The sequence below is a fragment of the Leuresthes tenuis genome, unplaced genomic scaffold (genome assembly GCF_036924035.1).
Source record: "Leuresthes tenuis unplaced genomic scaffold, fLeuTen1.0.hap1 SCAF_1, whole genome shotgun sequence".
In the NCBI taxonomy this organism is placed as follows: domain Eukaryota; kingdom Metazoa; phylum Chordata; class Actinopteri; order Atheriniformes; family Atherinopsidae; genus Leuresthes; species Leuresthes tenuis.
Window position 1 is genome coordinate 37,815,647 of NW_027325355.1, and position 72,089 is coordinate 37,887,735.

Below are 72,089 nucleotides of genomic sequence, written 5' to 3' on the forward strand. Positions count from 1 at the left end.
TGGAAAAACACATTAAAGCAACAACAAAGTCAGCCTACTATCACCTTAAGAATATATCAAGGCTAAAAGATCTGATGTCTCAGCAGGACCTGGAAAAACTAGTCCATGCATTCATCTTTAGTCGGCTTGATTATTGTAACAGCATCTTTACAGGTCTGCCTAAAAAGTCAGTTAGACAACTGCAGCTCATCCAGAACTCAGCTGTTCGAGTCCTCACTAAGACCAAAAAAGGAGGAGCACATCAGTCCAGCTCTGAAGTCTTTACACTGGCTGCCTGTCCATCAGAGGATAGACTTTAAAGTTCTGATGCTGGTCTATAAAACTTCCCAGAGTCAGAACCAGACATGGAGAAGCTGCATTCAGCTTCTATGCTCCACATGTCTGGAACAAACTCCCAGAAAGCCTCAGATCAGCTGAAACCCTCAGTGTATTTAAGTCCAGGTTGAAAACGCATCTATTTTCAGCCGCATTTGAATAAAGCTCCAAATAAGCTTGAGTTTCAAAACAAAATCCTTTTAACTACTGATTTTATCTTTCATACATATAATTTTATCACATTTTTATTCAATCTTATCTTTGTTCTGATTTTATCTCTTGTTCTTATTTCTTTTATTTGTTTAAATTTTAAATCATACTTTTTATTTCTTCTGTTTTAATCTCTCTGTAAAGCACTTTGAATCACCTTGTCGTTGAATTGTGCTATACAAATAAACTTGCCTCGCCTCTGCCTTTGCCTTCTGGGTTCCTGGTTCTAATCTTAGCTGGATCTTTCTGTGTGGAGTCTGCATGTTCTCCCCGTGTCTGCGTGGGTTCTCTCAGGGTTCTCTCAGGGTTCTCCGGCTTCCTCCCACCACCCAAAAACATGCATGTTAGGTTAACTGGTGTCTCTACATTGTCCCTAGGAGAGAGCGATAGTGCATGGTTGTGTGTCTCTGTGTGGCCCTGTGATGGACGGGGGACCTGTCCAGGTGACCTGTCCAGGTGTACTCTGCCTCTCGCCCAATGCAGTCCCAGTGAAAACAGTAAACATGGTTTTGTCAGGATGATTGTCATTTTATGACTCTGAACAACAAACTAAACTTGATTTACAGTAACGTCTCAGATGATACAGCCTTTCAACCCATTGTTTCCCAAATTGCAAAGGTTTGAAAGTAACTGGACTGAAATACATGACGACCTGCAGCTTTGGACCCAGACACAGAAACAGAGATTATGTGGTTCCTGTTGATGCTCCCAGAACTTTACGGAAGATACCCTCAGTTCTGGCGTGTTATAGGATCTCTTGATATTACATGAATAACACCAAGGGAAGGATAAAAGTGCAAGACTGATAAACTGAGTATCAGTGTTGTTGAATTAAGATAACATTATAAAAATTAACTTTGCAAAGGTTTAGGGGAATGGGAAACTCCACCGGTTATCTTCAACAGCAGCTGAAAAACTATAAAGCAGATCTGGTTGTAAATACTGATTATAGTTAAGGAGCATATTCCCTAACAAGTCAGTATTATTACAAAAATGATCTATTTGCACAGTAAGTGGAACTAACAGGACACAGGGATCTGTTAGGTCACTGCTAAGATAAGTAGAAGTGAAATCATCATCACTGTGGGCAGACAGAAGCACATTTTGAGTTTAAAAAATGTGGCTAATGTTGGTTTATTTTAGCTGCTGGTGTTCTGTGGACTTCTCTGGGCTCTGGTGAACAGCATCTGCAAGGATGCTGGAGAATTGTAGCATCACTTTGGGAATGAGGCCTGACTTGATTAAATGATACATGAAAGTAAACTGAAAATTAATGGATTCTTATAGTTTCCATTTTGCTATAAGACCATGACATGACAGATTTAAGTGATTTATTTCAGTGACTTAGTGAGGGCTGACTTGAGGAAGGAGAGGGTTTGGCTTAGATACACCCCTATAGGTGTGGAGTGCTCAGTCAGCGGCCCACTGGCTGGTCTGTCCGTAGGCATCAGAGAAACGCAGCAGCGTTGACGGGGAGGAGGGGAAGCAAACTGCGTTTCCTCCTGTGGATCAGGGGTCCGTAACTTCACTTCCGCAGGTATGAGGAGATACACACAGACAGCTAATCGCGTACAGGATCTGAATATTTCTGTTGAACAGAGTCATTCACTCATCCAGCGAGTTAAGGCCTGAGACCTTGGTTTCTTTTATTTCAACTCCTGTTGGAAAAGGCGGGTGGTGTCTGTGCGGAGCAGTGTTTATAACCTGCTGAGTCAGGGAGAACTCCTGAGGTTTTGTGTCTCCCTCACCAGTGGGGTGCATTTCACACTTAGTTATGAAATGGGTGTCATGGTTGCACTGGCTGTCTGTTTTTTGGGTGTTTGTTCCTGAGTCGTAGGTTGGGCTGGATTGTGTTCCTTCTCCTTGGTGGAGTCTGGGCTGCTGCTCTCCTGTTGCTGCCCCTGCATCTTGTCAGCCTCATTATCGTAGCTGTTCATAAGGACCAGCAGGTGCGCCCAATCTCCACCAGATCACCTGCCTCCTAATCATGGTAATCAGGTCCCTTCAGATGCTTTTTGATGTAATGTTTCTCTTTGTGCTAATCCTCCTTCTCCTGTGCTCCGCAGTTTTCTCCTTAAGTTCCTTTCTACGTCAGTAGCCTTCTTTGTGCAAACCAGTTCTCCTGAAAACTTACCTGTGGATTACTCACCTGAATAACCTGCCTGCCCACCTTCCTACTGCTCCAGCACTCAAAGACAACCAGTGGCTCTCCTCAAGATCTCCCTGAAAACACAAGACACAAGACGAACAATTTCTTTCACTTAACACCGCTTGGATTAATCTTGGAAATACCAACCTCTCCTTCCCTCCAGAGACTCATATCTTGTCTCTGGACCGGCCTCAAACTCACTGTCAACCTTGCTCTTCTCACAGTTCAGAATAAATGTGTTTTACCTACTCCTGCCTCCACTGGTGTCTGCTTCAGAGTCTGTGTTGAACTGGTTTTACAAACTGTAACACTGGGGCCATCTTCCTGATGTATTTCAGGAAGTTTGTTTAATCCTGGATAGTGGCTGTGATGGTCTCTTTCCTTCCAGGTAGTGAACAGTTTCAGGGTGCTGGACTTGGGGTGAAACCCTCTCTGCATTGTGAGGAATTCTCTTGTGTTGATATCAGGGGTTTCTATGTCCTCCTCTGGCCAGATTTGTCTCACTTCTGCTCAATGGTTCACCTCACCTCCACGTACTTTTCCACTCACCCTTCCCCTGCCATCTATGTCCTCCTCATCAGCCAGTTCAGCTCACCTGTGCACTGCTACTCTTCCACTCACAAAGTAAACATACATAAGATTCTCCAGTTCTCCAGTTCAGATGCACGACTGTCCAGCCTTTCTCCCTGGATTGATCACCTGTTTCTGATCTGATTTCTCTGTCTGTGTCCCGTTAAATCCATCTGCCTCCAGTCTCTACACTGAGTTTTGTCATGTGGTGTACAATGTGATGGCCCTCTGGGTTTTATCCCTAAATTAAGAACATAGAAGTGGGGGGATTGGCTTCTTATTTCCCTTGGGTAAGATTACCATGATTATGCTCACTGTGATGGCTCTGAGGGCTTCTGGTTCCAACAGCTCAAGGCAGCTAACACTGCATGCTGCTGATCTCCATGGAAGCTGACAGGTGGAGCTTCTTGTTGCTAAGTCCGGTACACAAAAACTTGCCTGTCAAAAGGAAAGCTGTTGTTCATCAATTCTGCATTTGTTGTGTGTGACAGTTTTAGTTTGGACACAATGGCTCTCTTTTGATGAAAGAACATAGCATTTAGCCCCAAGAGCATCATACAGGGTGGTAGCTTGGTGAGGAGAGCACTAACCAGACTTGAGTCTGCAGAAAAATCATAAAAGATGACAAGAAAAGACCAGTATTGTTTATCACAAGTGATATGAAAGCTGAACATCACAAATTTAACATTGGAAATGATCATGACGTATGTTTTGTTAGCCTGAAGAAAAGTTCAAATAAAAATTCAGCAAAAACACAATTTGACATGACATTTAATGGAATTGACTGTAGTTTTACAGGAAGCTGGAGGATGAACAACAGACAAGAAAATTTGGTGATAGTTTCATCCAACTGTCCACAGCTGCATGAGAGAAAGTAAAGACATCCTTCGATCAAACTAATTTGACAGGTGACCTTTGACCTACATCCGGTTGTTGACATCTGGTCATGTGACCTTTGACATAGATCTGGTTGGTCACATCTGGTCATGTGGCCTTTGACATCTAAGGAAGGGGGAGTTTATGGGTAGGGTTAAGAATGATTACAGCTAAGGTCAGGAGGTTGTGAGAAATATATTAGTTGAATGTTTAAATAAGAGAAAGGGTTAGGGTTAATAGGAAAGGTTAAGTTGTAGAAGCTGTCAACATTTTAAGTCTCGTATGAGTATGGCTCAGGGTGCCGGAAAGTCCTCCTTTTTTTGACAGCTTCAGTAAGGTAAGGTAAAGATGAGAAAATAATTAGATGTGAGGGGGGTATTGTACGACCCCAGGAGTTGCCAGTACTGCAAGGATTTGGGTGGGGTGGGGGTAACAGATAGTTAATAATGATCCTAGTGTCTGTACAAGCATGCTTTGTTACTGTTTCAGTAAGAGACAGGGCATTCTGTTAGAGTTTACATCTGGCTCTCTCTGACTGGCCAACTTATACTGTGAAGGTAAACGGCCAGGGGCCGTATGAATGCGGTAAACTGTGAGGGATGGGGAGAGCAGACAGTTAATAATGAATATAAGAGTGTCAACAATCCTGCTTTGTTACTGGTTCAGTAACAGAACAAACACCTAGTTTAGGTTTATGTGGAGGGGGCGTGGTGCATCAGCTGCAGGAGAGAGCTGTGGAGAGAGTTCTGGGGAGCAGGACTAGGTGAGTGATTAGTACACTGGCAGTCACTTGTCTAATCACTCTCCTCTTTTAAAAACTCAGTAGCGTGCTGGAGCTGGGAGGAGGATTGAAGTGGAGTCGGCAGCACAAACCGGGAGGGAAGGCCTGCGAACGACTCCACATTCGTGAAAAAGAGTTAAATAAACTATACGTTGAACCGTCCGCTGTCTCTGAGTCTCTCTGAGAGAACCCGCAGTGGCAACAGGCCGCCACATTGGCACCTGAACAGGGACTCAGCAGAGGAGACATGACGGAACCGCAACAGCCCATAACAGCTCTGGCCCAAATGCTGGCGGAGGTCGCGGCGATGAATCGGGATCAGGCGGCTCTCGGCAGGCAGCAGCTGGCCACACTGCAGGGCCAGGCGGAATGGCAGACGGAGCTGCTGGAAGCACTGGTGGCTCGAGCCGGGGCAGTGGCACCGGACCCCTCGCTCGCTGGGGTCGGATGACGCCTGAAGATGACCCTCAGTAATTTCTGGGGATGTTCGAGGCAACGGCGGCGGCGTGCAGATGGCCGGAGGCGGAGTGGGCCGTGCGGTTGTTTCCCCTCCTGTCTGGGGACGCCCAAACGGCAGCGCTGAGCCTTCCTGTTCGCTCTCGAAGCCAGTACGCAGACGTAGAGAGGGCAGTCCTGGATCGCCTGGGGTACTCGGCGGAGGACCATCGCCGCCGGTTCAGAAGGACCAAACTGGGCCCCACGGACCGTCCGCTCACCTATGAGCAGCAGTTGACCGACGCAGCAACACGGTGGCTGCTGCCAGGGGACTGGAATGGAGAGCGGAGGACGCTGGGACAAATCGTCCTGGAACAGTTCGTGGAGGGGCTGCCGAGTGGTACGACGGAGTGGGTACGCTGCCACCGACCCACTGACCTGGAGGCCGCGATCACCCTCGCGGAGGACCATCTGGCCGTTTTTTTCCAGGGCCGGACACCGGAGGCTCGGCCAGTATCGCTGGGCCGGCCAACACCAGCGCCCCGGAGGAGGCTGTCAACAGCTGGCTCTCAGCTGGCAACAGCACGACCGTCTCCTCTCCCCCGCACTAACCTTTCCTGCCCTCCCTTTCCACCCCAGGTTCCAGCCGCTACAAGTCCTGCTCCCGACCCACAGAGGGTCCCTCAGGTGGCGGGGCAGGAGTGTTGGAGATGCGGGCAGCCCGGTCATTTTCGCCACGTGTGCCCGCTCATGGAGGTCGGACAGGTGATTCGGGTTGTTGGCCCTCCAGCGCCCTCCCCCGGTCCAGGAGAGACGTACAGCATTCCGGTAAGGATTCAGGGGGGTACACATCAGGCAATGGTGGACTCGGGCTGCACACAGTCTATAGTTCACCACAATCTGATTCAACCTGGGGCTTTGATAGAATGAATTGAATTCCAATTGGCTTGAATTGGACTATATTACTTAAGTGCCTTGAGATGACAATTGTTGTAATCTGGCGCTATATAAATAAAATTGAATTGAATTATCCAACACGATATCCAGAAGCAGTGCCGCTGCGCACCATCTCTGCAAAGAGGTAGCGCAGGCACTGTTTCAAGTTATCTCCCGAGTCGGGATCCCGAAAGAGATCCTGACTGATCAAGGCACCCAATTTATGTCAAGAACACTGAGAGAACTGTACGGATTATTGGGCATCAAGTCAATTAGAACCAGTGTTTACCACCCTCAAACTGACGGCCTGGTGGAGCGCCTGAATAAGACGTTGAAGTCCATGATCCGTAAGTTTGTGCACGAGGATTGTAGTAAGTGGGATAGGTGGCTTGATCCTCTGCTGTTTGCAGTGCGCGAGGTACCCCAGGCCTCAACGGGATTTTCTCCCTTTGAGCTGCTGTTTGGCAGAAAACCACGTGGGGTTTTGGATCTGGTTAAGGAAAGCTGGGAGGACGGTCCAAGCCCCAGTAAGAATGAAGTTCAGTATGTCCTGGACCTGAGATCAAAGCTCCACACACTAGGGCAGTTGTCACGGGAGAATTTGCTCCGGGCCCAGGAACGTCAGCGGCGGCTGTACAACAAGGATCTAGGTTAAGACAATTTTCAACGGGAGATAAAGTGCTTGTATTGCTCCCATCTTCTAGCTCCAAACTCGCCAAGTGGCAAGGTCCCTTTGTGGTCACACGACGGGTTGGTGATGTCGATTATGAGCTTGTGCGATCTGACAGGGGAGGGTCGACACAGATTTATCACCTCAACCTCCTTAAAGCGTGGAGAGAGGCAGAGTCGATTTCCTTTGTGATGGCAATTGCGGAGAGGGATGAGTTAGGGCCTGTAGTCTTGTAGTCAAGAAGGATGGGTCTATCCGGTTCTGTGTGGACTATCGCAAGGTGAATGATGTGTCACGATTTGATGCCTATCCTATGCCCCGGGTCGACGAGCTCCTGGATCGCCTGGGCACTGCTCGTTTTTTTACGACACTGGATTTGACCAAGGGCTACTGGCAGATTCCCTTGTCTCCAGAGTCTAAGGAAAAAACAGTCTTCTCCACTCCGTACGGGTTGTACCAATTTGTCACACTTCCGTTCGGGGCCCCAGCCACATTTCAACGCCTTATGGATCGGGTCCTGCGGCCGCATGCTGCGTATGCTGCCGCTTACCTGGATGACGTCATCATCCATAGCAACAGCTGGGCGGAGCATGTGAAGCAGGTGGCGGCAGTGCTGGAGTCACTGAGGTGGGCGGGGCTCACGGCCAACCCAAAGAAGTGTGCAGTTGGACGGAGGGAGGTACGGTATCTGGGGTACCACTTGGGCGGCGGGCAGGTGCGTCCACAGGTAGACAAGACAGCAGCGATTGCAGCCTGCCCAAAACCTAAGACCAAGAAAGAGGTGAGGCGGTTTTTGGGGCTGGCCGGATATTACCGGCGATTCATTCCCAACTTCGCGGAGCTGACCAGCCCCTTGACCGACCTTACCCGAAAAGGTGCCTCTGATCGGGTCCGGTGGACGGAGCAGTGCCAGGCATCACTTGAGAGGGTAAAGCAGACCCTCTGTGGGGAGCCTCTTCTCCACACACCTAACTTCTCTCTCTCATTTGTCCTGCAGACTGATGCATCGGGAAGGGGGTTGGGGGCTATTCTGTCCCAGCAGGTGCTGGCGTTGACCGCCCAGTGCTTTACATCAGCCGGAAACTATCCGAGAGGGAGACCAGATACAGCACGGTGGAGAGGGAGTACCCGGCCATCCGGTGGGCGGTCGGCGCTCTGCGGTATTACTTGCTGGGACGCCCATTCACCCTATGCGCGGACCATGCTCCCCTCCAGTGGCTCCACCGAATAAAAGATATCAATGCACGGATTGGCACTACAGCCTTTTAAATTCAAAGTGGTCCATAGGCCGGGGGCACAGATGGCGGTGGCTGACTTCTTTCCCGCTCGCATGGCGAGGTGGGGGGAGTAGGTTATGCCGGACGGCTCCCTGGCCAAAGTCAGGCGGTGGAGGTATGTGGAGGGGGCGTGGCAGTCACTTGTCTAATCACTCTCCTCTTTTAAAAACTCAGTAGCGTGCTGGAGCTGGGAGGAGGATTGAAGTGGAGTCGGCAGCACGAACCAGGAGGGAAGGCCTGCGAACGACTCCACATTCGTGAAAAAGAGTTAAATAAACTATACGTTGAACCGTCCGCTGTCTCTGAGTCTCTCTTAGAGAACTCACAGTGGCAACAGGCCGCCACAGTTTACATTTGGTTATATCAGACTGACCAACTCATAACGTGAGGCTGAACTGCCAGGGGTCACAAGAATGCACCATACTGTGACACTGAACGGAGGATGGGGTATTTATAGCAAATAGGGGTAGGTTTAAAAAGGCACAAAAAGGTTTCCCTCTTAGTTTGCATTCATGATGCATTTGGTATCAAGGGTTGATCTACAGAGAATTCATTGTTACTTGTTCACAGACCAGGCTGCCCATAAAGTTTACATCTGGTTATATCAGACTGAATGAGGAGTGAATGAGAAGCCTGAGGCCCTATGAATGCATATCGAGAGAAATGGCGGGGGTGAAACATAAGTAAGAGACAGGGCATGCTGTGATGAGAAGCCTGGGGCCCTGTGAATGCAGTATAGTGTCAGAAACAGATTAATATAGGGTGATACTGTCTTGGCAATCATGTATTGTTACCTGTTCACAGACAGACCAGACTGCCCATATGGTTTTCATATGGTTCTATCAGACTGCCTCAAGGGTCACAGGAATACACCATACAATGGCAGTCTCTTTTCATGCTCAGGAGAAGCTGTGTATGGTGATTATTGATCTGATCCAATAATCTGTAATAATCTGTAACATCTGTAGTATGTAGATAAGGTAAGTGTGGAGAACAAATGAATGGAAATTACCACTTCAAGAAATTTTTAAAACACTCCCTTATTTCTATGGAGGGGGATGTAAGACTATATAAAATGGTTCAGGCATTTACTTCAAGGACTCAACCACGACAGGGCTGGAATCATGGACTCTGGTACGCAAAAGTCTCCTTTAAATCTCTTAGGTCAGTACTTGTAATAGTAAAAACAACTTTTTTAGGACGGAAAACAAGAGTTGACATCCATACACAACCACCCGGCGGTTCTTCGGGTCTCTTTGGACTATTCAACAGTGAGTAAAAAGATCTGATGATAAACATATGAATGCATGTATACTTATATCACCCATCATGACAGAGTGTTATTTTCCAGAGCCGGATGCCGCCGACCTGGACGATTTCATATTGACACAAGCCGATTATGGTAATGTTTCTTTAACTTCAATAACCTTTAACAAGTGAAATATTTCAATGAAATAACATCAGATGTAACCGTTTACAGATTTATTAAACAGTGCGGAGCAAGGGTTTCCCCGAAAGAAGAACCCAGCTGTGTTTGGGGGAGACTTGACTTCCATCATGTCAAGCGGGGAAAACGGACTTTCCCTGAATAAATCTCGGCTACGACGAAGACTGCTCCCTGTTCGGAACAATCGGTTTTCAGCAGGGTCTCCGGGTGCCACTACCCTGCGTGAGGTTTCCACGACAGAGGACGGCAGTTGGAATCATCGGTGTTACACACACCACCGAGCATAACGCGGCCCGAGTCGCCGGCGACTGGCTTCGACCCTGAGGCGGCGGCGGCTGAAGGGACACAGGACATCAGTGTACTAGGCTGCATATCGGCGCAACTATTCGGGGCGCCGGGCCCTGTTCATGGAGAAGAGTATAAAAGGGATAAAGTATTTGAAATAAACTTGGACAGCCCCGAACCCCTCGATAAACAGCCTGATCTGCGGGGTAAGTTAAAAAACTCATCATTCTTTGCTGTTTTCTCATGTCTCTTTTCTCACTGCATAAGCCATTAACCGCGGTGAAAAACATTTGAATGTAAAAAACGTGTGGACTTCCTACGTGTGCGTAAGCGTCATACGTCATCAACACGGATGTGACGCATAGGGAGAGAGTGAGGGTGGGAGGGGTAGTGGTTAAAACAGCGCAGCGTTTTCAGTAGAACTCATGTAAAGTGCAATGTGTAACCCTCTGTAAAATAAGCCAGTTGATATATTATTACTGCTCTGTTCACTTTTCCGTGCTGATTTCAACGGGAGCATTACATGGTAACATCTATGCATATTTCACATAGTGTGTACTTAAGCAAGGTTTTTTATTTTTCTATTTATCTATTTTTATGCTATTAAACTGTTTAAATTTGACAGAATCTGATGTTGTAGTTCCTGTGCGGTCCGTGGTAAAGAATCAATGGAGCATTAGAGTGCGCTCAAGGCTGTCACTCGTCAGAGGATTAATCAGAGGTGCAATTTCTTTCTCTACTTTTTAAAAAAAAATTATTACTATTTAAAAAATTTTTTTTTTTAACATTCACAATCACGGAACCAGGTATATTTAAAATACTTTTATGGTTATTTCTCCTTCATCCACAGAGGCTGACCTGTCAATAGAAGGATAAGTCCTACAATCCGGCCAGACCCTCGCCTATGGAGGAAAAGAAATGCCACCATCCGACGTGAAAAATCAAGAGCTCGGGCATTCATGAGAAATAGTGAGATTCTTATACAGAAAATGAACCGTGACTTGAAGGTGATTGTAAAGTAAAGTAAATGTGTGTATATATATAAGTAAATATCTTTCCCCTCTTAACCATTCTCAATTCTGTGTAAAGATGGATAATCAAGCAGGCAGAGTTGTCCCGGGTGAATTATCTGAGGCCGCGGAAAACTTGTAAAACATTCCCATCTCATGTGTGGAATTACTTTACACCGCTGGAGTATGCGCTCCTTAATGTAGATTATCAGTCATTTCCTACAGATATTGAAGAAGATGAAAATGATGAAACCGACGTGTTACACGAATTAGAACCACCAATCCAGAATTTAAACGGGCCTCCGTCACCCGCCCTGAGTTTGCAAAATGAGTCACCGAATATTGTCTCACTAAATCCGGCTCCTCGTGCCATATCACTAGATACAGCCTCACCAAATAGGGCTTCTCAAGCTTTAGCATCAGATACTGTTTCATGGAATCTTATTTCTTTACCTTCTCCAGCTGCAGCAGAACAAACTCGGCAGCATGGTAGGGGCTTGAATCAGGAGAATGTAGCCATCCCTGATCGGAATCAGAGAGATACACCTCCACCGATTGAGCGTGAACGTTTTAATTGTCTTGAAATAAGACGTCCCGTCACAATACCGCGTCCGTGCCCTGATATAATGCCCAACATCGCTGAGTTCACTTCAGCTGTTATGAGCAATCTTATTGAAGTGGCAGAAACAGCGCGCCAGATCACTCGCCAGATGTAATGATGTCGTCCAGCTAGAATTAGTAGGTGAGAGTATTTCTCAACACATTACCGTTTCTGTCACAGACGAGTCTGATGTAATCCTGAAAGCCTTTCTGGACTATTTAGACGAGTTAACTCAATCGAACGCAGAGATTGCCTCTGATACCAACCTGGAGTTAATCCTCTAGGTAGTAAGAAACCCCACAGGGTGCGCCAAACGGAAGGCTTCAAAAACCTTAGAATGCGAATTAATCCATAAGAAAAAACGTCACTTGTACATTACAGATGATTGTGACAATCAGCTCTGCTTCGGCATCAGTCTGGCGCATGTCTCTGACCCTAACCGTACTGATAATCAGGCCTTAGTACAGGGGAGAGAGTGGCAGCGTCTGGCAGGCCTGACTGATCAGATGCCTGTATCTTTCAGTGATGTTGGAAAATTTGAAAAAAATCCTAAACAGAAAAATTGTGGTGTTTCACAGAACCAAGGATGACCGAGCTCTGTGTAAATTTGAGACTGATTTCAGAGATCGATCAAGCCCTCTCTTTCTGTTATTACTCCAAAACCATTACTATGGAATAAAAAACCTCAAAGGTTTTATAGGGTCGAGATACTGCTACACCAGTTACAATGAGCCCCACTCACACTACTGTCCGGGCTACCGCCCTGTGTGCTACAACACGTCATGTACAACTCAAGAGCTCAGCCCTGTATATTTTGTGGTGATTGCAACAGAAGCTGTCGTAACTCGTTGTGCTTCAACAGACACAAAGAACCTCTTTAGAGACCCCAAGCCAGAATGCATGTGAGTGATTGTGATCTGATTAAAAGGTGTCCGACGTGTAACAGATTTTATCACGCTGTGATGACTAAAAACCCCCCCACGTGGTAAAACCCCCCCACGTGTGTGAAGGTTTAAAATGTACAATCTGTGGTGACAAACTGACCCCCGGTTCTACAGCAACTCTCAGTGGACACCAGTGCTACATTCAACCTAGCAGCGTTGACGAACGGCTTGATGAAAAACTGATCTTTTATGATTTTGAATCCTTAGTCGGTCAGAATGATGTGCATGTCCCCTTTCTGGTCTGTGCAAAAACGCTGAAAGGTGTCGAGTGGTGTCAGGAAATTCCTCCTCCATTTCAGGAGACCACGCTACCAGGGATACACGTTTAATGCTCACAACAGACGAGGATATGATAGTTATCTTATCCTTAATGTTATGGTGCAACTAGGTATGAAGCCCTCCCTCATCACACAGGGGAGTAAAATTCTCTGTTTTACAGACTGTGATTATGGTTTGAGATTCATCGATAGTCTGTCATTCCTGGCTATGAAACTGAGTATGATGCCGAAAGCATTAGGTTTCAGTGATCATACCAAAGGTTTCTATCCCCACAGATTCTCTTCAGAACAGAATTTGAAATATGTGGGGCCTTTTCCTTCACCGAGTTACTACTCTGTAGAACTCATGAGCCCCAGTGAGCAGGGAGAGTTCTACAGATGGTACGGAGGAGTGTGTAAAGGCACCTTTAACTTTCGTGAACAGAGCATGCTTTACTGTAAAAATGATGTTGACATACTCTTCAGGGGGTGTGTCAAATTCCGCGAGCAATTCTTTAACGAGACGCGCGTGGACCCCCTGAAATGCATCACGATCGCATCGGCCTGTATGAAGGTTTTTACCACCAACTTTCTGCAGCCTAAAACCCTGTCTATACCTTCACCCGTTGATTACAGTCAGCAGAGTAAGACCTTCTCAAACGCATCCATCCAGTGGCTGTAGTGGTTAGCATTTAGCAGAGGGATTGAGATTAGCCACGCGTTAAACACAGGGGAAAAGGGAATCGGCCCTTATCACGTAGATGGGTATGCGGAAATTGATGGTGTGAGGGTAGCTTTTGAGTTTTACGGCTGTTTCTTTCACGGATGCCCCATCTGCCATAGGACGCATGTCCGCTGAGGAAGGCACCATTTGAACAGTTCTATGCAGAGACCCGTGAGAGAGAGAGAGTGCTTCAGTCTCTGTATGGTTTTCGCCTGCAGGTCATGTGGGAGCATGAGTGGACTGAGATGAAAAAGTCCCATCCGGAGGTGTTTGAATTTCTCAAGAGCTTCAACGCCTCTGAACCTCTCTCTCCCAGACAAGCACTGTATGGTGGTCAGACCTGCACACTCAGGTTGAGGTACACTGCGGGGGTAGATGAAACTGTGCACTATGCTGACTTTCCATCTCTTTACCCCTATGTAAATTGCAGCTTTCCTTACCCCCTCTGCAATCCCAGAATTATCTGCAAAGATTTTGATGATCCAGACAGCTACTTTGGTTTCATAAGAGCTGTTGTTTACCAGTTTTACCTTACAAGTCACCTCACGGAAAACTTGTATTCACTCTCTGTCGCACCTGTGCTGAAATGAATAACCAGGCAGGTGCATGCAACCACAGCGATGAGGAGAGAGCACTAACAGGTGTGTGGGTGAGTGGGGAGTTTAGCAAGGCGTTAAAGCTTGGTTATTGTCTTGCTAAAATCACTGAGGTGTGGCACTTTGACAGAAGCAGTAGCTCAATCTTTGTAGACTACATACACACATTTCTTAAGGGTAAACAAGAGGCTTCAGGATATCCCGCAGATGCACTTGATGAGGAGAGTAAGTTGAGGTACGTCAGAGATTACAAACTCCATCAAGGTATTCATCTGGATACCAGCAAAATAGAGGTGAACCCCGCTAAAAGACAGGTGGCTAAACTGTGTCTGAACAGTTTCTGGGGGAAATTTGCACAGAGGAACGACCTCCATCAGACCACCATCGTCACAGACCCGAATTAATTTTTTAATTTCATGTTCTCTGGTAAATACAAGATCATCTACTTCCACTTTCTAAACCCTGACATGTGCATGTTGCAGTGGACTTACAACAAACGGTGCATCGCTCCTCCCAACAAGGTAAACAATGTATTCATTGCAGAATTTACCACCGCATATGCACGTTTAAAACTATATAGCTGTCTGGAAGTAATGCAGGAAAAAATTCTCTACATAGACACAGACAGTCTGATCTATGTGGTGAAAAAGGGTGAGACTCCTCTGAAACTGGGAAATTATCTGGGGGATTTGACCGATGAGATGGGGGGTGACACAATTCAGGAATTTGTTGCAGCAGGACCCAAGAGTTACGCCTACCAGACCAGAAATCAGAAAAAAGTATCGATGCGCGTTAAAGGCATCACTCAGACGCATGAATGCAGCAGGAAGGTCAACTTTGACAGCGTCAAAGAGTTAGTGGAGGGATCCTTGGATGACTCCAGAGAAATGGTGATCGAGACCCCTCAGCGTACCATCAGAAGAGATAAAAAGGGGTTTCTGTTAAAAAATGCGACATTCCTGAAAAAGTGAGTGGTGTATGACAAGAGACGCCTTTTTCCTGACGGGACAGCTCTGCCTTTCGGTTATTAAGGTATTAAGGTGGTTAAGAGGAGAAAAAAAAAATGTCACAATTTTCTGATATGAAGGAGATTGATTTTGACCCCAGACTAAAGACTCCTTTTTCATGTCTGATTATGGGGCCCAGTGGATGTGGGAAATCATTTTTTGTTAAAAGTGTTTTAAAAAAGTGTAACCATGTGATGGATGATGTACCTGATAATATTGTTTGGATTTATACCTCTTTCCAACCATTGTACGCTGAACTGCAGCGGCTGAATAAAAACATCAAATTTGTGGAAGGATTGCCTCATTCTTTTGAAGATGAAAATCGGTTCCCTCCTGATCGTAAGCACTCGGTTATTCTGGACGATGTTATTTTTCAGGCTTCAGTGGTAAAAATTTTCACACAGTACAGACATCACAGAAATATGAGCGTTATGATGTTGACTCAAAATGTATTTCATCAAGGGAAATACAGTCGCACCATCAGCCTGAACAGTAACTACCTGGTGCTGTTTAAGAATCCCAGAGACAGATTGCAGGTGAATATACTAGCCCGTCAAATCTTCCCCTCAGAGAAAGCTTTCTTCCTGGAGAGTTTTGAGGACGCCACCAGAGAGCCGCACGGGTATTTAATCGTCGACCTGACCCACTCATGCCCAGAACAATACAGACTGAGAACGGGTTTACTTCCTAGTCAGTGGCCAGTTGTCTATGTTCTGAAAGCATAGTAATTAATCATGTCAGCCCGTATAAAAAGGAATGCTCCGTTACTCAGAGTTCTGTACCACGCCACACCTCAGAAACGTAAGGACATTCTCGGCTATTGTTCACCCGACTTTCTTAAAGCTTTCTGTGAGATTGCTCTGAATATTTTAAAGGGTAACATTAAGCTATCCCCTCCCCAGTATCGGAGTTTGAAAAAGCAAAAGAAAGTTATCAGACTGCTGGCTGATAAGAGAACCAGTTTAAAACGTAAGCAGTTGGCTCTCAAAAGTCAACGAGGTGGGTTTATTCTCCCCATCCTAACGGCTCTTGTACCCATAATTGGGGATTTAGAGGCTGGAATTGTTAGAAGATAAGAACCATGTTGCTCAGGACAGCACAAAAGATGTTTCTCATCTCACCTCATCAGTTCAAACACTTGAGTCAGTCAGAGACTTCTATCAGACAGACGGTGGAGGATGATTTGGATAATAAAATGAGAGCGATACTCGACGAGTCAGGAATGACCTCTTATGAAAAAATTAAGAAATACGACGCCCTGCTGCAAAGATACCTCACCCTAATCAAGCAAGGTCAGATGGAGGAGCCGCGGATGACTGTGACTCTTCAGCGAAACAGTCTTAGGGATCCAATACCTGAATCAGATTCCTGTGAGACGGACCGTGTTCATGAACCCGATCAGTTAGAATTGGATGCAACGGCGAGGGAGGTATTAAAAACCCTTCCAAAGCGCGATCGCAGAAATGGTGAATACATCTTGAGGAAATTATCTGAGAGAAATGGCTGGACCACCAGAGGAGAATTTTTTTTATCAGGGGCAGATTGTGAGAGGATCACATTTACTTAAAAACCTTCTGCTCCCTTTTAAAAGAAAAGCCTCAGTATTTGTGACCCCCTCACACGTTCACCAGGTGGCCGCTTTCTTGGTCTTCGTGACAGAACCATAATACCCGATCCTTCTTGTCCTCCCGTCTCTGCAGGACCAGAGATCCTTCTCATGGTTTTGCCTATGACATCTGAGGCAATGCTTGTAGCTGCTGTTTTCAGATGAGGCTTAGCTATAGCAAAACCTTTTTTAACTAGGGGGGGCTACGAAGTGAAATAATTTTGAAAATATAGAGCCTATTCCGCGACCGTACATACAGGTGCTCCGTAAAAACCAGGCAGGGTACCTCCGACCTGGTTTGGTAATAGTTTACGAAGCGGTGAGGATCATCCCTCATGTTTATCTGAACCATGTTGCTTCGTTTTGTCGTCCTCCTCCTGACACAGACACAGACACTGAGGTGACCTCTGACTGAACGTTTGCTTGATAGTGACTAATGAGTCTGTGATCAACCCGTTTATATATATATATATTTACTTCTGATCAGAGCTTATCGGGAGACAGAATCACAATTCCCTCTTACTCTCTCTGTGATATCAGAGTGAATGACCATCATTTCGTTACGCGTTGTGATATCACGGGTCGGAAGTGTAGTCTCACAAAAAATTTACTGGAGTGTTTTGATCCATTTTAATCTCTATGTGGAGGTTTTCAATATGCCTCTTTGCTACAGGTAGATAGTTGACAGGGTTAAAAGTATGCGTAATTATATCGCCAAACTTACCCTCTACTCTAACTGTTCGCAAGAGCGGGGCATAAGCATCGCCGACTATCTGAGGAGCAACCACATCGCTGTAACAGTAAAGCTGGTAGAAACCTGCTTTTAAATCCATTGGGTAGGGGGCCCTCCTTGTATCAAACATGATCCATTTACCAGACTCCACACCTAGCATGTAGCTCAGTGGTGGATAAAAACGCAGGTGGTACTGAGCACCTGACTGATACATGAGTCTATTTTCCACCGTGTCCACGACTAAATAAATATCAGAACCTATTTTTCTAAGGTGACCCTCAATCTCGGCTTTGAGCTGATTCAAATCCTTGAAATGTCCGCATCCTATATTCTGGCAGTAGAACTTTTCCAGCCCCGCTTTCCTCCATTCAAAAAAAGCCTGGTCCCTGGGGGCATTATGCCATGTGTACGGATAAGAAATCTCTGTCAAGGCAACCTGCCACGAACCTTCCAAATCGATATGCTGGGCTAAATCCACACGGAAACTGGAACTGGTATTATTCTTAAAGACGTTGAGACTAGCGTTGGAGGGCAGGGTGATATAAAACCCCTCATCCTCTACCGTTCGGTTCATGGTGTAATGTTGCGGGCTAGGAGTAGTGAAGGTTCTTTTATACCCCGTGAAGGTCACTGGCTCTGACCCAGCTGTTGAATTTCTCAGGCCAGTTTTTCCAACGGACAAAAACCTGTTTTACACCCCTGATGTTGCGTCGTTTTAATATCTTCTCCACTTGATACATCTTGTCTTTATTCAGTTTAACTTTTTGAAGTTCCTCCACATAAAAGGAACCTTCAATAGCTTCTCCATCAAAATTTTTGAGTTTGTACATAGGGGGAGATCGTGCAAGCTGCTCGGTCACTGTAAACACTTCATCTGTAAAACTTTGTTCATATTTCTTGTCAAACACGCCTCACAATTTAGATATTCTTACAATATCTCCTTTTTTTAACTTTATCCTTGAGTCCTTGCAGCGTCGATCGCGAGCAGAGCCGTACAGGTTCTGAAAAACTTTAAAGGTGTTTTCTAGAGTCACCTCTACAGGCTTCATTTTGATGCTCGTGTGGTAACTGTGGTTGTAACTTTCCACGAGATCCTGCAGGACGTCGCGGTATCGACGTGTGTTATTAGCAGTAAAATATCTCCACATCCTGGTTTTTAACGTGCGATTAAACCTCTCAATCACAGATGCCTTTACCTCGCTCGGCGTAGCAAAATGCACAACTCCGTGGTTCTCTAATAATGCCTTAAATTTTTTGTTAAAATATTCTTTCCCCACATCAGTTTGAACTTTTTTAGGGGTCCCGCTTTCTCTAAAAACAGATTCAAAAGCCTGTACCACCTCTGAACGTAGGCCTTTTTTGAAAACACGTTAATGACAGATAATTATACCTGTCATTGTACTCAGCCAGGGCCTGCATGTCACAGAGATCTGCTTGGAATTGTTTTAAGGGGCTGGTGACAAAAACTCTGTTTCTCGGAAAATGTATTCTTGTAGGTTTATGTAGAGTATATGCATCTTGCTCTGTCCTGCACTTTTTCGAACGTAACTTTGTTACCCATTTCATCCTGTACAGCTTTACGCAACCTCTCTACTCCCCCAAAACTACCAGGGTGGATAGGATCGTAGAAAACCTTTTTCATTAATCTCGTTTAAGCCATCTTACCTTATACAAACTCAGGCTTGTAATGACAGAAAACACAAAACGCAAATATATTTCAACCTTTTATTTTTTCTCTAATGTGTGATTATACATACACATGATCAAGAAAAGCAGGAATGCTCATAATATAGGGTTTAAGAAAAGTTAAATGTTATAACAACATCACATGATTACAATATTAGTCTAAACACATCCAACTGATGGAAAGAAGGAATGTTACACCCTTCTTTTAACCCTCCCAAAACTTTGTCATGGTTTGAAGCTTCTGCAGTTTCTTTACATCTTCTCCAATCAACTGCTCGTACATATCGTGTATAGAAGTGTTGATTTGTTTCACCAGAGTTAGTTCATACAAGTAAGCTTCTGCCACAGCCCTGACTCTGCCATCATCCTCACAAATGTTACGCGCAGTTAGAAGATGTTGAATGGAAGCAATGAATCGTTGATTATAAAGTTTCCGCATCAGAGTGTAGTAATGGTCATGAAAAAAGTCGTCCTCGAGCACATCCTTGCACTGATGTTGCCGTATACTGGGGTGGTCCACAGTACACCCGTAGCAACATTCAATCATACATTTTTTGATGGTCTCATTCAAGAGGTGTATCACTGCAGTTTTCACAACTTTGATAAAGCCTGAGGGGACCCATCCATCAAATTCGTCCTCGCCCTCTCCTCCGGCATCCTGAGTGTCTGCAGGGGGCCCCTGGCCTGGTGGAAGCTGAGAGTCCTCCATTTCGTTTGACTCAGCTTCCTCCGCTGTTACAGCCACAGTGGATCCTATCCGGTAGAGCGTTAAGCAGCAGTCATCAGGCGCCGAAGGTGAGAACTCAATCTCGAGAGAAGAAGAGGAGGAGGAGGAGAAGAAACACTCAGGCGAAGTCGCTGGTGAAGGAGGGTGATACGGCTCCCGGTAGTATCTTTTGCTGTCTGGTGATCCAAACTGCGGCGATGTGGATGATGCAGAAGGGCTCCATGTATGCATCAATAGCGACGGAGAAGCATTCTCCAGATCACAGTCAGTTATCTCCTCGCACGACGTCTTCTGGACGCTAGTTCCCATCTTGCTCCTCGTGTTGATCGGTGTATGACCTGTGCTGGAGTGCGTCCTTATAAACCTGAAGGGGGTGTGGTTATCGCCTGGGGGGTGGAGGTTGAGGAGGAGGGTGCTCAGTGGAGGCAGGTCTACACAGCCAGGGTTTTCTTGACTGCTAGAATCTCACCCCCAGTTCTGGCAGCTGCGGAACAGCATGGAAACTCGATCCGCTATATCATTCATCTTCTCCACCCAGGCTGCATGAGGTATTGCTAACAGCGTCCTAAACACACCACAGTCAGAGTTATAACACTCAAGAACAAAAAGATCCCCATCTTCATTCTCATTAGATTTCTGGTGGCTTGCACGGAAGAACCAACGGCCTGTAACGCCTGTTTTCGATTGCCACACAGCAGTGAAAACCATCTTTGTTTAGGCCAGCTCAGCATCATCCAGAGGACTCTCCAGTCTCAGACTCTCCAGTCTCGGACGTTTGGCTGCAGACGCTGCTGGGATTTCTTCGGGTTCTTCTTTCATTGTTAACACCTCCTCAGCCGAGCCCTTACCTCCTCCTATATGACGCGGTATCGCTAGTTTCAACACTCCCTAGTCGTTGGAAGTAGACCACCCACAGTGGTCAGAGGTCCCAGCTTCTCACCTTACTCTTCAAGCCGATACCGACAGAGGTCACCTGTTTCATACATGAACACATAGCCCCATCTGCCCCGCAGTCCATCAGGCTCCATTCTTCCTGTAGAGACTCGGCCGGCGGTGGCTGTGTTCTGCACAGAAACACCATCCTTTTCTTGGGAGCATTTGGTATCAAGGGCTGATCTTGAAATATCGTTACTGGAGTCTCACAAATGAGAGACCGCAGAGTACACATCCTCTCCGGTGCCTGCGTAGATTTCTCCTCTACTCTCACTCTGCTTCTTGTCCTGGCCATCTTGTCAAAGTCGTTCTCTACACACGGACTGTCTCAGGGTTTTATCCTTTACTCGAAACCCCACCCCTGTCCACCCATTGGCCCTCAAACATGGGGTCTAAGAATACCCCCCACACATCTAATTATTTTCTCATCTTTACCTTACAGGGACCGGTCTTTTAAGCTGTCAAAAAAAGGAGGACTTTCCGGCACCCTGAGCCATACTCATACGAGACTTAAAATGTTGACAGCTTCTACAACTTAACCCTAACCCTTTCTCTTATTTAAACATTCAACTAATATATTTCTCACAACCTCCTGACCTTAGCTGTAATCAATCTAACCCTATCCATAAGCTCCCCCTTCCTTAGATGTCAAAGGTCACATGACCAGATGTGACCAACCAGATCTATGTCAAAGGTCACATAACCAGATGTGACCAACCAGATCTATGTCAAAGGTCACATGACCAGATGTCAACAACCGGATGTAGGTCAAAGGTCACCTGTCAAATTAGTTTGATCGAAGGATGTCTTTACTTTCTCTTGCATGTATGATGTGGAAAAGAAGTCAGTCAGCAAATCGTTTTAGTTGATTTGCAGGTCCTGGAATTACCTGGAATATTCATGCTCCTCGTTGTTATTGTCTGACCGTAGGATTAAAAATGCATCCTCATCAGTCAGCCTCTGGTGAAAATGATAAAGTGACTGCATCCTCCAGCACAGCCAAGAAAGGCTGACAGAAACCTCACTGAGTTGCACTGTAAAACTTTGCATCATTTAATTTGATTCTTCCTTTCACAATTTGATGAGGGTGTTTAACCTTAAATATGGGGCCCACAGGCCGATGCCCCAAACCTCACACAGTGTGACCCCTCTTACAGTCTCCTCAGTCCTCCCTTTCTGTAATGACCCAGTGTTGTTGTTTTTTAAAAAAAAAAAAAGAAAAAAGGCTGTCCTCATGTGTCTGCAGCCTCCACGCTTCTCACATCTCTGAATGATTGATATCTTGATCCTAAAAGGTGGCAGACCTCCCTCAGTCCATCTCCCAGGGAGTCAGACACAAGTAATTAGTCCTGGTATAGAAGTGGAGGCTGAGTAAAATCTGAGTGTTTGTTCAGAAATCAGTTGTATCTTATGCTTCTCATATTGTATTTTCAGCAAAGTATCAACCATCTGCTTTATATGAATTTGGTCATAAAGGTGTAAATGTTCATAACCCTTTTATTAAAAAAAAAAAAATCCCCTTAAACAATCAGATGAACGTCTCCACCATAAACAGGAGTGTTTCCCTCTCCTGAGCTGTTGCCTTTAGCCTGACTCGGATAGTTCAGAGTCAGAATTTAATCAAAACACACAATTATATTCAGCAGGAACATTAAAGTCTTTATTTCTGCTTTTAGAACACTCATTCCCCTAATTTCTAACCTTATATCCATGCTTAATGATTGGAAATGTTGCTTAAATGATTACTTGTTTCAAATATTTGCATTAGTTTGTTAAGGTGTAAATCCAAATCTTATCTTTCTTTTGATGTATCATTTAGTGCTGCTGTCAGGATGGATTTTTTTTTTTACATTTAAGTGCCAGAGCTGGGTACTTTCCAGTTATCTAGGGACTGTTTTCTTAATGTGAAGCCAGAGATGACATTGACATGAAAGACTATGTTGATCCAATCTTACACAAGCAGGAATGCTTGAGGAACAGATGGTTGGAATGGCAACATGCAAGTCATAGGTCAGTTTTCCATTCATCAATGAAGCAAAGTGTTGGCAGAGGGTGGAAATTAGATAACTGAAAAAAAGAAGTAATTGTTCTTGTCTGGGTCTGGGTGCCCGGTCTGACAGATGCAGTGGGTCTGAGCTTGTACGTTTGTGTGTCTCTGGTTATTTATGGGGGTGGGAAGGTTGGTATGTTTTATCATTGTTATTTCTAGCCTCTGTGAGGCACCTTGTGTTGCTTTTTAAGTATGAAAGGTTCCATATGAATAAAGTTTGATTTGATTTGATCAGCACCAAACCTTGCGTTGGACATCCACAGGAAGAAAATGAAAAGAGCCCTTCTTCAGGAATTACTTTAATGTCTAAGAATATTCAGTAGCCTCTTGTTGTGGCACCATCCTACACCTTCCACACTCAGCTTCATCATCTTTCTGTAGAAGCCATGTCCACAAAGCCCTAATCCTGCTTCTTAATGAGCTACATTTGATCTGAGCAGAATCAGATGTTTCGAACCACGAGTCGCAGCCAGGAATATCTGAGATTACATCTGGAAGCAGCTGTCACGTAAAGTTTTTTCCAGTCTTCTTTTTTTGTCCATATTTGGCAGGAACAAAAGAAAGAGAAGTGAAGACCAATTTAACATGAAATAAAAAGCCATTGGACTCATCACCGCCCTTGATCAGCCTTCTTATGACCTGGCTACTCGTTCATGAATAAGTGCTGCTCTTGCTGTCTGTGGCCACTGCATCACAGCTCTAGTGCCAGAGGACACCTGGGGCTCATCTCAGATACAGCAGAAGCTTAGACAAATCAGCCATAATCAATAACCTGAGATGAGGAACAGCTTGCTTTGATTAACCTTATGTTCTGCTCCTCTTTTAGAGTTTTCGGTTTTGGCTTTGGTGTTTCTGACACCTGGTTGGGGTTTTGTACTTTTGCTGAACTGTGGCATGTGTGAGCTTCTTTTAATATGAGATGGATATCTCAAATCCAAATATGGATGTTTCAGCATGAAATGATGAAATAAGTGGATAACTTGGGCAGTTCTGAAAAAGCAATATACTCCTGACCTAACAGTGTTTCCAGCAAACCTCTCAAATGTCTGTGTTTCCAGCTCAGAGGTGGGTCTGGGCCACCTCAGCAATGTTTACACTGGTTGGGATGCTGCTGCTCACTAACTCTTTCAGAGACTTTTATGACTGAATGTTTCTCGCTTTCTTGAGTGAAGAGTAATTTATCCGATTCATTACCCTTCAGTCCCTTGTGTCTGTTTGGACATGACGTCAAGCTGCTTGCTCTTAATGTGTTGGATGCAAAACATTAACTGAAGGAGTTCGCACCGCCCCAGGGTGCGTCTTATCCTCTCACCCCTGACCGAAGAACACAAGTAAACACTAAAGTGATACTCCCTAAAAGCCACACAGCCCCAGGCATTCGGTGTTCGTACGTGTTCATATGATGTGTGGGAGTAGATGCATCACACTCACCACCTCAGTTTCTCAGCTAATATCTGCACATTACACTTATGTTTTCTTACATTTCTCTATGTAAATTATGAACAAACGTATTTAAAATGAAAGTTTACACACAGAATATATTCACATATTAATTGAAGCTATTCGCCCTCAGTTAGCTGTGCTGGGGATTGGGTTATGCTGTTATAATTCCTTCATTATAAGACATCCATTTAGTGTTGCTGTCCCTCCTGCAGTGAGCTTGAGTCACTACATTCTAAGGTAAGCCATGATGTTTTACACCAATAGACAAAACTGTTCCAATGCTTGAATCTAATCAGTAAGGATGTTAACAGGGAATGAAAATAAACCCTTAGTAGTCTAATCACCTTTTAAGGCACTTCATATAACCTGATACTCCATATTGCATATCAGAATGTGTAGAATAATCTCAGCTATTACACTGAAACTGCTAACCAATGATCTCCTCGAGAATTTGGCGCATGCGACAATGTGGAACAATAATAAGTTTGGTAAATCTGAAAACCCATGACAGACATCTTTTACACACATTATGATAATACAACATTATGAGTACTGACAATCAAGACAAATCAGTTTACTACAATGTAAGTTGTGAACAAATTGCCTTGAGACAGGCCTGCACTGTTATGCAGTATCAGAACTTTCAGTTTTGCACCGAAAACACTGCAGAGATGCACCAGGCAGTCAGTTGTCAGATGTAGCCCAGCAATGCAAGAGCGTGTAAAATGATATTAGACAATAGTCTAAAAATGCTTCTACTTCCCAAAGCCTAAAAGAACAAGTGCATGTAACTGGTCACTAGAAATGTTCGGTCATTGATTTGGAGTTCACCGTCAAAATTGTGTGTGTATTGTAAAGTGGGCAGCTGTCACATTTCACACTTGGCCAGCGAAACATATTTACAAGTGAAATGTTTGGACACACTCCGGCTTCCTCCCACCGTCCAAAAACATGCATGTCAGGTTAATTGGTGACTCCAAATTGTCCGTAGGAGTGAGTGTGAGTGTGCATGGTTGTTTGTCTCTATGTGGCCCTGTGATGGACTGGCGACCTGTCCAGGGTGTACCCCGCCTTTCGCCCGATGACTGCTGGGATAGGCTCCAGCCCACCCGCTACCCGATTAACGGATTGACGGTAAAGAAAATGGATGGATGGATGTTTGGACACAATTACCTCAGTCCATAGGTGCGTTCAAACTTGTTATTTTTTAACAAGGGAGGCCCAATGCGCACATCCTTTTTTTTTCAAACATCACAAGCACACACTCACTTGACCCAACAACACTGCTGTTACAGCAAGCTAGACTTAGTTTTAATAGAACTGTGACTCACATAATTCTTGAATTTGTGTACCTCTTTGCCTAAAATGTACGTAGCAAAGAATTAATCTCTTTCAGAAATCCCAGGAATTCCAGGTACTACAGCACTTGACACTATTATGTAGCCTACATGCTACAGTATAGTGTAGAACTGACGAGTTATAATGAGAAGTTATGGTGATTTCATAGAGCAACACAAAACTGCCTCTGAGGCTTAGGACTGACAGACAAGTACAATTACAAAGCTTCAGCACCATGGACAGTGCCATGGCTTTATCGTTATAGTTACACTGATGATACCTCAGTGTCATGGTGAAGGTGATCCATTCTAACTTTATTATTGTTCAGTCAGGCAGATTATACTAAAATAATCAAGTAAACAGCTCTGCTTCTAGGGGCTAGATAAGAAGGACAACAAAAGGCATTTCCTGCTTTTCGCTGAGAAGGGATATCAAATCCCTGCCTCAATGGTCCTCAAATTCCCTGCTCAGTCATAAGCTAAGCTAACAAATTCAATGTATAATCCGTTAGGGTATATGTATAATGTCGAGCTAATTTTAAAGTGAAAAGACAGTAGTTTACAGTAGTTTAATTCCCAATCAGGGCACTCCTCCATCAACCTCAGAAATAATGAGTGAGAGAAACAGAAATGAAAGAAGTGATGTCGTGCTATCTGGAGGGAGCTCAGAGTAGAGCCACTACTCCTCTGCTTTGAAAGGAGTCAGCTGACGTGATTCATCTGGTTAGGATGCCTCCTGGTCGCCTCCCTTTGGAGGTGTTCAGGGCAAAGTGACCAATGTGATGGTTTCTGTGATGTCTCAATAGGCTTATTAGCTGATGTACACCCTAGCTGCAAGGGTTCTGGTGATACCTGCTGAGAAATGAATAACACAAGTGTTGTGGAGAAAAGAGTAGTGAGACTCACCTTTACAGCCTCTTATGGGGAATTTATTAACAAGAATAACACAGAGGCATGAACATGGCATCATGCACTGAAGTTCCTTCAGTTTGTGAGATCCTTTTACACTTCCTGATATATTCTGTGTGTATGTGGCCTAAACCCAATCTCTGTCTGGCAATCTCACAATTCATTCTGACCCTGAACTTTGTGGTTCCAGCAGAATCAAGGCCCTGCCCTCTCCATGTCTTTTTTGGGTGTTTTTTTTAAATTAATTTTTGATTCTGTTACGTATATATTTTTTTCTTCTTTCTTTCTGTGATATTTTTATTCCAGTTCTGGACGAACTTGTTTTGATTCATTCTTAAATTCTTTTTATAATTTTGTGTTCATTTTACCTGACAGTTTAGGTATAGGTTTGTAGGTTAGGTGGTTTACTTTTCAAATCACTGATAAGTTATACCACACACAGAAAGATCCAGCTAAGATTAGAACCAGGAACCCTCTGCTGTGAGGCCATGCTGACAACCACACCAAGTCCAATTAACTGTAATCGTAATCCAATCAAATACAACTAATTTAATTAAAAAATTAGCCCAATTCATTTGTACAGAGCCAATTCAAAACTATTTCTGAGCTAAGGAAACCAACTGATTGCACTGAAACTTCTCTTCAGTTCAATCCCCCATCCTGAGCTGCATGAGGCGACTGGAGAGAAAAACTCCCTTTAACAGGAAGAAACCTCCATCAGAACCAGAACCAGGAAGGGTCCATCTGCCTGGACCAGCTGGGGCTGAGAGGACAGGAAAGAGGGGACAACAAGCAGCGTAACACCAGGCCAGAGATACCTGCTGAGAGAGAGAAACACAAGTTAATGACAGCAATGATGTCATCTGTACATGATATCATCATGTTTACGGTATGCTCCCCTCTCTATGGAATATATGAAACACAAACCTGCTTTTGAAATATGTTGTGTCTATATGTTCAACACTTTACAGATGATAAAGCACTTATAATGTAAACCTCCATGACAATCAGTCTTTATTGAGGGCTGAAAACCCTTCTGGGTATTGGTTAAATTGACTCACCTAAAGATTGCATTTATACACAGCAAACCACACCTCTGTGTGAATACAGTGTATGACGTCTACCGTCGTCACCCTGTGGAAGCTGACTGCTCCCTCTTTCGAAATATGCATGGATTAAACTAGTTTTCAGCGATTAGATTTGCACACAACAGAGCACCACTTCAGATGTCACTGTGGCAGATGTCTAATTATCTAACAAGCAAATATAAGAAAGAAGAGTGGAGATGAATAAAAAAACAGACATCAGTGTTATCTATTTGTTTTATCTCTGACTGCACATTTGAAATGCAGAGCGGTGAACAGCACAGTTTGGATAGATATTTGAGACTAGTTATTTTAAAAAGTAAATAATGTTCAGCCAGTCATTTGTTTTGCAGTTGAAAGCATAGACTGGACCTTATAACAGCTCAGATGCTTGCTGTCCCGACAGCCTGTGGGATCTTTTATCATCAACAACAGAGCCTCCACAGCTGCAGACTGGGCTACTGAGTCTATAACATGAACAGTAACAGTACACATACGGACATTTTCTACTTTGTGAGAACGCTGAAACGTTAACCTTAAGTCTACTGTAACTGTGAACTTGTGTAATGAAAGACGAAGTAATAGAAATAATGTAAATCTAAAATAAAATTAAGACAGAACTGTACTATTGCATGAAGGCATCTCACCAGATGTGACGACATTCTTTGGCATGATCAGCGGATCTCAGAGAGCACGATAGAGGGAAGCCCGGCTGACCCCAGCTGACCCCAGCATACAGAGCGTTACAGTAGTCTAGACGAATTGAAATATGAGCATGTGTAACCCCTCCCTTCACTTGTCACTTTAAGGCAGTGTTAAAATATGAAAATGAGGGTCAACTTAAACTAGACTCGATGAGGAGACTGCTGATTACCTGACTAATTTTTTATTTAGACCTGTAATGTAAATGGACTGTACTTGTATAGCGCTTTTCTAGTCAAACTGACCACTCAAAGCGCTTCTAACACTACACACCACATTCACCCACTCACACACACACACACACTCATACAGCACGTCTTAAGATACATATAACTACGTGCTTTCTAATCATTCACACACATTCATACCCTGATGGATACATCAGGAGGCAACGTGGGGTTCAGTGTCTTGCCCAAGGACACTTTGACATGTAGCCAGGGAAGCCAGAGTCCAACCACCGACCTTCCGATTGGTGGGCGACTGCTCTTCCTCCTGAGCTACAGCCGCCCCAAATGTCTACCCCAAATAACACGCAACAACAGACTGAAGGTTTAAAGAATGTATATTATAATAAAGATCCTTCACATGATCATTAAAAAAAAATAAAGTCAAGTGAATACTGCATAGAAAATATTACAGTACCCAGTGTATTAGTGCTCAAATCTGGATTCACCATACAGTTGTGTTTAAATACATTTTCCTAGTAATTTGGACCACAATTGAACCAAAAATATATCATGAAAATAACAAAAACCTCTGAGATCTCAGGTATTTGAAAGTGAATTGTCCCAAAAGTTCAAACGAATGGCCTAATTAAATAAAATAAATGAAATGAGTGCACTCAAAGTCCTACCACCCTCTTTAACAGCAAATGTCAGTGAGCACCGTGATGTGGACAAAGATGAAGATAACCGAAGGGAACCAGGTTGGAGATGGATATCAGACTACAAGCCTGTCTTAAAGACATAAAGACCTGGATGACTCAGAACTGTCTGCTTTTAAATTCAGACAAAACTGAAGTTGTTCTCTTTGGACCTGAGCGCTTCAGGGAGAAATTGTCTAGTTATATAGTTACTCTAGATGGTATTTCCTTGTCTTCTAGTTCTACAGTGAGGAACCTTGGAGTTATTTTTGACCAGAATTTATCATTTGACGCACATATAAAACTGGTTTCTAGGTCTGCCTTCTTTCACCTTCGTAATATTGCTAAAATCAGGAACATCCTGTCTCAGGGTGATGCAGAGAAACTAGTTCATGCATTTGTTACTTCAGGATTGGACTACTGTAATTCCTTATTATTGGGCTGTCCCACATATTCTCTGAAAAGCCTCCAGCTGATCCAAAATGCTGCAGCCAGAGTTCTGATGAGAACTAACAGGAGAGATCATGTTTCTCCAGTTTTAGCTTCTCTTCATTGGCTACCTGTTAAATTCAGAATAGAATTTAAGATTCTTCTTCTCACATATAAAGCTCTTAATGACCGAGCTCCATCATATCTTAAAGATCTCATTGTAAGATATTTTCCTAACAGAGCACTTTGCTCCCAAACTGCAGGTTTACTTGTTGTTCCCAGAGTTTCTAAAAGTAGAATGGGAGGCAGAGCCTTCAGTTATCAGGCCCCTCTCTGTGGAATAAGCTGCCAGTAAATGTCCGGGAAGCAGACACCCTTTCCACTTTTAAGATTAGGCTTAAAACTTTCCTTTTTGATAAAGCTTATAGTTAGGGATGGCTCAGGTAATCCTGAAACATCCCATAGTTAAGCTGCTATAGGCTTAGACTGCTGGGGGACCTCATCTGTCACACCTTTCCTCACTTTGCTCTCTTTTTCCCCCTGTTTAATTTCTCAAATGATATTATGTACATGTGACATTATTGTGGTTATTAACTTGTGTTTCCCTGTTCCAACAGGTATCCTTTGAATGGTGTTATGGTGTTTTTCCCCCCTCTTTTCCCTCTTTTCTGTCTTCTCAAACCCCAGCTGGTCGAGGCGGATGGCCACCCTTCCTGGTTCTGGTTCTGCCAGAGGTTTCTTCCTGAGTCTGGTTCTGCCAGAGGTTTCTTCCTGGTTCTGGTTCTGCCAGAGGTTTCTTCCTGTTAAAGGGAGTTGTTCCTTTCCACAGTCCCTCAGGCTCAGGACGGGAGATTGGACTGAAGACAAGTTTCGGTGCAATCTGTTGGTTTCCTTAGCTAGGATATATATATATTTTTTTAATTGGCTCTATATGAATAAATTGGATTATTATTACAATGAATTGAATTCCAATTGGCTTGAATTGGACTATATTATTTAAGTGCCTTGAGATGACAATTGTTGTAATCTGGCGCTATGTAAATAAAATTGAATTGACTTGAATATTGATGACAAGAGAGGGACCGAGGACTGACGACCCAGGTGAAGTAACTCTGTGTGAAGGTTGTCTTCCAGAAGCGGCTAACATGTCGCTAACTTCTCAGCTAACGCTGGAACATCATTAGCAAGTTAAATGTGAAATTCACGCTTACATCCGTTTATGTCCTGCAGCCGAACTTGCAGTTCACCAATAGTTTTTCCTAATACCCCTTTCTCCTTCTCCTTTTCCTTTTCCTGACTCATGAGCTCGCACATCATGCATCGTTCACGGGGACTTCCAGAGATCTGCACCAAAGTAAGATGCACACTCCTGTCAGCTTTTTGCTCACCGAAAGAACATTTAAAAAAGAACAATAACATATGTACACTAGTTTTTTTTTTTTAGAAGATGTTTTTACTGCTCCACTCTTGTGAGATAAACAGTCTTGAACTTAAATTTTAAAGAACATTTAGAACAAAAAACATATAAAGATCACATTCCAAACAACTACAAATAACCTGGAGTTTAGTTAACCACTTTTGGTTCCACAATGGATCACTTTTTCCAAGCCCTGCCTTGACAAAATGGCAGGACTTGGCTTTTTTTCTCAATTTATTTAACTCGTGTTTTTTTTTATACAGAGCTGATCTATTTGTCAAATTTGAGATCACAGTCAATCATCACCCCCAGATTGACCACAGTGGATTTCACATATGATGTCAAAGGAAAAGGGTGGAATGCTCTCTCCGGGTCGGGAATGAGATCCTTCCCTAAGTGGAGGAGTTAAAGTATCTCGGGTCTTGTTCACAGTGAGGGACGAATGGAGCGGGAGATTGACGGGCGGATCGGTGCGGCGTCTGCAGTGTTGCGGGCTCTGCACCGACCCGTCGCTGTGAAGAAGGAGCTGAGCCAGAAGGTGAAGCTCTCTATTTACTGGTCAGTCTACGTTCCCATCCTCACCTATGGTCACGAGCTGTGGGTAGAGACCAAAAGAACGAGATCGCAAAGACAAGCGGCCGAAATGGGTTTCCTCCGCAGGGTGTCTGGGCCTCCCTTAGAGATAGGATCAGATGCTCAGTCATCCGGGAGGGGCTCGGAGTAGAACCGCTGCTCCTCCGCATTGAGAGGAGTCAGATGAGGTGGCTCGGGCATCTGGTTAGGATGCCCCCTGGACGCCTCCCTGGGGAGGTGTTCCGGGCACGTCCCACTGGGAGGAGACCCCGGGGGAGACCCAGGACACGTTGGAGAGACTATGTCTCTTGGCTGACCTGGGGATGCCTCGGGGTCCCCCCGGAAGAGCTGGAGGAAGTGGCCGGGGACAGGGACATCTGGGTATTTCTCCTCTCAAGCTGCTGCCCATGTGACCCGACCGCCGGAGAAACGGTAGATGATAGATGGATGGATGGATGTCAAAGAGCCAAGATTAATGGGGGTGGGGGGGTTCCAGGGGAGCCAGTTGAACAGAACAGTATGACCTCAGTTTTCTTATGATTCAAGCTCAGGAAGTTTAACGTCATCCATGCTTAGATGTCATTGAGACATTTTAATAGTGTTGGACTGGAGTGGTACAAGAATAGGCCCCTGAGGCACACCAGAGTGGAGAGACTCTGTAGAAGGAAACACAAAACCTTCTCTCAGCCAGGTAGGATCTAAACCAGTCCAATGGTGGTACCTTTAATGCTCACACATTCCAATTGCCCACACAGGTCCACAGTATCAAAAGCAGCTGTTTGGCTTAAAGCACAAAAAATATGTCATTAAAAACCCTTAAAAGTGCAGATTCTGTACTGTGGAGGTTTTTAAAACCTGACTAGAACACCTACAGTTAGAAGAAACACAACTTCACTGGACTGCATGGGATGCCCATTTACTGTAATAAACACACAGCAACATCTTAGGACAGCTTCACTGTGGTTTATAATACATCAGAGACGCCACCTCTCCTTATTGTCTCTCCCTCCTTTTTCCCTGCTAAAATCAACCATTTGACATTCTTGTTTTCATATTGCCATATGATGGTCAAGACCAGGTTTTTGAATCAGCAGTTGCACTACAACATGTTTAAAAACCTTCAGACTGCTATTAACAATACCCAGAACAGAAGGTCCTATGGTAGTATAAGCTTCTTTAAAAAGGTGAGGGGGATAGAATCTGTGGGGGAACCTGAAGGTTTCATATGATCAATAATCTCCTAAAAAGGAGAGAGACACAGGCTCAAACTGGTTGAAGACAGCAGAACAGGAGACTGAAATGGACAGATCATATGAGGGAGGTAAGATCAGTGATCTAATTTTCGCAACTTTATCAACAAAGAAGCCGAGAAAATTCTCAAACTTCAGGGTAGGCTTCAAAGCTTTCAATGGGGCATGTGAAGAACGTTTCTGGCATTTCTGGCATAAGTTTAAAAGTTTTAAATCCATTTCTTCTCCTCCTTCAGCCATTGTCGGTTGACAACAGCTATAAAATGAACACAACTAGCGCTGGTTAGTGCTGTTGCCTCAAAGCAGAGGGTTCCAGGTTCAACTCCTGGCTGGGCCCTTTCTGTGTGGAGTTTGCATGTTCTCCCCGTGTATGCGTGGGTTCTCTGCGGGTACTCTGGTTTCCTCCCACTGTCCAAAAATATGCATGTTAGGTTAATTGGTGTCTCTAAAATTATCCTCAGGAGTGAGTGTGGTTGTTTGTCTCTGTATGGCCCTGTGATGGACTGGCGACCTGCCCTGGGTGTACCCCGCCTCTTACCAAATGACCGCTGGGATAGGCTCCAGCCCCCCCGCAACCAAACTGACTGATTAAGTGGGTATAGAAAATGGATGTATGGATGGATAGAATTCTATGACACTCTTATTGGACACTTTCTGGTGGCCCCATGCACATGAAGAGACTTGAATACAATTATTACATCTCTGTTGAAACATGTAATTTATGTCTAAATGAATGAGACTGTGACAATAAAAGACAAAGTAATTTTGTGGTTTAAATAGATATGAGCAAAAACAGCCTTTTTTAAACCCAGGCTGAGCTGAGGGTGTAGAAGGGTCAACTTTAAGAAAAATCTGGGTTTGTTATACAAAGGTATTTTCAATACATAATATATATATACTATAATATTATACATAATATATATACTTGGAGTTGTTCACGATATGTCCCTTTTAAGTAAAACATGGAAAATAATTGACTGACTGACCTTCCATGTCTACATTTGATGCGACAGAAGTTTTCGAGTTGAATAAACTCAGCCTGTTAACATTCACCACTCAGCTTATTTAAAGAAAAGAGGAGGCTCCTCTGTGTCCTTAACACAAGTGGAGGTATGATGGTCAGAGCTTTGACAGCCCATGGTTGTCAGCTTGCTTTCTGCTGGCTCCTTTTGACACAGAAAACACAGGATGACGTAGACTCATTAGTGCAGCATAGAAGCAAAGAAATCAAAATGTCCCTCTGATGTTTCAAGGCTGTTTCCACCTCGACTCCCTGATTCACTTTACTTCCTGCCTATTTCTCCTCACATCAACTCCCATCTCATCCTCCTCCCTGTAACATACCAACTGATCAATTTTGGTTGGTCAAAGGTCAGTTTGGCTCTGAACAATCTTTGTTGCTTAGCAACATTTGGACAATAGATGCTAATTAATCTAGAGTGACACAGATTTAAATGTCAGAAATATTTCATTATTTGCCACATTCAAATGATCCTAAAACTGCCCTCCAGTGTTTTGTTAAATTAAACTTTATATGAATGTGTTTTTATCTTTATTGTACACTGTACTCCCTAATGAAACTAATTCATGGAGTCCAATTTAGCTCAATTAGATCTGCCTATTGTTTTCTGAAACTAATCTATCCTGAATAAAAGTCTACTTGTTGAAGAGGTTTTAGATTATTATTCTCCTATGACAACAACAGAGCCTGCAATTATTTGTTAACTATTCTAAAATGTTCTACCCTTAAATACGTAGAAAAATCCCAGAGGACAGATGGACGTCTCATGAGGAAAAACACAGAAGCAGAAAACCATCACAGAGAAGACGTTAAAGTCAACTGACTTCATTAAAATTTAATTGTGATTTTCCTGTAGTCTGTTGAGCTTCATATTAAAAACTGATTTAGTAAGGAGCACAAAGTTTATGCTCATTTACATTGGCAGCTCCTGACAGATTTCTCAGGGGGGATGATAGTAGCGATGATGACAAAAGTGACCCGTTCAATGGGTAGATTAATAAGTTAGCTGTCACAATTAGTTTTTTCTTGGTCAACTCACATTACCAACTCAATTCAATTCAATTTTCATTTCAATTCAGTTTTATTTATATAGCGCCAAATTAAAACAATTGTCATCTTAAGGAACTTAAATAATATAGTCCAATTCAAGCCAGTTGGAATTCAATTCATTGTAATCATAATCCAATGAAATCCAATTAATTAATTTAAAAATAATCCAATTCATTCATATAGAGCCAATTCAAAAAACAATATCCTAGCTAAGGAAACCAACAGATTGCACCGAAACTTGTCTTCAGTCCAATCTCCCGTCCTGAGCCTGAGGCGACTGTGGAAAGGAACGACTCCCTTTTAACAGGAAGAAACCTCTGGCAGAACCAGAACCAGGAAGAAACCTCTGGCAGAACCAGAACCAGGAAGAAACCTCTGGCAGAACCAGAACCAGGAAGGGTGGCCATCCGCCTCCACCAGCTGGGGTTTGAGAAGACAGAAAAGAGGGAAAAGAGGGGGGAAAAACACCATAATACCATTCAAAGGATACCTGTTGGAACAGGGAAACACAAGTTAATATTTTAATTATAATAATATATAATATCATAATAAGTGTACACTTCAGGAAGTGAGCTCCAGAGCCTCTCCCAAAACTAACTCTGATTTCTAAAAACATTTTTATCAACTGTGACCAAAGAACAGACTCATAATAATCAGGATGCTCATAGAAAAGTCCATTAGTTGATGAAGAGGAGCAATGCAAAGCATTAAGTAGAACCATGATATAAACCCTTTTTTGTTGGCTACATCATAGATAACTCTATAAACCACAGGCACTGCTGGGATTTAAACCCAGGATCTCCTGTTTACTAGACAGGCACTTTGACCAGCTAAGCCACAGCGCCTTATCAATCAAAAAAACTGATGGAGGAATAGAGATCAGGAACTTGATCCTCTTCAGGAAGTGTTTTTTGTGATTTATTTCCGAAATTCATGTGATCTTTGCATAAAACAAAGCTTTTTGTTTTTAATATCATCTCTATATGTGAAGCTAGTTGGATTAAATCTCAGTTCAATCTTCTGTACTTCAAGAATAGTTAAAGCCATGAGTCAAAATGTGTCCAAATACAGAGCGTTTTGGGAGTCCAGCACTCCTGAAGCATTGGCATCAGCAGCTCTGGCACCATGTTAATGTTTATCATTAAGCTAAAGGCACTGCTGGGATTTGAACCCAGGATCTCCTGTTAACAAGACAGGCACTTTGACCAGCTAAGCCACAGCGCCTTATCAATCAAAAAAACTGATGGAGGAATAGAGAGTAGGAAGTTGATCAACTTCAGGAAGTGGTTTTTGTGGTTCTGTACTTCAAGAATAGCTAAAGCTATGAGGAGAAGTGCCTCCAATTGGTTCAAAACTTCATCATATCTTGCCGATTCTCTAGGGTTTTGAACTCAGATCCTCCTGTTCATGAGGAAGGCACTTCACCAGTTAAAGTCCGATCTCATGAAGCGGTGTACTTATTACACGCCAAGTTATTTACCATGTTTTTACAAGGCTTTTTTGCACGTTTGCATGTTATTTTCCGCTATGTATTTCGAGGAAATAACGTTCTGCCCTGAGCTTTACTCTAACTCTGAGTATTTCATGGTTTGTACATTGATTTTGATGGTTTGTAGTGTATCAGGAGGATACCCTCCACCGTACTGTAGCTTAACCATTTGACATGTTATGTAAACGGCGTAAAGTTACACTCTGAAGGCCTAAAATAGGAATAAATGACATGAGCTGTCACCTTATCATGGTGGGGGAGTTTGCGTGCCCCAATGAGTCTTGGAGCTATGTTGCCCAGGGCTTCAAGCCCCTGGTAGGGTCACCCAAGGCAAACAGATCCTAGATGAGGGACCAGACAAAGAACAGCTCAAAAGACTCCTTATGATGAGCAAGAAATTTGGACCTCGTGATCCCTTGCCCGGATATGGGATACCGGGGCCTCCCACCGGAGCCAGGCCCGGGGATGGGGCCCGGCAGCGGGCGCCTGGTGGCCGGGCCTGTGCCCATGGGGCTCGGTCGGGCATAGCCCGAAATCATGACGTGGGTCCCCCTTCCGACGGGCTCACCACCCGTGGGAGGGGCCAAGGGGGTCGGGTGCTATGTGAGCTGGGTAGCAGCCGAAGGTGGAGGCCTTGGCGGTCTGATCCTCGGCTACTGAAGCTAGCTCTTGGGACGTGGAATGTCACCTCTCTGTTGGGGAAGGAGCCGGAGCTGGTGCGCGAGGCTGAGCGGTTCCGGCTACATATAGTCGGACTCACCTCGACGCACGGCTTGGGCTCTGGAACCATTCCTCTTGAGAGGGGTTGGACTCTCTTCCACTCTGCAGTTGCCCGTGGTGAGAGGCACAGAGCAGGTGTGGGCATACTTATTGCCCCCCGGCTGTGTGCCAGTACATTGGGGTTTACCCCAGTGAACGAGAGGGTAGCCTCCCTCTGCCTTCGGGTGGCAGGACGGGTCCTGACTGTTGTTTGTACCTATGCGCCAAACAGCAGTTCAGAGTACCCACCCTTTTTGGAGTCTCTGGGGGAGACACTGGACAATAGTTTGTACATTAATTTTGATGGTTTGTAGTGTGAAAGGAGGATACCCTCCACCGTACTGTAGCTTAACCATTTGACATGTTATGTAAACGGCGTAAAGTTACACTCCGAAGGCCTAAAATAGGAATAAATAACATGCTAAAAGCTGTGGGCTATTTATACGCACTTTTATAAAGAGGACCTGCGTCAAGCATTTAGGAGAACCCTGATGATAACCTATTTTACATGCCAATTCATAGTTATTTATGAAGGCCGACAGGCACTGCTGGGATTTAAACCCAGGATCTCCTCTTTGTAAGACAGGCACTTTGACCAGCTAAGCCACAGCGCCATATGATTCTGAAACAGACGGAAGAATAAAGAGCAGGAACTTGATCCTCTTCAGGAAGTGGTTTTTGTGGTTTTGTACTTCAAGAATAGTTAAAGCTACGAGTAAAAGTGCCTCCAAATACAGACTGTTTTGGAAGTCCAGCACTGCTGAAGCATTGGCATCAACAGCTCTGGCACCATGTTAACGTTTTTCATAAAACTTCAGGCACTGCTGGGATTTTAACTCAGGACGTAGACAGTCATTTTGACAATTCACAGCTCCACATTAAAAAAAGTGATGAAAGAGTAAAGGGTAGGAACTAGTTCCACTTCTGGAAGAGATTTTTGTGATTTATTTTCAGTGGTGTCCCCTGAGAAATTTCTCAGGGGGATAAAAGTATTGATGATGACTAAAGTGACCTGTTCAGTGAGTAAATTAATAAGTAGCAAGTTACAATTTTGTTTTGTTCTGGTAAACTCACTTTATCAACTACTCACCTAAGCACTAGATTACAAGATCAGGATTTTCCCTTTAGCTGCATTTGCCACATACTAGTAGGTAATCAGTTTACCTTCAAATACCTTTCACCGTGGAGAGAGATATCTGCTTCACCATTAATTAAGACAAGAACTCGATACAAGTTGAAAACATTAGTGTTTATTTACAGTTCTTGACTTTAGATTTGGGCTATACGGTGGTGTGCTGGTTAACCCTGTTTTCTCACAGCAAGAGGGTTCCTCGTTCAACTCATGGCTTTCTGTGTGGAGTTGGCATCTTCTCCCTGAGTTTGTGTGGATTCTCTCTGGTTACCCTGGCTTCCTCCCACCATCCAAAAACATGCACATTCAGTTAACTGGCATCTCTAAAATTATCCTTGGGATTGAGTGTGTGTGGTTTGTCTCTCTGTGGCCCTGTGATGGACTGGTGACCTGTCCAGGTTGTACCCTGCCTCTCACCTGATGGGATAGTCTCCTGCAGTTATAGAAAATGGATGGATGGACTTTATATTAGCATTGATTTTCAATTACAAATAGTTACAATTTCTGTTGTTAATCAAAGATACCAAACTATTTATACTGGTTTACATTAATTAAACTATTCAGTTGTTCTACTTGCCATGCTGACCTTGAAAAGGACTAGCGCGTGGTGGCTACGGTAGCTATCTTTACAGGTATGATGAAAGCACGTTACTGCGAGCCCTCCCGGAATACGTAGATTGCATTGTAATGTCAGAAATTAAAAAAAAAAAAAGAGCTGATTTTACATTACCATCAATGAGAGCAGCTGGAGCGATTTGAACACCTGAACACATGTCGTGGTTTTATACTAAACTCATGTGTGGAACATGTATTTGTTAGAGTTATGGATAAGGGCAGGTTTCTGATAGCATATAATACAAGTGATCTGGCCCACATCCACAGTGTCTGCTGGAGTAAAAGCTCAACTGTCGATCATCATCATCAGTGTGTAATTTTCTCTCATCTATTCTTCAGATATTTCTCAGATCACTGCAGTCACATGAGTAACTTTAGTTACATATATCCATAAAAAATATCATTTTCTAATTATGGCTCCCATCGGTTATGATGGCGCTAGTGTCTCAACTTTGTGTTGCTGACACTCATCACTTTAAATGTCAAATCTCTGCTGATGCATATTAAACAAACACTCTGAGATTCCAATATCAGCCGAAGAACTAATGCCGTTTGATCACGCTGGAAAAAACGCCACAGACGCCGAAGTAAGTGCAGCGATAAAAAACTGAAAGAACCATAGTCTTTTCCAACTTGAGTCGTGTTCACTTGAACGATAGTTTAACAGATAACACAGTCAGTCACCCAAACACTGTGTTCCCACACATTTGTTCCCCCAAGTAACTTTGGTAAGAAAGGAGCTAATGTGTTCAAATTCACAGGAATAGTTGAGTATCATGAGTGGAATAAATTACCAAAAACTAGAGATGATTGCTGTGATGGACTGGCGACCTGTCCAGGGTGTACCCCGCCTTTCGCTCGATGACTGCTGGGATAGGCTCCAGCCCACCCGCTACCCGATTAATGGATTGACGGTATAGAAAATGGATGGATGGATAGTGATGATTGCTTACACTTCGTCCAAGATATAGGGGGGAACATAATATTTCAGAGGGAGAAAAACAGGCTGGCTGAAATAATCTGTTCCCTCTTTAATGTGTTTAAACACACATTTGCTTTTATCGATTTATCTATTTTAAAGAAAGACCAATTATGTCCAAATATGTCACAGGGACAGTGTCTGAGGAGAGGAATACATGCAAGTAATTTCAACACTACATCTGCTAGAGCAGATGGCTTTCAGACACAAAGCACATTAACTGACATTAATGACTAAAAGTCATGGTAGCTACTAGAAATCTCTTTCATTTATCCAGTAATGTGTTACATTTTCCATTAGAAACGTGGTTTACAGGAATAACGTGGAAAACTTAAGTACTAGTAAGTTTTATTTTTTATGTCCAACAGACCGAGCTTCCAGCCTTTTATATCAGCAATGAGAAGAAATGGAAATGGAGATGAAAAAAGTATGGAATTGGAAAGACTACAATGCAAGACTACTAAACTGAAATGATGTTGTTTGGGACAACTTCAATATGACTCAGACTCAGAGTATCCATCTGGGACCTCTGGAACCCGCTAAAAACTGATTTTTGATCATGCTTTTCCATCAGACAAACAGATTAATGCAGTTATCAGAGCTAGCTTCTTTCAGCTCAGAAATGTGCTTCTAAATTAATTGAACTTTACTGTGTGACGGCCCTTGCCACCCTGCAGTAATTGGCTTAGGTGGGTAGGTGGGAGGGTCCGTCAGGTGTTGACCAGAAACAGTTCTATATAGTCTGGTTGCAATGAGCCTCTCTTGTCTCGTCCTCACTGCAGGAAGCAGATCTGTGGTCATTTTGTTGTTTTGGTTATTTCCATTTGATGCTGTCACAACAGCTTTTTGATGGGCGTACATATGAAGAGGTGTCCTGGTACAGGCCGATATGCTATTAACAAAAAAGACAAATTTCCAAAGTCTCTAAAGACATAAGAGATTTAAACTAACTGAACACGTCCTAACAGAGACTGTTTGTAAGGCCATACATTAAAATATGATGACCTGCTGGAAAAAGAACAATTAACTCCAGCTGAGCCAGATGTGACACTTCGTCACAACAGCAGTTAGGTCCAGAGGAAGTCTGAGGGGAAGGAACAGTCAGATGGAGTTCAGTCTTTCCTTGGTTCACAGATGGCTTTTTTTCTGTATGAACTATAACTGTTGTGATTTTCCTTTTTAACAACAAGTCTGTGGCCAACTCATGTGAAAGGATTGGGTGATTTGCATGGCCAGTGTAAATTAGCACACACTTTAGCAGTGTAGAGCCAGCAGTGATCACCACCTCAATCAGTCAAAATCACAGGAGCTACAGAAGCTTAATCATGAGCATCATCAGTTTTCTTCACCTGATTCCAATCAGCACCTGTTAAAAAGGCTCTGTTTCTGTTTTCACCAGCTTTTACTGGAAAATCCTTTTTAACAAATGTGCTAAATGATCTGCTTTTATTTGGACTCTGGTTTTCTTTTCAGTTTGTACTCCCCTACCTCCTGTTTTTCACACAATATTTAAGACTCACAGTCATGTCAGTGAGCTGTGATTTCCAGAAGTAGTGCACGGTTGAGTCGGAGCTCTGCTTCGGATCAGTGTTTCGCTGTAAAAGCCAGTCTCCTCTACTTAGTGAACTCTAGCTGTTTATACTGAGGGAGTTGAAATTGAGTAAAATCCAGGTATATCTCCATCTGTCACTGACTGCCACACGTACCCCATGAATATGTCACCTAACAGCTGGCTCTGTGTATGTGAAATGCTGTAATTGTACAGCTGTAAAGTTTTCCTGTACTTAGTGGGATTTTTTTTCGCAGTGAACTTTCTTTCATTTAAAAGATATTTCAGACAGTAAAAATTGCCAACTGGATGCACTTTGATGTGTTTTTCTTATTTTTTACACTTTCTCTGCCTTGTAGGCTTCACTATGTTTCAGCCTACACTTTGTGTGGTATACTGTTAAATTCAATCAAACACACTTTAAAACCAATTCAATTCAGCTTTATTTATAAAGCCTCAAACCACAGCAAGTTGTATCTCAAGGCAATCCCAGGATACAGTCCAATTCAAGCTAATTACAGTCCAGTGTGATAAGTTTCTGCATTTCTGTGTCACTTCCCTTTTTCCCGATGTGTGTTTGTCTTGTCGTCACCTGTGCGATGAGGTGTGGTTGTGTGTGTGGCTGCTCTCTGCTCCATTAGGTTCCTCAGACACAGCTGTTTCTCATCAGTTCATCAAGCTCTGCTGCATATCTCTACCAGTCCTACTTTCATTCAGCAACTGATTGTTGTTTGTTGTTGGCTAAGAGGAGATCATTGGTAACTTTCACCAGTGCTGTTTCTGTGCTATGATGCACTCTGAATCCTGACTGAAACTCTTCAAACAGATTATTTCTATGTAAATGATCACAAAGTTGAACTGCAACTATTTTTTCAAGAACTTTAGACAAAAAAAGGGAGATTGGATATAGGTCGATAATTAGCCAACACTTCTGAATCAAGAGTAGGATTTTTAAGTAAAGGTTTAATTACAGCAACCTTAAAAGTCTGAGGTACATATCCTGTCAACAAAGACCGATTGATCAAATCCAATATGGAAGTGTCAATTAAGGGGAAAACCTCCTTGAACAGTCTGGTTGGGATTGGGTCTAACATACAAGTTGATGGTTTAGAAGAGACTATTGCTGTTGTTAGCTCAGAGAGATCAACTGGACAGAAGTTAATCTCGTGTTGATCAGGAAGCCAAAACTGTGACCAAATGTCCTAAACAGCTTCACATGCAGCAGGTAACGCAAATTGGACCCCTCATCCTAACTTTATTTCATTGTTGCTCCATGATCATGTTCATGATTATGTCAGTAGGAAAGATGCTACATCATTAACGATGACTGAATGATGGACCGTTATCAGTAGTTCAATGTTTTTAACTGAGCAGTGAATTAAAACTATTATGAGTCTCTTTGCTCGACACTGCTTTTTCTATTTACCAGCAGAATCGGTCATTTATGAGATCTTTATCCTGGATAAAGAAAATATTTTGCTGACCTCTTCATTGATCTGTTAGAAACATTTGAGACTGTTGATCACACAGTCTGCCCTCTTTCACGAGTTGATGTTGTGCTCCATTTGTATGTCACAGAGAGTGCTCAGAGAAGCCATCTCAACATCAGTAATAGATTAGGGCACGACTCTTTAAATGCAGATACGATTTGCGTTGTTTTCTTAAACTCCACAAGGCACTGAGTGTGGAACAATAAAACCTTCACCTTGTACACACGTCGCTCCATATTTAGCATTTGGCTTAATGGCCAAATAATTAATACTTAATTAATATTTATCAAAGATTCCTATAGAACATCCATTTTCTATGCACCTTAATCCAATTCAGGATTACAGGGTGGGGCTGGAGCCTATCCCTGCTGTCATTGGGTGAGAGGTACATCTGGACAGGTCGCCAGTCTATCACAGGGACACAACCATGCACGCTCAGTCTCACCAGTTAACGCAGTGTTTCTCAATTCCGGTCCTCATGACCCACTGCCCTGCATGTTTTCGAATTTTCCCTCCTCCACCACACCTGATTCAAATGATCAGCTCGTCATCAAGTTCTGCAGTGGCCTGATAAGGAGCCATTCATTTGAATCAGGTGTGGTGGAGGAGGGAAACATTGAAAACATGCAGGGTGGTGGGTCATGAGGACCGGAATTGAGAAACACTGAGTTAACCTAACATGCATGTTTTTGGACGGTGTGAGAAAGCCGGAGAACCCGGAGAGAACCCACGCATACACCGTGCTGCCCAAAAACACCTGGGCTTTTGGTGTAAATTGTCTTTTTTTATCAAAAGTCTAAATCTTTTGTGCTGCTTTGAAGTTTGGATGTATGGATTTTGTTAAGCTTCTAGTTTGCCCCCTTCATCACTTCAGCAGCTTAACTCCCTTTATCTTAATGCATGTGCTGCATCAGTATGACAAAACTGATCATTTATCATATAAATACCATGTGTTCCAGTGAAGAAACGTCCTCCCATGTTTAATTATTGCAGAAACAAAGATGAAGATCAAGATCAACTGGAAACACTGATCAGACCTTTCAGCTACTGACAGATGAAGTGAGTAATATTGATCATCTTATGACCATACAATAATGTGCTGGGAAACTATGAGTCTTGGATGTTACTTTGACACAACATTTAAACAGTGTTTTAGTTAAGCTAAATTTTTGTTCTAATTTTTACATGAATTTCCTCCCTTGAAAGAAGGAGATCTTAAGGAGATTGTTGGGATAATAGTGACAACATCATGAGGAGTGAGTTGAAAACTGTGCTGCCCTCGTTCACATGTCATCTCATGCGTGGGAAATCTCCTCTACCACTCCATAACATCTGAAGAACATTTCTCGATCCCAATGCATCTGTAAGAACAGCTATACTGTTGATCACCAGCAGAACATTTTGATTTTGAAAAGCAGATTAATGAAACGCTGTGACACTTGGCTTTTCAAGAGAAGGTTGCTGTAATCAAAACTTTATTTACAAAACCTACTCTTGATCCAAGAGTCTTAGCTCAGTATCAACCCATATCCAACCTCCATTTTATCACAAATGTTCTTGGGGAAAAAAATATAGTTACAGCTCAACTTTGTGATCATTTACATAGAAATAATCTGTTTGAAGAGTTTCAGTCAGGATTCAGAGTGCATCATAGCACAGAAACAGCACTGGGGAAAGTTACCAATGATCTCCTCTTAGCCTCTGATAGCGGACTTGTTTCTGTGCTTGTCCTGTTGGATCTCAGTGCTGCATTTGATACGATCGATCACAGCATTCTGTTACAGAGACTTGAACATGTTATTGGGATTAAAGGAACTGCATTAGGCTGGTTTAAGTCATATTTATCTGATAGATTCCAGTTTGTTCTTGTAAATGAAGAATCTTCCTCACACATTTGAGTAAGTCATGGAGTTCCTCAGGGTTCTGTGCTTGGACCAATTCTCTTTACTTTATACATGCTTCCATTAGGTAACATTATCAGACAGCATGGCATAAATTTCCATTGCTATGCTGATGATACTCAGCTGTACTTATCTATGAAACCAGATGAAACCAATAGGTTGGTCAGACTACAAGCCTGTCTTAAAGACATAAAGACCTGGATGACTCAGAACTGTCTGCTTTTAAATTCAGACAAAACTGAAGTTGTTCTCTTTGGACCTGAGCGCTTCAGGGAGAAATTGTCTAGTTATATAGTTACTCTAGATGGTATTTCCTTGTCTTCTAGTTCTACAGTGAGGAACCTTGGAGTTATTTTTGACCAGAATTTATCATTTGACGCACATATAAAACTGGTTTCTAGGACTGCCTTCTTTCACCTTCGTAATATTGTTAAAATCAGGAACATCCTGTCTCAGGGTGATGCAGAGAAACTAGTTCATGCATTTGTTACTTCAGGATTGGACTACTGTAATTCCTTATTATTGGGCTGTCCCACATATTGTCTGAAAAGCCTCCAGCTGATCCAAAATGCTGCAGCCAGAGTTCTGATGAGAACTAACAGGAGAAATCATGTTTCTCCAGTTTTAGCTTCTCTAAAGGTTCTCTTCTTCTTAGGGATGGCTCACGTAATCCTGAAACATCCCATAGTTAAGCTGCTATAGGCTTAGACTGCTGGGGGACCTCATCTGTCACACCTTTCCTCACTTTGCTCTTTTTCCCCCATTTGATTTCTCAAATGATTTTATGTACATGTGACATTATTGTGGTTATTAACTTGTGTTTCCCTGTTCCAACAGATATCCTTTGAATGGCGTTATGGTGTTTTTCCCCCTCTTTTCTGTCTTCTCAAACCCCAGCTGGTCGAGGCGGATGGCCACCCTTCCTGGTTCTGGTTCTGCCAGAGGTTTCTTCCTGGTTCTGGTTCTGCCAGAGGTTTCTTCCTGTTAAAGGGAGTCGTTCCTTTCCACAGTCCCTCAGGCTCAGGACGGGAGATTGGACTGAAGACAAGTTTCGGTGCAATCTGTTGGTTTCCTTAGCTAGGATATTATTTTTGAATTGGCTCTATATGAATGATTTGGATTATTTTTAAATGAATTTCATTGGATTGTGATTACAATGAATTGAATTCCAATTGGCTTGAATTGGACTTTATTATTTAAGTGCCTTGAGATGACAATTGTTGTAATTTGGCGCTTTATAAATATAACTGAATTGAATCGAACTGAACTGAGTCTTCTGTGACAGATCATGTTCAGTTTAATTTAAGATTTTTGTTCACAGCAAAATATGAAGCAGAACTGTGATCAGTCTTCAGTTTCAGGAGAATTCAAGGTCAGTGATAAAATCATGGTTTTTTGCATGTTCCCATTTAAAGGTTGTGAATGTAAAGGGGAAAATTACTGATCTGTACTTCCAGCTGAAGACATAAATCATTTGTTGGTCACATTAGCATGCTGAGGCTGTATCACTCATGTGTCTATGTATGCATTATTGTTTCTTTTGTAATCGTGACAGGGCCAGCTGTGACTGATTGCTTGGACAGTGATGATGGTCTGCAAATAAGCCACCCACTTGTTCAAACATCTGTCCTCCAAACTCAGAGATGCAGCAGCCAATGTATATTCAACCTGACCACTTGTTACCAGTCAGAACTTTGTAAATGAGTTTCTGTGTCTCTTTGGGATTTATCAGTTTGCAGTGTGGTCCTGAACACGCCATAGATGAACAGAATGCAAAGCTGATTAAACAGCACAGTTTCTTAAAAAGAAACTGAATATTTGTAGTAACGTAAGTTGGCCAAAGCCAGTTAAAGCTTTAGATGGTTTTATTTTCATCAATGGGACATGGAGGGAGCACATGCAGATTCTGATTCTGATTCAGATATTCAGGCATTCAGTATAGACTTCACTCAAACTGAACCTGGCAAACTTCTGCCACAACTTTACCGCAGTGGTCCACCTTTTAACTGACCTGCTTAGTCTAAATGCTGGATATCAGGGGCCAGATGAGTATCAGCCGGCTTTGGACGTGCCAAATCACTCATCTGCCATGCATCCATGCTTACTGTGCCTGATTTGTCTCATCTGTTTAACCCTTTAAAGGACACTCATTGAAATACTTGGAAATATGATGTTTCAACCCTTAGGAGCTATTAGAAGAAATTTTTTTCTTTGTATACCTTAGATTCTTTACAAAAGAGAAAGTTTGACCATTTGTGGCTCATTCCTAATGGTCAGAGCCTGTGACCTCACCTATTGTAAAGTAGCCGGACAAAGTCACATGACTTTATTCTATTGCCGTGGCTGGGGTTCCAGTTTTAAGGCCAGCGCAAGTGATCAAATATGGTAAGTTGCACTATAAAGGGCCCTATACAGTAAAGTAAGAGACTTTTAGGCAGTGCTGTTAGGCTCAGGTGTGTGCCATTCAGTTTGTTACTGTAAATTTAACAAATATCACGTTAAGTACTCGACCGTGTCACGAACTGGTGGAGAGGTAGGACCCAGATGCAGCTCTTTTGGTTCAAAAAAGGTTTATTCCAAGAACAGGGAGCAAAGGCAAAAAGAAAGCACGGCAGAGCCGGATCAAAATTACTTAACTGTGGAACAAAAAAATCAAGACTATGAAATACAAAAGACTATGGTAACAAGACTATGGTTATGAGGCATGTAATCAAACTTCTCTGTCTGTGGCATGAAGGGATAGTGAGGATTCTGCAGTGACTGAAAGGAAACAGGGAGGCTAAATACTGTGGAGGGAGTGATCAGTGAATGAGGTGCAGCTGTGAACAATGAAACAGGTGACGTGAGTGAACCGAATGTGACAGGGGAAAAACATGACTAGAACATAACATCATTAAACATAAACTGTGACAGACCATTAAAAATGAAATTATTGCCCTGCTCTTGCTCTGAAGTAGTGAAGTTCTGTGTTAGATTTTTCTGCATGTAAAAATTTGTGGTTGAACGCTTGTCCAGGATTGGTCCTTGGCCACTCCTGCTTAGTGGAGCAATTGCTCCATTTGGCCAATCCTCCTTAAAGACAGATTGGTCAGTGTCCCAGCCCTCCGGTCCAAACCAGCGGCAGCTCCTCCCAGTCAGCCACATTAAAGGTGATAATCTTACCACTACACTATCCAGTGAAACAGAACTGAGGAGCTAACTGAGGCTTCATCTGTGAGTCAGAGATGATAACTGTAATGGAAAATGAATTATTATATGCATTGTATTGAGTGTTACTGTGTATGACCTGCAAATGACTGAGCTGCAAGGTACCACCCTGCCCTGTTTTTCGGAAATTCCTCCTTATAATGGTGGACTTGTTATAATGAGATAGCTGCACTTTAAGGGGGACAAGGCTGAGGCTGGTATTTACGACTGTGTCTGGGTAACCTCAACTGGTAGTTGGGGAGGAAAGATAGAAGAACAATCAACTATACCCAAAGACAGATGATGTGATAGAATTCTCTCAAAATTAGGCTCAGAGTCGCTGGATACGATTAACAGAAAACATTTATTTCTTGTAAGAAAGAGACAAGTCCGCACAACCTGTCAGGAAGCTGCTCAGAGTTGTCTGACAACAAAATGGTACTATTGCTATTTATATTGTTTATGTTTGCTGGCCACACAATGTTATGGGAAAGGGACATTCAATGTTATAGGAAAAGACATTATTAGCCATTTAATGTTATGGGAAGACGAATTCAGACAGTCAAAACACTTTTGCTTGCTACATAGTATTATGAGAACCAAAAGACAGGAGGAGGCCTCCCCACATCACAGAAACTCTTATTCTTGCAGCTTTTCTCATAGTATAACTATATAATTTTTCTAACATCGGGCAATATAACTGTGTGTTTTTGCCTCAGTGGTCAGAGCAACTCTGTATTCTGTACTCTGTTGTTCTCTCTTGCAAGATATTATTATTAAAGACTCTTATCCCCTCAGAAGAAAATAACTGACTCTGTGCATTACTAAATTTCCACCACAATTTTGGTGTCACGAACAGGATCCCTCGATTGGTGTCTCTGGACCGGACCGCAGTGCATGGCCAGCCTGGACTGAAGTAGCTGTTCCAGCCTCATACTTCCAAGGCCTTTTCAGAGAGAGAGGACTGGCAGGTCCGTTTCCTGAATGCCAGCGCTGGGATCATCTTTGAAATTTGATAGTCTGAGGTGATAAGACTGCTTTTCAGTTTTTATTTGAATAAAAGAGGGTTTCCCGGTTGTGTCATTAGTGAGACGGTTGTGTCATTTTGAAGCAGTCAGAAGCAGTGTGACTGAAGTACTCCGAAGAAGTGTGAGTACAGATTAAGGTCCTCATTGGAGACGTCCTTTGAGTGTAGGAATATATTCCCCCATTCCAAGTACGAGAATGGGGAAGAGTAGGTCTCAGACTTTTGACCTAAGCATGATGAAATGAAAAAGAAATATGGTCCAGAGAGTGTAAAATGGACTAGATATTGGATAGAAAATTGGGGTTTTCCACTTGAAGGTTCTTTTAGTGTGTTAGAAATAAGAAAATTAGAAGAAAAGTTTTGCAAATATGAGAAAGAGATGAAGCAAAAAAAAGAAAATGAAGTTTAAAGATTGGGAACGGTTGGTGGAATGTAAGAAAGGTATAGAATGTTGGAAAAAAGAGTGTATTAAGAGATAGAAAGAAAAATGCTAAACAAATGCCAGCATGGAATGATGATGATAATTTAGTATGTGGACGAAAAGATAATTCAGCTCTGATTAAGACTGAATCTTCTTTTAAACCACCACCATATTCCACTGATAACACTTCTTCTCCTTCTGCACCTCTTTACCCCACCCTGAGCGCTCTCGCTGTGCCGGATCCAGACCTAGACCTGGACTCCTGCCCTCCACGACGCCTGCAGCAACAACAGCCAGCCCTGCCACAAGCCTCTGGCTCTCGGGAAGAAGGGACTTCTTCCATCCTCCCTCGGGAAGAAATTCCATCATCCTCACAACATCAGTTACATCAGTCTGATGATGAGGAAAAGGAAGAAGTTTAGCAGCGTACCTGCCCAAGAACTTTTCACGAAAGTGACAAAAATCCTTTCCCCACAATCTGGACTTCGGAGATCTAAACGTGAGAAAAAACAAAAACAGATTCAAACCATGCCTATGGTTGAAGTTGCAGGTCCCACTGGACCATTACTTTTATTGACTCTGGACTGAGACTGACATCATGGAAGCATCACAATGCTTACCAGATCCAGATAATTCTGGACCCCGTTTCGCTGTTGAGTTGCGAGATTTCATCGCCGACCGGGGTTGAATTGTGTCGCATATTGGCAAAAAAGTTCAAACCAACTGACCTCTGCAAGATAGAGGCCAGTTTGCCACAACCGGACCGGCGACCTACCAACAGTGAACCAGGACATAATGACAACAATAGATATGAAGCAGCCATCCAAAGACTGTGTCAAGCCATCACCACTCAATTTCCAACCAAAATCAATATGTCCCACATTTACACCTGCAAACAGAAACCCGGTGAAGGGACTGATGATTTTGTACACCGCATCCTTGAGGAAGTCAGCAAGCACAGCGGTCATCAGAGACCAACAGATTTGGGTAATGAACCAGGACCATGGGAGAGTATTGCATGCGATGCAATAATTAAAGGCCTCATGCCAGATGTTGCCACTGAAGTAAAGAACATTTACATGGGATGGTGTGAGGGTCCTCGTTTGGCTGACGTTTGCCAATATGCTCACCATGCTCAGAACCAAGTTGAGACGCGTAAGACAACCAAAAGGGACAAGTGTGAAAAGGAGCTGCATTTGGCAGCCATAACCATGTATTACGCAATTGGTGTAAACGGAGGACGAGGCCGAAGTCGAGGACATGGACGTGGGAGAGGAGGTCGAAATGGGTCACGCCAGAGCTATGACTCAAATATTTGTTTTTACTGTGGCCAGACTGGACACTGGAAGAAGGACTGTCCACAGCTGAGGAGTGATGAAATTGAGCAAAAGGACTTCCGGTGGGGAATGGAGTAGACGCACATTTCGCGCTCTCCCGCACTGACCTGTAAAAACTAAACTTTTCATAACCCAAGCCCAACCCGAATCCCTTGTAAGAGTGAGTAATATCCACTATGCTTCATGGCCTCCAGAAGCAGGCTGGCTAAAGTAAGAGAAACCGCGAAAGACGACTCGTTCGCCATGGCTAACCAGATTAGCATGCCTGCTCTGATTAGCTTGCAGGAGGAACACCGCCAGTCCATATCGGCAATGCTGTCTGCTGAGCTCAGGTGAGCGTTTACCTCTCTTGAGGCTAAACTTAATTCGGAGCAGGCCACAGTGACTGACTTTGGTGAAAGAATTGAGAGTCTGGAGTCCAATACCAATTTAACTGCGGAACGCATCCGAGCTCTTGAAGCATCATGCTCCACTTTATCAGAGGCTTGTGTTCTGTTCAAAAACAAAAACATTAATCTGGAGGGACGAAGTCGACGTAACAACATCAGGATTGTCGGCCTGCCTCAGTCCATGGAAGGTCCCCGCCTTACGACTTTACGTCCTGATGGAGATATTTGGAAACCAGATGCTACAAACTCAACGAGAGCTGCTAAGCTGCAACAGGGAGACCGGCCCTGACCTGTGATTGTGTGCCTTCACCAGACCAAGGAGCTAATAGTCCAGGAGGCCTGCAAACGGAGGAACGACCTGAAGTACCGTGATTCGCCTGTCCGCATCTACGAGAATTATTGCCCCGACGCATTAGCGCAGTGGGCGGTTTACCGCGATGTCATGGCCAAGTTGTATAACCTGGGTCCCCAGCCAGCTCAGCTTCACCCTGAAAGATGGCACTAAGAAACGTTTCTCATCGGCCGAGGAAGCCGCTGCCTTCGCGGGGTCCTTCTCTGCCCCCTGAGTGGCTAATCCATTAGCGACTAACGTTAACAACAGTACCAACGGGGGCTTTGAAATGACTCGCCCAGCTGGTAAGAGTGTCTCAACAGGATAACATTCAAAACACAGATATTGTGAACTCTTTCTAGTAGGATGCTTTCTGAACACTGGGACTCTTTCAACATTTGTAAATGTCCACCTGATGCTGAGTATGGAGTCTACCTTGGTTTGTTTTGACTAGCCATGTCACAGCCGTTAGTCGCTGACTACACTTTTCATTTTCCTTTAGGGGCAATATCAGTTAAACATTTAATACGAGGTTGTCTGTTATGTCACAGTGTGAGTCCGGATAAAGGACCTTTTTTTTCCCTAAAATGTTCATGTTCAAATTGGCTCTATGCCTAATACCGTGGAAGGCATGTAAACTCTTTTCTGTTAATGTGGGACTCTCTGTACTATCTAGGTTACATTTAATCCAGCGGGAGTGGAGAAGTCATGGGGATCAGTGAGTATAAAGAAACTGGAAGCTATTCAGGGGTGAATGCTTTTTTTGTTTTGTTTGTTTGGTTTTTTGTTTGTTTTTTGTGTCATGTCATTTGGTGTCATGGAACGTTTGGGGAGTCAATGAAACAATCACGAGGGGCAGAGTGTTCTCACATTTGAAACAGCTCAAAGGGGATTCCCTCTGAGATTTCACGTATTAAAAGACCTTGGATGAGTCATGTGTTTCATTCCAAATTGTCTGTGAGGACGAGAGGTGCAACCATCATTATGAGTAAAAATATAACGTTTAAACCAACAAAATCGGTTGAAGACCCCAATGGCCATTTTATGGCTGTTTTTGGCAAGCTGTTTTGACATCCCAGTTATGTTCGTGAGTGTTTATGCCCCTGTGTGGGATGACGACAAATTCATAACCCATCTTTTCTCCTCTCTCTCGGACATGGACAGCTATTACCCCATTATAGGTGGCGATTTCAACCTTATTCAAGGTTCTGTTCTAGATAAGTCCTCTGCTAGGCCCCTCACTCAGTCCAGTTCAGCTACTACTTTGAAATCTTTTATGAATCAGCTTGGTCTATGTGATTCGTGGAGATCTCTTAACTTAATCCATCCACTAAGGTCTTTTAATTTTTCTCCCATGTTCATCGTACATATTCTAGAATTGATTTTTTTCTTGTTGATAAAAGGCTACTACATTGGGTCAACTCCAGCGAGTATCACAGCATAGTGATCTCGGACCATTCTCCTACGTCCACTGTCATACATTTTCCAAACCACAGTCCTCCACACATTCAATGGAAACTTTCTCACTTTTTACTGAATAAGTCACATTTTAGAAATTTTTTTTGGGAGGAAATACCAATTTTTTTTCAGGTGAACGACATCCCAGATGTCACAAGACACACTCTCTGGGAGTCGTGTAAAGTGTATCTGAGGGGACAGGCGATCTCGTTTGCCTCTCAGCAGAAAAAAGCAGACGTGGAGGGGATGGCCTGGCTCTCAGAGACTCCCTCCCTTTATGACCAATGTCTTAAACTTCAGGCTGAATTTGACCTTCTGTCAACATCTAAGGTTGAAACGAAATTGTTACAAACCAAGCAGCGCTATTTTGAAATGGGAAATAAGGCAGGAAAACTCCTCGCCCATCAAGCTAGAAACGCAGCTCTTTTGAGACTAATCCCTAGGTTGAGATTGCCATCTGGGTTGGTGGTCACCGACCCCAAATTGATAAATGACGCCTTTTTGAATTTCCATTCTGACCTATACACCTCAGAGTACTCACCTGAAATCTGGAAGAACCACAGTTCCCTAGAGGTGCTCTCATATCCCAAGTTGATGTCAATCTGGCTGACAAATTAGGTGCTCCGGTTGCAGTGGCGGAAGTATAGGAGGCGATTGGGCAGCTACAGAACGGCAAATCCCCTGGCCCAGATGGGTTTGTAGTGGAATTTTCAATCCTAATAATCCCACATTTGGTTAACGTCTACAACAAATCCTTTAATAATGGCAGATTTCCTCCAACCCTATCAGAAGCCAACATCTCTCTTTTTTTTTAAAAAAAAGACAAGGACCGCCTTGAATGCAGTAACTATAGGCCCATCTCAATTTTAAAGGTGGACCAAAAGATTCTTGCCAAGGTTCTAGCCACTCGTCTGCAGCAAGCCCTACCTACCTTAATTTCCATAGACCAGACTGGGTTCATAGCCAGAAGGAACTCATCATCCAACACCAGGAAACTTCTTAACATTATCAGCTCCCCCAACCCTGTCACACCTGAGGTGGTATTATCTTTAGACGCTGAGAAAGTGTTTGACAGGGTTGAGTGGAAGTATCTGTACTGCGTCCTGTCTAAATTTGGTTTTGGCTCCGACTTTATTACATGGAGTAGACTGCTTTATGACTCTCCAACTGTGCATATCCCTACAAATGGTTTGAGGTTGCCACCTTTTGCCCTCTGTCGGGGCACCAGACAGGGATTCCCCCTTTTTCCCCCCTCCTATTTGCTCTAGCTATCAAGCAATTAGCCATCTGGCTCCGGGGGGAGGGGAGAGTTGAGGGCATCACCAGAAATTATGTCACCGACAAGCTGTCCCTTTATGATTTGCTATTATATGTGTCTAACCCAGCCTCGTCCATCCCTGTTATCTCAATTCGGCAGATACTCTGGTTACAAGTTAAATTTTAATAAAAGTGAACTTCTTCCAATAAATAAACTGTCTAAGAAGATGCCACCATCCTCTTTCCCATTTAGAGTTGTTTTAGAGGGGTTTCGAAATCTCGGCATATTTGTGACTGCTTCTTTCAAGGACCTTTTTAATAAAAATTTTCACCCTCTCATTGATAAGAGCAAGCTAGATCTGACTTGCTGGTCCTCCCTCCCTCTCTCCCTAACTGGCAGAGTTAACCTGGTTAAGATAGGGATTCTCCCCAAATTTCTCTATTTGTTCCAACATATTCAGGTTTTTATTTGAAGGTCCTTCTTACAACAGCTAGACCAGACAATCTTGTCATTTCTGTGGTTGAATAAGCCGCCCAGTAATAGAAAAGCTGTTCTACAACTCTCCAAAAAGCAGGGTGGTCTTGTACTACCCAATCCTATCCAACATTACTGGGCATGCAATATTAACAAAATCAGTCACTGGCTTGACAGAGGAGCCGACGTAGGCCCATCGTGGGCTCTGATAGAGCTACGGTCCTCAAAGTTTTCCTTACTGTCCCTTCTTACCGCACAGCTCCCCCTCAAAACCAATAATGTCTCGCAGAACCCTGTTGTTACTAACTCGCTGAAGATCTTCAGTCAGATCTTCAGTCAGCTGATGGTGTTCCATGGACTCCTGAGGCCGAATCAGCCTTTACTCAGCTTAAGCTGGCTCCTCAAACAGCTCCAACACTTGGCATTTCAGATCCTCATAAACCTTTCAAACAGACAGTTGATGAGAAGCATGGTTGTATGACATCTGTTCTTATGCAGGAACATGGGGGCAGGCAAAGGCCAGTGGCTTTTTTCTCAGCAAAACTGGGCTACCTGCCTTGTTGTCTTCGTGCTGTTGCAGCTGCAGAGAAAGCTGTGCTGGCCCCTGAGATATTGTAGGCTTCACTAATTTGACTCTTTTGGTTCCTCATTCTGTTGCCATCATTCTTCTCGAGCAGAAAACTTCACATCTTTCAACTGCTCGTTGGCTCCGATACACCTCTGTGCTCCTTGATATGCCAAATGTCACTGTTAAATGTTGTACTGTTCTGAATCCTGCTACTTTGCTTCCGACTCCTGATGATGGAGTCTCATGACTTTGAAGCTGTTCTGGAAAAGGTTTGTACACCTAGATCTGATCTTTTAGAGACTCTTCCAAACTCTAACATGATTCTTTTTGTAGATGGATCAGCTTTGCGTGCCACAGGTACGTGCCACAGGTACTAACTGTGTTTGGTTTGCAGTATGTTCTTCACATGACACTCTGTTGTCTGGTTCTCTTCCGAAACATTTCTCTGCTCAAACTGCTGAGTTTATTTCACTTACTAAAGCTTGTAAGTTGGCAGCTGGTAAGTCTGTCACCATTTAAACAGATTACAGATATGCTTTTGGTTTTGTTCATGACTTTGGTTTGCTGTGGAAGCACAGGCATTTCCTAAAAACAGATGGCAAACCCATTCTGAACTCCTCACAGGCTTCTGATCTTCTTGATACGATCCTTTTGCCTACAGCAATTTCAGTCTGTTAGTGTGTGGCTCACACTAACTCAGTAGATTATGTTGCTTGTGGCAATGCCAAAGCTGATGCTATGGCTAAGAAAGCAGCTAATACTTTTTCTGTTTTCGCTTCCCTCTCTTTGCAAGCAGACGACTCCCTCACTGATCTCTAAGCAGATCTCCAGGCTTTTGCCTCTGCAGATGAAAAACGGATTTGGTCTTCTATGGGTGCAACTCAGACAGATGGTGCTTGGATCTTACCTGATGGTAAACTCAAGTTGTAGTCGAGGTAACAAAAAAAGTTGTAGTCCAGCTAACAAAATAAATTGTAGTCCAGCTAACAAATGAAGTTGTAGTCCAGCTAAGAAAAAAAGATGTAGTCCAGCTAACAAAAAAGGTGTAATCCAGCTAACAAAGTTGTAGTCCAGTTAAAAAAAAGTCTTCAAGCTAACAAATAAGTTGTACTTCTGCTAACAAAAACGTTGTACTGCTGCTAGAAAATAAGGTGTAGTCCAGCTAACAAAGTTGTAGTCAAGCTAACAAAGTTGTAGTCCACCTAACAAAATAAGTTGTAGTCCAGCTAACAAAAAATGTGTAGTCCAGCTAACAAAGTTGTAGTCCAGCTAACAAAATAAGTTGCAGTCCAACTAACAAAATAAGTTGTAGTCCAGCTGGAAAAGTTGTAGTCCAGCTAACAAAAAAGTTATCAAATTAACAATAAAGTTATCATTCAGCTTGCAAAAAAGTTGTACTTCATCTCACAAAATAAGTTGTAGTCCAGCTTACAAAATAAGCTGTAGTCCAGCTAACAAAAAAGCTTTAGTCAAGCTAACAAAGTTGTAGTCAAAGCTAAAAAAAAGTCAGTTGTACTAAAAATAAGTTTTAGTCCAGATAATAAAATAAGTTGTATTCCAGCTAAAAGAGTTGTATTCCAGCTAAAAGAGTTGTAGTCCAGCTAACAACAAAGCCGTGGTCCAACTAACAAAGTTGTAGTCCATCTAAAAAAAAGTAATCAAGCTAACAAATAAGTTGCACTCCCGCTAACACAAAAGTTGTAGTCCAGCTGGAAAAGTTCTAGTCCACGTAAAAAAATAAGTTGTCGTCCAGCTAAAAAAAGTTGTAGTCAAGCTAACAAAAAAAGTTGTATTACAGCTAACAAAGAAAGTTGTAGTCCAGCTAACAAAAAAGTTGTACTCCAACTAGAAAATAAGTTGTAGTCCAGCTAGAAAATAAGTTGTAGTCAAGCCAAGAAAAAAAGGTGTAATCCAGCTAACAAAGTTGCAGTCCAGCTAACAAAGTTGTAGTCCACCTATCAAAATAATTTGTTGTTTAGCTAACAACAAAGTTGTAGTCCAGCTAACAAAAAAGTTATCAAGTTAACAATAAAAGTGTTCGTTCAGCTTTCAAAAAAGTTGTATTTCATCTCACAAAATAAGTGGTAGTCCAGCTAACAAAATAAGCTGTAGTCCAGCTAACAAAGTTGAAGTCAAGCTAAAAAAAGTCATCAAGCTGTCAAATAAGTTGTAGTCCAGCTGGAAAAGTTGTAGTCTAGCTAACAAAAAAGTTATCAAATTAACAATAAAGTTATCATTCATCTCACAAAATAAGTTGTAGTCCAGCTTACAAAAAAGCTTTAGTCAAGCTAACAAAGTTGTAGTCAAAGCTAAAAAAAAAGTCAGTTGTACTAAAAATAAGTTTTAGTCCAGATAATAAAATAAGTTGTATTCCAGCTAAAAGAGTTGTATTCCAGTTAATAGAGTTGTAGTCCAGCTAACAACAAAGCCGTGGTCCAACTAACAAAGTTGTAGTCCATCTAAAAAAAATAATCAAGCTAACAAATAAGTTGCACTCCCGCTAACAAAAAAGTTGTAGTCCAGCTGGAAAAGTTCTAGTCCACCTAAAAAAATAAGTTGTCGTCCAGCTAAAAAAAGTTGTATTTCATCTCACAAAATAAGTGGTAGTCCAGCTAACAAAATAAGCTGTAGTCCAGCTAACAAAGTTGAAGTCAAGCTAAAAAAAGTCATCAAGCTGTCAAATAAGTTGTAGTTCAGCTAACAAAAAAGTTGTAGTCAAGCTAACAAAATAAGTTGTTGTCAAGCTAACAAAATAAGTTGTAGTCCAGCTAAACAAGTAGTAGTCCACCTAAGAAAAAAACATGTAGTCCAGCTAACAAAATAAGTTATAGTCCAGCTAACAACAAAGCTGTAGTCCAGCTAACAAAGTTATAGTCCAGCTAACAAAATAAGTTGTAGTCCAGCTAAAATAAAGAGTTGTAGTCCAGCTAACAAAGTTGTAGTCCAGCTAACAAAATCAGTTGTAGTCATGGTAAAATAATGAGTTGTAGTCCAGCTAACAAAAAAGGTGTAGTTCAAATAATAAAATAATCTGTAGTCCAGCTAACAATAAAAGTTGTAGTCCAGCTAACAAAGTTGTAGTACAGCTAACAAAAACAGTTGTAGTTTAGCTAAAAATTAAGTTGTAGTCCAGCTAAGAAAATAATTTGTTGTCCAGCTAACAAAAAAGGTTATAGTCCAGCTAACAAAATATTTTGTAGTATAGCTAAAAAATTAAGTTGTGGTCCAGCTAAAAAATTAAGTTGTGGTCCAGCTAACAAAAAAATTTTTAGTCCAGCAAACAAAGTTGTCGTCCAGGTATATAAATAAGTTGTAGTCCAGCTAATAAAATAAGTTGCAGTCCAGCTAAGAAATTAAGTTGTGGTCCAGCTGACAAAAAAGGTTTTAGTCCAGCTGACCAAAAAAGGTTTTAGTCCAGCAAACAAAGTTGTCGTCCAGGTATATAAATAAGTTGTAGTCCAGCTAATAAAATAAGTTGCAGTCCAGCTAAAAAAAAGTTGTAGTCCAGTTAACAAAATAATTTGTTGCCAAGCTAAAAAAAAAATTGGAGCCCAGCTTACAAAGTTGTCATCCAGCTAAAAAAAGTTATAAAGCTAACAAAATAAGTTGTAGTCCAGCTAAAGAAGATGTAGTCCACCTAAGAAAAAAAGATGTAGTCCAGCTAACTAAATAAGTTGTAGTCCAGCTAACATCAAAACTGTAGTCCAGCTAACAAAATAATTTGTAGTCAAGCGAACGAAAAAAGTTGTAGTCCAGCTAAACAAGTTTTAGTCCACCTAAGAAAAAAACATGTAGTCCAGCTAACAAAATAAGTCGTATTCCAGCTAAAAAAGTTGTAGTCCAGCTAACAACCAAGTTGTAGTCCAGCTAACAAAATCAGTTGTAGTCATGTTAAGATAATGAGTTGTAGTCCAGCTAAAAAGAAAGGTGTAGTTCAGCTAACAAAATAATCTGTAGTCCAGCTAACAATAAAAGTTGTAGTTCAGCTAACAAAAAAAGTTGTAGTTTAGCCAACAAAATAAATTGTTGTCCAGCTAACAAAAAAAGTTGTAGTCCAGCTAACAAAATAAGTTATAGTTCAGCCAACAAAAAATGTTTATTCCAGCTAAAAAAGTTGTGGTCCAGCTACCAAAGTTGTAATCCAGCTAACAAAATAATTTGTAGTCCAGCAAACGAAAAAAGTTGTAGTCCAGCTAACAAAATCAGTTGTAGTCCAGCTAACAAAACAAGTTGTAGTCCAGCTAAATAAGTAAGTTCTAGTCCAGCTAACAAAACAAGTTGTAGTTCAGCTAACAAAATTAGTTGTAGTCCAGCTAATAAAATAAGTTGCAGTCCAGCTAAAAAAAAGTTGTAGTCCAGCTAGAAAAATTGTAGTCCAGCTAACAAAAATGTTATCAAGTTAACAATAAAAGTTGTCGTTCAGCTTGCAAAAAAGTTTTAGTCCAGCTAACAAAATAAGTTGCAGTCCAGCTAACAAGGATGTAGTCCAGCTAGAAAAATTGTAGTCCAGCTAACAAAAATGCTATCAAGTTAACAATAAAAGTTGTCGTTCAGCTTGCAAAAAAGTTTTAGTCCAGCTAACAAAATAAGTTGCAGTCCAGCTATCAAAATAATTTGTAGTCCAGCTAACAAGAAAGGTGTAGTTCAGCTAACAAAATAATCTGTAGTCCAGCTAACAATAAAAGTTGTAGTTCAGCTAACAAAAAGGTTGTAGTTTAGCTAAAAATTAAGTTGTAGTCCAGCTAACAACAAAGCTGTAGTCCAGCTAACAAAGCTGTAGTCCAGCTAAAATAATGAGTTGTAGTCCAATTAACAAAGTTGTAGTCCAGCTAACAAAATCAGTTGTAGTCATGTTAAAATAATGAGTTGTAGTCCAGCTAACAAGAAAGGTGTAGTTCAGCTAACAAAATAATCTGTAGTCCAGCTAACAATAAAAGTTGTAGTTCAGCTAACACAAAAAGTTATAGTTTAGCTAAAAATTAAGTTGTAGTCCAGCTAACAACAAAGGTGTAGTCCAGCTAACAAAGCTGTAGTCCAGCTAACAAAGTTGTAGTCCATCTAAGAAAATCAGTTGTAGTCATGTTAAAATAATGAGTTGTAGTCCAGCTAACAAAAATGTTATCAAGTTAACAATAAAAGTTGTCGTTCAGCTTGAAAAAAAGTTTTAGTCCAGCTAACAAAATAAGTTGCAGTCCAGCTAACAACAAAGCTGTAGTCCAGCTAACAAAGTTGTAGTCCAGCTAACAAAATAAGTTGTATTCCAGCTAACAAAGTAAGTTTTAGTCCAGCTAACAAAATAAGTTGTATTCCAGCTAATAAAGTTGTAGTCCAGCTAACAACAAAGCTGTAGTCCAGCTAAGAAAATCAGTTGTAGTCCAGCTAAAATAATGAGTTGTAGTCCAATTAACAAAGTTGTAGTCCAGCTAACAAAATCAGTTGTAGTCATGTTAGAATAATGAGTTGTAGTCCAGCTAACAAGAAAGGTGTAGTTCAGCTAACAAAATAATCTGTAGTCCAGCTAACAAAAAGTTATCAAGTTAACAATAAAAGTTGTCGTTCAGCTTGCAAAAAAAGTTGTAGTCCAGCTAACAAAATAAGTTGTAGTCCAGCTAAAAAAAGTTGTAGTCAAGCTAACAAAAAAAGATGTAGTCCAGCTAACAAAATTAATTGTTGTCCAGCTAACAAAAAAAGTTGTAGTCCAGCTGACAAAATATTTTGTAGTATAGCTAACAAAATAAGTTGTAGTCCAGCTAACAAAAAAGTTATCAAGTTAATAATAAAAGTTGTCGTTCAGCTTGCAAAAAAGTTGTAGTCCAGCAAACAAAATAAGTTGTAGTCCAGCTAACAAAACAAGTTGTAGTCCAGCTAAAAAAGTAAGTTCTAGTCTAGCTAACAAAGTAAGTTTTAGTCCAGCTAACAAAATAAGTTGTATTCCAGCTAATAAAGTTGTAGTCCAGCTAACAACAAAGCTGTAGTCCAGCTAACAAAGTTGTAGTCCAGCTAATAAAATCAGTTTTAGTCATGTTAAAATAATGAGTTGTAGTCCAGCTAACAAGAAAGGTGTAGTTTAGCTAACAAAATAATCTGTAGTCCAGCTAACAATAAAAGTTGTAGTCCAGCTAACAAAACATTTTGTAGTATAGCTAACAAAAAGTTGTAGTCCAGCTAACAAAGTAAGTTTTAGTCCAGCTAACAAAATAAGTTGTATTCCAGCTAATAAAGTTGTAGTCCAGCTAACAACAAAGCTGTAGTCCAGATAACAAAGTTGTAGTCCAGCTAACAAAATAAGTTGTAGTCCAGCTAACAAAATCAGTTGTAGTCATGTTAAAATAATGAGTTGTAGTCCAGCTAACAAGAAAGGTGTAGTTTAGCTAACAAAATAATCTATAGTCCAGCTAACAATAAAAGTTGTAGTCCAGCTAACAAAATATTTTGTAGTATAGCTAACAAAAAGTTGTAGTCCAGCTAACAAAGTAAGTTTTAGTCCAGCTAACAAAATAAGTTGTATTCCAGCTAATAAAGTTGTAGTCCAGCTAACAACAAAGCTGTAGTCCAGATAACAAAGTTTTAGTCCAGCTAACAAAATAAGTTGTATTCCAGCTAATAAAGTTGTAGTCCAGCTAACAACAAAGCTGTAGTCCAGATAACAAAGTTGTAGTCCAGCTAACAAAATAAGTTGTAGTCCAGCTAACAAAGTTGTAGTCCAGCTAAGAAACTCAGTTGTAGTCCAGCTAAAATAATGAGTTGTAGTACAGCTAACAAGAAAGGTGTAGTTCTGCTAACAAAATAATTTGTAGTCCAGCTAACAATAAAAGTTGTAGTTCCGCTAACATAAAAGGTTGTAGTTTAGCTAACAATTAAGTTGTAGTCCAGCTAACAACAAAGCTGTAGTCCAGCTAACAAAGTTGTAGTCCAGCTAACAAAATAAGTTGTATTCCAGCTAACAAAGTAAGTTTTAGTCCAGCTAACAAAATCAGTTGTAGTCATGTTAGAATAATGAGTTGTAGTCCAGCTAACAAGAAAGGTGTAGTTCAGCTAACAAAATAATCTGTAGTCCAGCTAACAAAAAAGTTATCAAGTTAACAATAAAAGTTGTCGTTCAGCTTGCAAAAAAAGTTGTAGTCCAGCTAACAAAATAAGTTGCAGTCCAGCTAACAACAAAGCTGTAGTCCAGCTAAGAAAATCAGTTGTAGTCCAGCTAAAATAATGAGTTGTAGTCCAATTAACAAAGTTGTAGTCCAGCTAACAAAATCAGTTGTAATCATGTTAGAATAATGAGTTGTAGTCCAGCTAACAAGAAAGGTGTAGTTCAGCTAACAAAATAATCTGTAGTCCAGCTAACAAAAAAGTTATCAAGTTAACAATAAAAGTTGTCGTTCAGCTTGCAAAAAAAGTTGTAGTCCGGCTAACAAAATAAGTTGCAGTCCAGCTAAAAAAAAGTTGTAGTCAAGCTAACAAAAAAAGATGTAGTCCAGCAAACAAAATAAGTTGTAGTCCAGCTATCAACATATTTGTAGTCCAGCTAAAGAAAAAAGTTGTAGTCCAGCTAACAAAACAAGTTGTAGTCCAGCTAAAAAAGTAAGTTCTAGTCCAGCTAACAAAGTAAGTTTTAGTCCAGCTAACAAAATAAGTTGCAGTCCAGCTAAAAAAAAGTTGTAGTCAAGCTAACAAAAAGAGATGTAGTCCAGCTAACAAAATAAATTGTTTTCCAGCTAACAAAAAAGTTGTAGTCCAGCTAACAAAATATTTTGTAGTATAGCTAACAAAATAAGTTCTAGTCCAGCTAACAAAATAAGTTTTAGTCCAGCTAACAAAATAAGTTGCAGTCCAGCTAAAAAAAAGTTGTAGTCAAGCTAACAAAAAGAGATGTAGTCCAGCTAACAAAATAAATTGTTGTCCAGCTAACAAAAAAAGTTGTAGTCCAGCTAACAAAATATTTTGTAGTATAGCTAACAAAATAAGTTGTAGTCCAGCTAACAAAAAAGTTATCAAGTTAATAATAAAAGTTGTCGTTCAGCTTGCAAAAAAGTTGTAGTCCAGCAAACAAAGTAAGTTGTAGTCCAGCTATCAACATAATTTGTAGTCCAGCTAACGAAAAAAGTTGTAGTCCAGCTAACAAAACAAGTTGTATTCCAGCTAATAAAGTTGTAGTCCAGCTAACAACAAAGCTGTAGTCCAGCTAACAAAGTTGTAGTCCAGCTAAGAAAGTCAGTTGTAGTCCAGCTAAAATAATGAGTTGTAGTCCAATTAACAAAGTTGTAGTCCAACTAATAAAATCAGTTGTAGTCATGTTAAAATAATGAGTTGTAGTCCAGCTAACAAGAAAGGTGTAGTTTAGCTAACAAAATAATCTGTAGTCCAGCTAACAATAAAAGTTGTAGTCCAGCTAACAAAATATTTTGTAGTATAGTTAACAAAAAGTTGTAGTCCAGCTAACAAAGTAAGTTTTAGTCCAGCTAACAAAATAAGTTGTATTCCAGCTAATAAAGTTGTAGTCCAGCTAACAACAAAGCTGTAGTCCAGATAACAAAGTTGTAGTCCAGCTAACAAAATAAGTTGTAGTCCAGCTAACAAAATCAGTTGTAGTCATGTTAAAATAATGAGTTGTAGTCCAGCTAACAAGAAAGGTGTAGTTTAGCTAACAAAATAATCTGTAGTCCAGCTAACAAAAAAGTTGTAGTCCAGCTAACAAAATATTTTGTAGTATAGCTAACAAAAAGTTGTAGTCCAGCTAACAAAGTAAGTTTTAGTCCAGCTAACAAAATAAGTTGTATTCCAGCTAATAAAGTTGTAGTCCAGCTAACAACAAAGCTGTAGTCCAGATAACAAAGTTGTAGTCCAGCTAACAAAATAAGTTGTAGTCCAGCTAACAAAATCAGTTGTAGTCATGTTAAAATAATGAGTTGTAGTCCAGCTAACAAGAAAGGTGTAGTTTAGCTAACAAAATAATCTGTAGTCCAGCTAACAATAAAAGTTGTAGTCCAGCTAACAAAATATTTTTTAGTATAGCTAACAAAAAGTTGTAGTCCAGCTAACAAAGTAAGTTTTAGTCCAGCTAACAAAATAAGTTGTATTCCAGCTAATAAAGTTGTAGTCCAGCTAACAACAAAGCTGTAGTCCAGATAACAAAGTTGTAGTCCAGCTAACAAAATAAGTTGTAGTCCATCTAACAAAATCAGTTGTAGTCATGTTAAAATAATGAGTTGTAGTCCAGCTAACAAGAAAGGTGTAGTTTAGCTAACAAAATAATCTGTAGTCCAGCTAACAATAAAAGTTGTAGTCCAGCTAACAAAATATTTTGTAGTATAGCTAACAAAAAAGTTGTAATGCAGCCAACAAAATAAGTTGTAGTCCAGCTAACAAAAAAGTTGTAGTCCAGCTAACAAGGTTGTAGTCCAGCTAGAAAAATTGTAGTCCAGCTAACAAAAAAGTTATCAAGTTAACAATAAAAGTTGTCGTTCAGCTTGCAAAAAAGTTGTAGTCCAGCTAACAAGGTTGTAGTCCAGCTAGAAAAATTGTAGTCCAGCTAACAAAAAAGTTATCAAGTTAACAATAAAAGTTGTCGTTCAGCTTGCAAAAAAGTTGTAGTCCAGCTAACAAAATAAGTTGCAGTCCAGCTAAAAAAAAGTTGTAGTCAAGCTAACAAAAAGAGATGTAGTCCAGCTAACAAAAAAAGTTGTAGTCCAGCTAACAAAATATTTTGTAGTATAGCTAACAAAATAAGTTGTACTCCAGCTAACAAAAAAGTTATCAAGTTAATAATAAAAGTTGTCGTTCAGGTTGCAAAAAAGTTGTAGTCCAGCAAACAAAATAAGTTGTAGTCCAGCTATCAACATAATTTGTAGTCCAGCTAACGAAAAAAGTTGTAGTCCAGCTAACAAAACAAGTTGTAGTCCAGCTAAAAAAGTAAGTTCTAGTCCAGCTAACAAAGTAAGTTTTAGTCAAGCTAACAAAATAAGTTGTATTCCAGCTAATAAAGTTGTAGTCCAGCTAACAACAAAGCTGTAGTCCAGATAACAAAGTTGTAGTCCAGCTAACAAAATAAGTTGTAGTCCAGCTAACAAAATCAGTTGTAGTCATGTTAAAATAATGAGTTGTAGTCCAGCTAACAAGAAAGGTGTAGTTTAGCTAACAAAATAATCTGTAGTCCAGCTAACAAAAAAAGTTGTAGTCCAGCTAACAAAATATTTTGTAGTATAGCTAACAAAATAAGTTGTACTCCAGCTAACAAAAAAGTTATCAAGTTAATAATAAAAGTTGTCGTTCAGGTTGCAAAAAAGTTGTAGTCCAGCAAACAAAATAAAGTTGTAGTCCAGCTATCAACATAATTTTTAGTCCAGCTAACGAAAAAAGTTGTAGTCCAGCTAACAAAACAAGTTGTAGTCCAGCTAAAAAAGTAAGTTCTAGTCCAGCTAACAAAGTAAGTTTTAGTCAAGCTAACAAAATAAGTTGTATTCCAGCTAATAAAGTTGTAGTCCAGCTAACAACAAAGCTGTAGTCCAGATAACAAAGTTGTAGTCCAGCTAACAAAATAAGTTGTAGTCCAGCTAACAAAATCAGTTGTAGTCATGTTAAAATAATGAGTTGTAGTCCAGCTAACAAGAAAGGTGTAGTTTAGCTAACAAAATAATCTGTAGTCCAGCTAACAAAAAAAGTTGTAGTCCAGCTAACAAAATATTTTGTAGTATAGCTAAGAAAATAAGTTGTACTCCAGCTAACAAAAAAGTTATCAAGTTAATAATAAAAGTTGTCGTTCAGGTTGCAAAAAAGTTGTAGTCCAGCAAACAAAATAAAGTTGTAGTCCAGCTATCAACATAATTTTTAGTCCAGCTAACGAAAAAAGTTGTAGTCCAGCTAACAAAACAAGTTGTAGTCCAGCTAAAAAAGTAAGTTTTAGTCAAGCTAACAAAATAAGTTGTATTCCAGCTAATAAAGTTGTAGTCCAGCTAACAACAAAGCTGTAGTCCAGATAACAAAGTTGTAGTCCAGCTAACAAAATAAGTTGTAGTCCAGCTAACAAAATCAGTTGTAGTCATGTTAAAATAATGAGTTGTAGTCCAGCTAACAAGAAAGGTGTAGTTTAGCTAACAAAATAATCTGTAGTCCAGCTAACAATAAAAGTTGTAGTCCAGCTAAAAAAAAATATTTTGTAGTATAGCTAACTAAAAAGTTGTAATGCAGCCAACAAAATAAGTTGTAGTCCAGCTAAAAAAAAAGTTGTAGTCCAGCTAACAAGGTTGTAGTCCAGCTAGAAAAATTGTAGTCCAGCTAACAAAAAAGTTATCAAGTTAACAATAAAAGTTGTCGTTCAGCTTGCAAAAAAATGTTGTAGTCCAGCTAACAAAATAAGTTGCAGTCCAGCTAAAAAAAGTTGTAGTCAAGCTAACAAAAAGAGATGTAGTCCAGCTAACAAAATTAATTGTTGTCCAGCTAACAAAAAAAGTTGTAGTCCAGCTAACAAAATATTTTGTAGTATAGCTAACAAAATAAGTTATAGTCCAGCTCACAAAAAAGTTATCAAGTTAATAATAAAAGTTGTCGTTCAGCTTGCAAAAAAGTTGTAGTCCAGCAAACAAAATAAGTTGTAGTCCAGCTATCAACATAATTTGTAGTCCAGCTAACGAAAAAAGTTGTAGTCCAGCTAACAAAACAAGTTGTAGTCCAGCTAAAAAAGTAAGTTCTAGTCCAGCTAACAAAGTAAGTTTTAGTCCAGCTAACAAAATAAGTTGTATTCCAGCTAATAAAGTTGTAGTCCAGCTAACAACAAAGCTGTAGTCCAGCTAACAAAGTTGTAGTCCAGCTAAGAAAGTCAGTTGTAGTCCAGCTAAAATAATGAGTTGTAGTCCAATTAACAAAGTTGTAGTCCAGCTAATAAAATCAGTTGTAGTCATGTTAAAATAATGAGTTGTAGTCCAGCTAACAAGAAAGGTGTAGTTTAGCTAACAAAATAATCTGTAGTCCAGCTAACAATAAAATTTGTAGTCCAGCTAACAAAATATTTTTTAGTATAGCTAACAAAAAGTTGTAGTCCAGCTAACAAAGTAAGTTTTAGTCCAGCTAACGAAAAAAGTTGTAGTCCAGCTAACAAAACAAGTTGTAGTCCAGCTAAAAAAGTAAGTTCTAGTCCAGCTAACAAAGTAAGTTTTAGTCCAGCTAACAAAATAAGTTGTATTCCAGCTAATAAAGTTGTAGTCCAGCTAACAACAAAGCTGTAGTCCAGATAACAAAGTTGTAGTCCAGCTAACAAAATAAGTTGTAGTCCAGCTAACAAAATCAGTTGTAGTCATGTTAAAATAATGAGTTGTAGTCCAGCTAACAAGAAAGGTGTAGTTTAGCTAACAAAATAATCTGTAGTCCAGCTAACAATAAAAGTTGTAGTCCAGCTAACAAAATATTTTGTAGTATAGCTAACAAAAAAGTTGTAATGCAGCCAACAAAATAAGTTGTAGTCCAGCTAACAAAAAAGTTGTAGTCCAGCTAACAAGGTTGTAGTCCAGCTAGAAAAATTGTAGTCCAGCTAACAAAAAAGTTATCAAGTTAACAATAAAAGTTGTCGTTCAGCTTGCAAAAAAGTTGTAGTCCAGCTAACAAAATAAGTTGCAGTCCAGCTAAAAAAAAGTTGTAGTCAAGCTAACAAAAAGAGATGTAGTCCAGCTAACAAAATTAATTGTTGTCCAGCTAACAAAAAAAGTTGTAGTCCAGCTAACAAAATATTTTGTAGTATAGCTAACAAAATAAGTTGTAGTCCAGCTAACAAAAAAGTTATCAAGTTAATAATAAAAGTTGTCGTTCAGCTTGCAAAAAAGTTGTAGTCCAGCAAACATAATAAGTTGTAGTCCAGCTATCAACATAATTTGTAGTCCAGCTAACGAAAAAAGTTGTAGTCCAGCTAACAAAAAAGTTATCAAGTTAAAAATAAAAGTTGTCGTTCAGCTTGCAAAAAAATGTTGTAGTCCAGCTAACAAAATAAGTTGCAGTCCAGCTAAAAAAAAGTTGTAGTCAAGCTAACAAAAAGAGATGTAGTCCAGCTAACAAAATTAATTGTTGTCCAGCTAACAAAAAAAGTTGTAGTCCAGCTAACAAAATATTTTGTAGTATAGCTAACAAAATAAGTTGTAGTCCAGCTAACAAAAAAGTTATCAAGTTAATAATAAAAGTTGTCGTTCAGCTTGCAAAAAAGTTGTAGTCCAGCAAACAAAATAAGTTGTAGTCCAGCTATCAACATAATTTGTAGTCCAGCTAACGAAAAAAGTTGTAGTCCAGCTAACAAAACAAGTTGTAGTCCAGCTAAAAAAGTAAGTTCTAGTCTAGCTAACAAAGTAAGTTTTAGTCCAGCTAACAAAATAAGTTGTATTCCAGCTAATAAAGATGTAGTCCAGCTAACAACAAAGCTGTAGTCCAGCTAACAAAGTTGTAGTCCAGCTAAGAAAGTCAGTTGTAGTCCAGCTAAAATAATGAGTTGTAGTCCAATTAACAAAGTTGTAGTCCAGCTAATAAAATCAGTTGTAGTCATGTTAAAATAATGAGTTGTAGTCCAGCTAACAAGAAAGGTGTAGTTTAGCTAACAAAATAATCTGTAGTCCAGCTAACAATAAAAGTTGTAGTCCACCTAACAAAATATTTTGTAGTATAGCTAACAAAAAGTTGTAGTCCAGCTAACAAAGTAAGTTTTAGTCCAGCTAACAAAATAAGTTGTATTCCAGCTAATAAAGTTGTAGTCCAGCTAACAACAAAGCTGTAGTCCAGATAACAAAGTTGTAGTCCAGCTAACAAAATAAGTTGTAGTCCAGCTAACAAAATCAGTTGTAGTCATGTTAAAATAATGAGTTGTAGTCCAGCTAACAAGAAAGGTGTAGTTTAGCTAACAAAATAATCTGTAGTCCAGCTAACAATAAAAGTTGTAGTCCAGCTAACAAAATATTTTGTAGTATAGCTAACTAAAAAGTTGTAATGCAGCCAACAAAATAAGTTGTAGTCCAGCTAAAAAAAAAGTTGTAGTCCAGCTAACAAGGTTGTAGTCCAGCTAGAAAAATTGTAGTCCAGCTAACAAAAAAGTTATCAAGTTAACAATAAAAGTTGTCGTTCAGCTTGCAAAAAAGTTGTAGTCCAGCTAACAAAATAAGTTGCAGTCCAGCTAAAAAAAAGTTGTAGTCAAGCTAACAAAAAGAGATGTAGTCCAGCTAACAAAATAAATTGTTGTCCAGCTAACAAAAAAAGTTGTAGTCCAGCTAACAAAATATTTTGAAGTATAGCTAACAAAATAAGTTGTAGTCCAGCTAACAAAAAAGTTATCAAGTTAACAATAAAAGTTGTCGTTCAGCTTGCAAAAAAAGTTGTAGTCCAGCTAACAAAATAAGTTGCAGTCCAGCTAAAAAAAAGTTGTAGTCAAGCTAACAAAAAAAGATGTAGTCCAGCAAACAAAATAAGTTGTAGTCCAGCTATCAACATATTTGTAGTCCAGCTAAAGAAAAAAGTTGTAGTCCAGTTAACAAAACAAGTTGTAGTCCAGCTAAAAAAGTAAGTTCTAGTCCAGCTAACAAAGTAAGTTTTAGTCCAGCTAACAAAATAAGTTGCAGTCCAGCTAAAAAAAAGTTGTAGTCAAGCTAACAAAAAGAGATGTAGTCCAGCTAACAAAATAAATTGTTGTCCAGCTAACAAAAAAAGTTGTAGTCCAGCTAACAAAATATTTTGTAGTATAGCTAACAAAATAAGTTGTAGTCCAGCTAACAAAATAAAGTTGTAGTCCAGCTATCAATATAATTTTTAGTCCAGCTAACGAAAAAAGTTGTAGTCCAGCTAACAAAACAAGTTGTAGTCCAGCTAAAAAAGTAAGTTCTAGTCCAGCTAAAAAAGTAAGTTTTAGTCCAGCTAACAAAATAAGTTGTATTCCAGCTAATAAAGTTGTAGTCCAGCTAACAAAAAGAGATGTAGTCCAGCTAACAAAATTAATTGTTGTCCAGCTAACAAAAAAAGTTGTAGTCCAGCTAACAAAATATTTTGTAGTATAGCTAACAAAAAAAGTTGTAGTCCAGCTAACAAAATAAGTTGCAGTCCAGCTAAAAAAAAGTTGTAGTCAAGCTAACAAAAAAAGATGTAGTACAGCAAACAAAATAAGTTGTAGTCCAGCTATCAACATAATTTGTAGTCCAGCTAACAAAAAAGTTATCAAGTTAACAATAAAAGTTGTCGTTCAGCTTGCAAAAAAGTTGTAGTCCAGCTAACAAAATAAGTTGCAGTCCAGCTAAAAAAAAGTTGTAGTCAAGCTAACAAAAAGAGATGTAGTCCAGCTAACAAAATTAATTGTTGTCCAGCTAACAAAAAAAGTTGTAGCCCAGCTAACAAAATATTTTGTAGTATAGCTAACAAAATAAGTTGTAGTCCAGCTAACAAAAGAGTTATCAAGTTAATAATAAAAGTTGTCGTTCAGCTTGCAAAAAAGTTGTAGTCCAGCAAACAAAATAAGTTGTAGTCCAGCTATCAACATAATTTGTAGTCCAGCTAACGAAAAAAGTTGTAGTCCAGCTAACAAAACAAGTTGTAGTCCAGCTAAAAAAGTAAGTTCTAGTCCAGCTAACAAATTAAGTTTTAGTCCAGCTAACAAAATAAGTTGTATTCCAGCTAATAAAGTTGTAGTCCAGCTAACAACAAAGCTGTAGTCCAGATAACAAAGTTGTAGTCCAGCTAACAAAATAAGTTGTAGTCCAGCTAACAAAATCAGTTGTAGTCATGTTAAAATAATGAGTTGTAGTCCAGCTAACAAGAAAGGTGTAGTTTAGCTAACAAAATAATCTATAGTCCAGCTAACAATAAAAGTTGTAGTCCAGCTAACAAAATATTTTGTAGTATAGCTAACAAAAAGTTGTAGTCCAGCTAACAAAGTAAGTTTTAGTCCAGCTAACAAAATAAGTTGTATTCCAGCTAATAAAGTTGTAGTCCAGCTAACAACAAAGCTGTAGTCCAGATAACAAAGTTTTAGTCCAGCTAACAAAATAAGTTGTATTCCAGCTAATAAAGTTGTAGTCCAGCTAACAACAAAGCTGTAGTCCAGATAACAAAGTTGTAGTCCAGCTAACAAAATAAGTTGTAGTCCAGCTAACAAAGTTGTAGTCCAGCTAAGAAACTCAGTTGTAGTCCAGCTAAAATAATGAGTTGTAGTACAGCTAACAAGAAAGGTGTAGTTCTGCTAACAAAATAATTTGTAGTCCAGCTAACAATAAAAGTTGTAGTTCCGCTAACATAAAAGGTTGTAGTTTAGCTAACAATTAAGTTGTAGTCCAGCTAACAACAAAGCTGTAGTCCAGCTAACAAAGTTGTAGTCCAGCTAACAAAATAAGTTGTATTCCAGCTAACAAAGTAAGTTTTAGTCCAGCTAACAAAATCAGTTGTAGTCATGTTAGAATAATGAGTTGTAGTCCAGCTAACAAGAAAGGTGTAGTTCAGCTAACAAAATAATCTGTAGTCCAGCTAACAAAAAAGTTATCAAGTTAACAATAAAAGTTGTCGTTCAGCTTGCAAAAAAAGTTGTAGTCCAGCTAACAAAATAAGTTGCAGTCCAGCTAACAACAAAGCTGTAGTCCAGCTAAGAAAATCAGTTGTAGTCCAGCTAAAATAATGAGTTGTAGTCCAATTAACAAAGTTGTAGTCCAGCTAACAAAATCAGTTGTAATCATGTTAGAATAATGAGTTGTAGTCCAGCTAACAAGAAAGGTGTAGTTCAGCTAACAAAATAATCTGTAGTCCAGCTAACAAAAAAGTTATCAAGTTAACAATAAAAGTTGTCGTTCAGCTTGCAAAAAAAGTTGTAGTCCGGCTAACAAAATAAG

The 72,089-nt window shown here is 41.1% G+C and overlaps 3 non-coding genes across 3 annotated transcripts; all 3 read right to left on the reverse strand.

The window, feature by feature from the left end:
* Nucleotides 1-35,674: 35,674 nt before the first annotated feature.
* trnat-agu (transfer RNA threonine (anticodon AGU)) lies at nt 35,675-35,748 on the reverse strand. Its single transcript has one exon. It is a non-coding gene; the product is annotated as a tRNA-Thr (tRNA).
* A 305-nt stretch (nt 35,749-36,053) lies between these two features.
* trnat-ugu (transfer RNA threonine (anticodon UGU)) lies at nt 36,054-36,127 on the reverse strand. Its single transcript has one exon. It is a non-coding gene; the product is annotated as a tRNA-Thr (tRNA).
* A 1,564-nt stretch (nt 36,128-37,691) lies between these two features.
* Nucleotides 37,692-37,765, reverse strand: trnav-uac (transfer RNA valine (anticodon UAC)). The gene has a single exon. It is a non-coding gene; the product is annotated as a tRNA-Val (tRNA).
* Between the last annotated feature and the right edge of the window lie 34,324 nt (nt 37,766-72,089).